Source organism: Thalassophryne amazonica, chromosome 5 (assembly GCF_902500255.1).
Source record: "Thalassophryne amazonica chromosome 5, fThaAma1.1, whole genome shotgun sequence".
NCBI classification, from domain to species: Eukaryota; Metazoa; Chordata; class Actinopteri; order Batrachoidiformes; family Batrachoididae; genus Thalassophryne; species Thalassophryne amazonica.
The window spans coordinates 116,831,848-116,903,936 of record NC_047107.1 but is presented as its reverse complement, the minus strand read 5'-3'; the positions used below and the strand labels follow the sequence as shown (position 1 = coordinate 116,903,936).

General features: G+C 41.1%; 2 protein-coding genes across 2 annotated transcripts; one reads left to right on the top strand and one right to left on the bottom strand.

Annotated features, from left to right (window-relative positions):
• Nucleotides 1–42,304: 42,304 nt before the first annotated feature.
• On the bottom strand, nt 42,305–59,833 carry LOC117511178 (natterin-4-like). The gene is made up of 3 exons (XM_034171164.1): nt 59,829–59,833; nt 53,040–53,136; nt 42,305–43,418 (listed from the first exon to the last, which is right to left on the bottom strand). Exons 2-3 carry the CDS (start codon nt 53,134–53,136, stop codon nt 42,352–42,354), a joined length of 1,164 nt encoding a protein of 387 aa, XP_034027055.1. The 5' UTR covers nt 59,829–59,833; the 3' UTR covers nt 42,305–42,351.
• A 4,735-nt stretch (nt 59,834–64,568) lies between these two features.
• Nucleotides 64,569–68,179, top strand: LOC117509882 (natterin-2-like). Its single transcript, XM_034169509.1, has 2 exons — nt 64,569–64,629; nt 67,110–68,179. The coding sequence occupies exons 1-2, from the start codon at nt 64,569–64,571 to the stop codon at nt 68,177–68,179; spliced, it is 1,131 nt and encodes a 376-aa protein (XP_034025400.1).
• Nucleotides 68,180–72,089: the final 3,910 nt, after the last annotated feature.

The window sequence follows — 72,089 nt, the reverse complement described above, 5'->3', positions numbered from 1 at the left end:
TGAGGTGGAGATGCCGTCCAGCTGATATACCCCTCCGCTGATGGATGTCAGCTGTTTTGGTTAATGGGTGACAGCTGTCACCTTGGCTGCTCCTGTGAGGCGGCAGCGCCCTCTGGTGCCTGGAGCCCGCACTCCAGGCAGGGCGCCCTCTGGTGGTGGTGGGCCAGCAGTACCTCCTCTTCAGCGGCCCACACAACAAATCTGAGAGAAAGAGTCTAACCAAATACCGGCATCACTGAAACCAGCCAAAGATAACGATACGTCTTTGGGATGGTTATGAGTAATTTTTTCTCTAATAGTTAAAATTTTGTTAGCAAAGAAAGTCATGAAGTCATTACTAGTTAAAGTTAATGGAATACTCAGCTCAATAGAGCTCCGACTCTTTGTCAGCCTGGCTACAGTGCTGAAAAGAAACCTGGGGTTGTTCTTATTTTCTTCAATTAGTGATGAGTAGAAAGATGTCCTAGCTTTACGGAGGGCTTTTTTATAGAGCAACAGACTCTTTTTCCAGGCTAAGTGAAGATCTTCTAAATTAGTGAGATGCCATTTCCTCTATATTCATCCTGCTGTAACCAGGTTTCTGTAAGGCAGAATAAATCAATATGTTGATCAATTATTATATCATTTACCAACAGGGACTTAGAAGAGTGAGACCTAATGTTTAATAGACCACATTTAACTGTTTTAGTCTGTGGTGCAGTTGAAGGTGCTATATTATTTTTTCTTTTTGAATTTTTATGCTTAAATAGATTTTTACTGGTTGTTGGTGGTCTGGGAGCAGGCACCATCTCTACGGGGATGGGGTAATGAGGGGATGGCAGGGGGAGAGAAGCTGCAGAGAGGTGTGTAAGACTACAACTCTGCTTCCTGGTCCCAACCCTGGATAGTCACGGTTTGGAGGATTTAAGAAAATTGGCCAGATTTCTAGAAATGAGAGCTGCTCCATCCAAAGTGGGATGGATGCCGTCTCTCCTAACAAGACCAGGTTTTCCCCAGAAGCTTTGCCAATTATCTATGAAGCCCACCTCATTTTTTGGACACCACTCAGACAGCCAGCAATTCAAGGAGAACATGCGGCTAAACACGTCACTCCCGGTCCAATTGGGGAGGGGCCCAGAGAAAACTACAGAGTCCGACATTGTTTTTGCAAAGTTACACACCGATTCAATGTTAATTTTAGTGACCTCCGATTGGCGTAACCGGGTGTCATTACTGCCAACGTGAATTACAATCTTACCAAATTTACGCTTAGCCTTAGCCAGCAGTTTCAAATTTCCTTCAATGTCGCCTGCTCTGGCCCCCGGAAGACAATTGACTATGGTTGCTGGTGTCGCTAACTTCACATTTCTCAAAACAGAGTCGCCAATAACCAGAGTTTGATCCTCGGCGGGTGTGTCGCCGAGTGGGGAAAAACGGTTAGAAATGTGAACGGGTTGGCGGTGTACACGGGGCTTCTGTTTAGGACTACGCTTCCTCCTCACAGTCACCCAGTCGGCCTGCTTTCCCGGCTGCTCGGGATCTGCCAGAGGGGAAGTAACGGCGGCTAAGCTACCTTGGTCCGCACCGACTACAGGGGCCTGGCTAGCTGTAGAATTTTCCACGGTGCGGAGCCGAGTCTCCAATTCGCCCAGCCTGGCTTCCAAAGCTATAAATAAGCTACACTTATTACAAGTACCATTACTGCTAAAGGAGGCCGAGGAATAACTAAACATTTCACACCCAGAGCAGAAAAGTGCGGGAGAGACAGGAGAAGCCGCCATGTTAAACCGGCTAAGAGCTAGTAGCTGCGCTAAGCTAGCGGATTCCTAAAAACACTGCAAAGTGAATAATGTGTAAATAATTTAGAGGTGATTCAGCAGAGGGAGTGCTTTAGTTAAGGCACGTGAAGATTACACTGGGAAACAAATTGTTATCTAGATAACTAGATCAATCTAACTGCGCAGATTAAACAGCTAACAGATACAGAAAAACACCGCTGTGCTCCGGAACAGGAAGTGATACAATACCGCAGTGAGAGCCAACCACCAGTAGAGGCAGGTCATAAAGATGATATCTTATCATCTTTATGACCTATTTCTCACACAATATTGTCATGTGCTCATGAATTTGATGATGTTTTATGGTGTTGTGCGCACATGTTATTATATTGTGCAATGTGCACACGTTTTATTATATTGTAAAATGTGCACTCAGTATTGTCTTGACACATAAATGTTGGCTATTCGCCCTATTGACGTTTCAAATCCCATAAAACCTCGGAGAGGTCGCCGCGCCGCGAGATCTCAGTAACATTGAGAACTGCATTGAGACGCTCTGATCACGCTGCACTTTAACTGCATACAGACAACACCATTAACATCGCAACATAAAACTATTTTTATATTGTGCCTAAAACTCTCGTGAATATTCTCTGGGTTTACAGACGTTGTTATTGTGTTTATTTTATGTAAACATGCGAGAATCACAGGCTGTCTCGTTATTTTCAATGGGAGCTGCTGTGAGCTACACTTGCTTCCTGTTCATGTCGTTCTGGAGGAAAGTGAAGTTTGCTCTTTAACGTCTTATTGCACTGTTTGTCCTCTTTGTTTGAGACTAATATATATATATATATATATATATGTGTGTGTGTATGTGTGTGTCTGAAATTCGGTTTGCGTTTATTAAATTCCACGCAGATTAAACGTAACAGACACGGATTATTTATTATAATTGTTTTAGCAGGTTTTCAGGGTATCATGCAGCAGTCTCTTATTAACCTGACGAAAACATAAAAAAATACATTTTTGTAGTATAATATTCATTTACAACTGTCATCATGTTGATTCTCTATATTTTGTTGACTGCAGCAACTCTCTGGCACACAAGGGATTATGGGATACGTCAATAGGGCGAATGAACACTACTGGCCAGCAGATCAATCAATCAATCAATTTTTTTTATATAGCACCAAATCACAACAAACAGTTGCCCCAAGGCGCTTTATATTGTAAGGCAAGGCCATACAATAATGATGTAAAACCCCAACGGTCAAAACGACCCCCTGTGAGCAAGCACTTGGCTACAGTGGGAAGGAAAAACTCCCTTTTAACAGGAAGAAACCTCCAGCAGAACCAGGCTCAGGGAGGGGCAGTCTTCTGCTGGGACTGGTTGGGGCTGAGGGAGAGAACCAGGAAAAAGACATGCTGTGGAGGGGAGCAGAGATCGATCACTAATGATTAAATGCAGAGTGGTGCATACAGAGCAAAAAGAGAAAGAAACAGTGCATCATGGGAACCCCCCAGCAGTCTACGTCTATAGCAGCATAACTAAGGGATGGTTCAGGGTCACCTGATCCAGCCCTAACTATAAGCTTTAGCAAAAAGGAAAGTTTTAAGCCTAATCTTAAAAGTAGAGAGGGTGTCTGTCTCCCTGATCTGAATTGGGAGCTGGTTCCACAGGAGAGGAGCCTGAAAGCTGAAGGCTCTGCCTCCCATTCTACTCTTACAAACCCTAGGAACTACAAGTAAGCCTGCAGTCTGAGAGCGAAGCGCTCTATTGGGGTGATATGGTACTACGAGGTCCCTAAGATAAGATGGGACCTGATTATTCAAAACCTTATAAGTAAGAAGAAGAATTTTAAATTCTATTCTAGAATTAACAGGAAGCCAATGAAGAGAGGCCAATATGGGTGAGATATGCTCTCTCCTTCTAGTCCCCGTCAGTACTCTAGCTGCAGCATTTTGAATTAACCGAAGGCTTTTTAGGGAACTTTTAGGACAACCTGATAATAATGAATTACAATAGTCCAGCCTAGAGGAAATAAATGCATGAATTAGTTTTTCAGCATCACTCTGAGACAAGACCTTTCTGATTTTAGAGATATTGCGTAAATGCAAAAAAGCAGTCCTACATATTTGTTTAATATGCGCTTTGAATGACATATCCTGATCAAAAATGACTCCAAGATTTCTCACAGTATTACTAGAGGTCAGGGTAATGCCATCCAGAGTAAGGATCTGGTTAGACACCATGTTTCTAAGATTTGTGGGGCCAAGTACAATAACTTCAGTTTTATCTGAGTTTAAAAGCAGGAAATTAGAGGTCATCCATGTCTTTATGTCTGTAAGACAATCCTGCAGTTTAGCTAATTGGTGTGTGTCCTCTGGCTTCATGGATAGATAAAGCTGGGTATCATCTGCGTAACAATGAAAATTTAAGCAATACCGTCTAATAATACTGCCTAAGGGAAGCATATATAAAGTGAATAAAATTGGTCCTAGCACAGAACCTTGTGGAACTCCATAATTAACTTTAGTCTGTGATGAAGATTCCCCATTTACATGAACAAATTGTAATCTATTAGACAAATATGATTCAAACCACCGCAGCGCAGTGCCTTTAATACCTATGGCATGCTCTAATCTCTGTAATAAAATTTTATGGTCAACAGTATCAAAAGCAGCACTGAGGTCTAACAGAACAAGCAGAGATGAGTCCACTGTCCGAGGCCATAAGAAGATCATTTGTAACCTTCACTAATGCTGTTTCTGTACTATGATGAATTCTAAAACCTGACTGAAACTCTTCAAATAGACCATTCCTCTGCAGATGATCAGTTAGCTGTTTTACAACTACCCTTTCAAGAATTTTTGAGAGAAAAGGAAGGTTGGAGATTGGCCTATAATTAGCTAAGATAGCTGGGTCAAGTGATGGCTTTTTAAGTAATGGTTTAATTACTGCCACCTTAAAAGCCTGTGGTACATAGCCAACTAACAAAGATAGATTGATCATATTTAAGATCGAAGCATTAAATAATGGTAGGGCTTCCTTGAGCAGCCTGGTAGGAATGGGGTCTAATAAACATGTTGATGGTTTGGATGAAGTAACTAATGAAAATAACTCAGACAGAACAATTGGAGAGAAAGAGTCTAACCAAATACCGGCATCACTGAAAGCAGCCAAAGATAACGATACGTCTTTGGGATGGTTATGAGTAATTTTTTCTCTAATAGTTAAAATTTTGTTAGCAAAGAAAGTCATGAAGTCATTACTAGTTAAAGTTAATGGAATACTCAGCTCAATAGAGCTCTGACTCTTTGTCAGCCTGGCTACAGTGCTGAAAAGAAACCTGGGGTTGTTCTTATTTTCTTCAATTAGTGATGAGTAGAAAGATGTCCTAGCTTTACGGAGGGCTTTTTATACAGCAACAGACTCTTTTTCCAGGCTAAGTGAAGATCTTCTAAATTAGTGAGACGCCATTTCCTCTCCAACTTACGGGTTATCTGCTTTAAGCTACGAGTTTGAGAGTTATACCACGGAGTCAGACACTTCTGATTTAAAGCTCTCTTTTTCAGAGGAGCTACAGCATCCAAAGTTGTCTTCAATGAGGATGTAAAACTATTGACGAGATACTCTATCTCCCTTACAGAGTTTAGGTAGCTACTCTGCACTGTGTTGTTATATGGCATTAGAGAACATAAAGAAGGAATCATATCCTTAAACCTAGTTACAGCGCTTTCTGAAAGACTTCTAGTGTAATGAAACTTATTCCCTACTTCTGGGTAGTCCATCAGAGTAAATGTAAATGTTATTAAGAAATGATCAGACAGAAGGGAGTTTTCAGGGAATACTGTTAAGTCTTCTATTTCCATACCATAAGTCAGAACAAGATCTAAGATATGATTAAAGTGGTGGGTGGACTCATTTACTTTTTGAGCAAAGCCAATAGAGTCTAATAATAGATTAAATGCAGCGTTGAGGCTGTCATTCTCAGCATCTGTGTGGATGTTAAAATCGCCCACTATAATTATCTTATCTGAGCTAAGCACTAAGTCAGACAAAAGGTCTGAAAATTCACAGAGAAACTCACAGTAACGACCAGGTGGACGATAGATAATAACAAATAAAACTGGTTTTTGGGACTTCCAATTTGGATGGACAAGACTAAGAGACAAGCTTTCAAATGAATTAAAGCTCTGTCTGGGTTTTTGATTAATTAATAAGCTGGAATGGAAGATTGCTGCTAATCCACCGCCCCGGCCCGTGCTACGAGCATTCTGACAGTTAGTGTGACTCGGGGGTGTTGACTCATTTAAACTAACATATTCATCCTGCTGTAACCAGGTTTCTGTTAGGCAGAATAAATCAATATGTTGATCAATTATTATATCATTTACCAACAGGGACTTAGAAGAGAGAGACCTTGCCATCATTCAGATGGCAGTAGAGACCTTGAAAACCTGCCAAAACAAAATTCCAGATAATCCGTGTCTGCTACATTTAAGAAGCGTCGAATTTAATAAACGCAGACACAGTAACAACATCTATAAACCCAGAGAATATATTCATGAGAGTTTTAGACACTAGAGTTTAATGCTGTTGTCCGCAGAGCCTTATCAGAGTGTTTGAAATACATTTCTCATGTCGTGAATGTACTATTACCCTATCCTACCCATAATGCACTGCTGGGCACAGTATATATCCACACTAAAACCTTAAAAATTAGCGCATTACTTTAAAACTAAAACATATATCTGATATTTTCATTTTATTAAACTTCAGACATGACAATTTAAATAACTTGTCCGACATTAGTTTGGTTAAAAGTTGAACCATAAGTTAAAAATGTATGCCGCTGGATGACTTGGGTGATATTGCCTGCGATTCAGTATGTGGTTAAGAGAAATTAGTCCCCCCCCCAGGACCAGTTCTCCTTTGCTTGCAGAGGATAGAGTGGTTTCTTCTTAAAGCAGGTCTTCTCTGTTTGCAGAGGATAGAACTACACATCAGCTACAAAACATTTAAGAGGTAGATGCTCAACTGATTTTAAGTTTTATAAATATTTGTAGCTGTTCAGCTTTATTTACCACATTATCGGTCTAAAAAATTTATGGCAAGATAATTAGTCCGATAATGGTTTTTAAAGTTACCTAAAAAGATAATTCAATAATGAAAACATTATCTTCGATAATTATCGGAACTGTGCCCACCACTGTGTACAGGAGAGAAAAATGTGTCTTCCTTTGTCAATGTATTTTTGATTCTCCAACTATCCTCCAAAGTCATACATATTGTTGTGTGGCTGGGGGGGCCTGGCTGCCTTTTTGTTTCTGTCTTTTGGTTTTCCTTCCAGGTGGCTTGCATTTGGGACTGAGTGGCTGTGTTGCTGAGGTTATCAGGACCTCACCCTGATCACCTGCGGCTCGTCAGGACTCACAGCTGTGGTGCATCTATATGGATTGGAACATGGTGGCATTTAAGACTGGAGTATACAGTGTGTATTTGCCAGAGACTCGACCTTGTGACCAGACGGGTGAGATCGTCGTCTCGGGAGCCATCTCATCATCAGTGGATGCAGAGAACGTCCAGGGTTTGATGCACGGTCTGTGAAAGAGGAGGGGGTGAGGTCTCACGCTCGTCAGCACACTTCCTGAGGTACGTTAGATTTTGTGACTAACATTTATACAGTCAGTAAATGTGGTGTCCCTCACACCTTTTTATATTGAGCTGTATGTTAGTCATGTATCGGCTTCCACTGCAGTGGAGTTTTGTGAACTGGATGTTCCATGCCTGCAGGTTGGGAAGCTGATTAGTAATCAAGCCAGGAAGTGTTTGCTGTTTGTACACCTTTAACTGTTCTCTCTGTGTGTAGAGTGTGGACTCACATAATGGTTCCTTCTTTCACAGACTCGGTTTGTTGCGGCCACCTGGGGGGTGTCGGCGGGGTCCTTGGGTCCGAACAGCTTCTGGCTCCGGACCGTTAGCGCTGCTGGGAGCGCACCACGCCAGACCGCACTTTCTTTTGTTATTTTTTGTATCACTGTTATGTATTAAATTCAGTTAGCCTTTGTACCGTGCTCTGCTTATTTCATACTGGGTCCTTCAAACGCTGGTCGGTTCTCCGAGCTGCGTCCGACACATAACACATATACTCCTTTATAGTTTTGGCAGACTGAGAAAGCCTTACAGATGTTGGAGAACTGAAACGATCTAAAGACGGATTTAAAGCAACGTTAAAGTCCCCTCCAATGATGACTGCCGAACTGGCCATTAAATTAGAAATTTGTGAAAACAATGTATGAAAAAAGGTTGGGTCATCATTGTTGGGAGCATATAAATTAACAATTGTAAATATTTCACTGGAAATAGTCGCCTGGGTTATTATATACCAACCTTCAGGATCTGTCACAGAGTTATTAAGAATGAATGGAACTCTTCTATGAACTAATATACTTACTCCTCTCTGTCTGCTGTTATAACAAGCTGAAAAACACTGACTAAATATTGGGCCGGTCAGTAAATTTTCCTCTGCTTTAGATAGACGTGTTTCTTGTAGGAGACAAATCTGCATTTAATTTTGCGATGCGATTCATGATTTTTACCTTCTTTACCTGTGAGCGAATGCCACGCACATTCTATGACACCAATTTTAGAGGATGCATACTAAAGAAAAAAAGAATTCTGATACTACATATTGAAAAGGCTCTCCCAAAAGACAAACAGACACAAGTACGACATACATAAAACATAAATTACACCTGTGAGTGTAACGAGTGTAAACAACTTAAAGTGCGCGTGTAGTTTAAGGAAAGTGTGCGCGCAGTGGGAGCATGTTTAAATTATCCATCTTCTTAAGACTGCGGACATCCTCAGAAGAGCCACGGGGTTGTGGATGGATACCGATACAGCTATATACAGTTTATCTACAGGTACGCACGTTCATTATTCTGCCTGTGCCGTTTCATGATCGGGTAAAGAATCTTTCTGCGGTTGTTGATTTCTTTTGGAAACTGGTCATTTATTCCAAAGTTGGTCCCTCTGAGCTCTCTGGCTTTGCTTTTAATGAGGTCTTTATGCTTGTAATGTTCCAGTTTGGTGAAGATGGGCCGAGGTCTTCTGTTCTTGGGTCCACCAAGTCTGTGCACACGATGAAAAGTGATGTTATCAACAGCAGCTGAAGGAAGTTTGAGTTTGGAAACCATGAAATCTTTTAAGAGGGTTTCTGGATCATCTGATATCGTCTGGTATTCCTGAGAAAATTAAGTTGTCACGCATGCTCGTAGACTGAATATCCAGTATTATTTCATTTGTCTTCTTGTTTTCTTTGGTTAGCGTGTGTGTTGTTTTGGTTAATAACTCCACTGATGCTTTGAGTGATTTATTTTCAGACTCCAGCCGTTCTATTTTTTCATATGCAAAATTGAGGCTTACCTGAATGTCTTTAATCTCCGTGTGTAAGTCATGAGTGAATCCAGCTTTGTGTTTATGGAACGAAGCACACTTACCTCCACCTCTGTTGTCTGGAGATCCTCTGTGTCTGTAGAGGAGTCCTTTTTCTTATGTTTACATGGGTTGTTGTCGTCTTTGTGTACCGGAGAAGCCATGTCCAAGCAGCAGGCCTGGAAGTAGTGATTGATGTAGTTTTCTAAATCCGCAATGCAATCCACCGTTGTCCGTTCCAGATATCCACGTCCGCCAAAAGCTGTTGTCATTAAGGCTTTTTTTCGTTGTTTTTTGTAGATATTAAATTTAATCCAGCTGGGTTTTTTCCATTTCTTGAAATGCCTCGTCGTTGAGTCTTGCTCCAGTTGTGCTGTGCAGTTCTACGCCATCTTACCACTCCCCTGATATTTTCTTTGTTTGGCATGGTGCGGAGTTCATTAATGATAATTGCAATTTGAAATTCACTATAACATATGATGCACATAAAATAAACTTTTTAGATATTCTGGTCTATAGACAAGATAACAGATTTAGCTCCACCTTGTACAGGAAGAGCACTGATCGGAATTCTATTTTGCATGGCAAGTCATTTCATCCAGTGTCTCTGAAGAGAAGTGTACCAGCTCCGCCGCGGAGGAGCTGCATCTGTCCTCCACAACAGTGCTCACAAACCGGCTTCTGTACTATATGAAAACATTCAGCTGGTCGAACGAAGTCAAACTAAACGCTAACATTACAAAAACTCTGCAAATGATAATAAACCGTCAAGAAGTACAGCAAAACGAAATATAGACAAATTGAGGATTTCGGCAGCATTCGTTCAAATGTATCAACAGTTTAAAAATCCTGACGAAGCGCCAGCTGCAGGAATGAAGCTGCACAATGGTTAAACGATGCCAACAAAAGTCGCAGAAAGTCCAGATTTCTTGTTTTGTTTGGGCTTTGTTGCCCTTCGTTAAGTGCCGGGTGACCGGGCATTTACACTCTTATCCACATATATTGCCACCCCTCCTCTATTTTAACTCTTTATGTTCACATAGTTGAATTCATATCCCTCCATCTCAAAATTTACTCCCTTCTCCTCACTGATCCAGGTTCTGACACAGCTGTGATATTGAATGGATTATTTAAATGTTCAGGTATTCGTTTATGTTATTAAAGTTGGCATAAAAATTTCTGCTATTGAAGTGTATTGATATTTTAAGCTCCAATTTAATCTTGCTATTAAACTGATCTTCTGTATGATAATTACAGCTGTTGATCACATTCCTAAGTAAATTGTTTTCTGGATCAACTATGTCCTATTATTTATGCTCTGTGTACACAAAAGTATCCACCCCCTTTTATCATAGTCGCCAACCCGTGATGTTTGTTGTTCTTCTTTATGTCCAAATGGAGATGTTTGAATCCTATGAGTTTTTGTCACAATTCTGTGTTCCGTTCACAGGTTTTGTTCATTACTTTGCTTTTATTTTTCTTCCGTTGTATTTGTCCAGTACACAGTGGTGGGCACAGATAACCAAAAAATTAACTTCGATAACAGATAATCAGATAACTGAAAAGTTATCTTTGATAAAGATAAACCACCCAAAAGTGTATCGGAAGTTACAGATAACCGATAAATTCCAGTGTTGTCTCTGGTACATTTGCAACTACTAACAAGCTGAATTTGAGTTTTAACACCATGATCGCTTTTGGAAGCGACAAAAGACTCAAACAATGAGTATCCTGCTGCTGCAAAGCTACAAGTGTCCAACCGCTCGCACTGTGCCTGTGTAAACACCGCAGAGCTGTCTTGTAATGTTTTTTTGTTGTTGTTTTGTTTTTAAACTTAATTTGTAAAAAAAAAAAAAAAAAAAAAAACTGCCATGAACAGCACTGGCCAGTAGATGGCAGTAGAGGCCTTGAAATCTTTCCAAAACAAAATCCCAGATAATCCGTCTGCTACATTTAAGATGCGTGGAATTTAACAAACACAAATACAATAACGTCTATAAACCCAGAGAATATACTCACAAGAGTTTTAGGCACTAGAGGTTAATGCTGCTGTCCGTGGAGTCTGAACAGAGTGCCTGAAATGCATTTGTCCTGCCCTGAATGTACTGAAATTACCCATAACGCACTGCTGGGTTCAGCATGTGCTCACAAAACCTTAAAAATTAGCACATTATTTTAAAAGTAAAACATATATCTGATATTTTTACTTTATAAAACTTCAGACATGACACTAATTTTAAATAACTTGTCCAAAATTAGTTTTGTTAAAGTTTGAACCATAAGGTAAAAATGTATGCCTCTGGATGACTTGGGTGATATTGCCAGCGTATCAGTATGGTATTAAAGGAAATTATTATTATTTTTTTTTTTTGTGACTAGTTCTACTTTACCTGCAGAGGTAGATTGGTTTTTCATGGAATTATCTCTCTACTGTTTGCAGAGGGTAGAACTATATACATCTGTTAGGAAACTTTTACCAGGTAGGTCTCAACTGATTTTAAATTTTAAAAATGTTTGCTGTTGTTCAGCTGGGTTTACTCTGCATTATCGGTCTAAACGTTATCGGAGGACAATTCATCAGAAGATAATTAGTCCGATAATAGTTTTTAAAGTTATCTAAAAAGATAATTATCTGTTATCGGTATATCGGAAGTGTGCCCACCACTACCAGTACATTGATGTCACAGATGACAGACTATGACCCTTGCCTCTTCTGGTGTCCCGTTGAGTTTAAGATTTTGCAATTTTGTGTCCAAGTGTTTTGAATCTTCCCTTGTTTCCGAAGCAGTCAAGCCTTTCTTGTGACGTCAGCATTTTTTTTTTTGTCAGATGCTCATTCAGATATACATCTGAGTCACTCAGCTTTCTTCCTTGTTTTAATAGCACATTTTTATACTTTCTATTTGCAAATCGGATAAGAATGGTGGGTTTGTCTGTCTTGCTTCTTTGGGGTAGAGGGTGACAGGCTTCAGTTATATCATATTTTTCCATGGAAAAAGGATAAATATTAAGCAATTTAGGTTCACTAGAATATTATATTCTTGTCCAGAAGTGGCAGCAAAATCGCGACGGCAACTTTAGAAGTTTTCTTTCCTGTTGAAAAAGGTCATGTATTAAGCATTTTATGAACATTTAATATATAACCTCAAAATACGTGCAAGATACCCTCATCACTCACAAAGTAATAACTCTAATCAACATATATACAATCAATCATACATTCAAGCCAGTGGTGGGCACAGCTTTCCAAGAAGTTAGCTTCAATAACCACTAATCCGCAAACTGAAAAGTAAACTTTTACAATGCTAAAAAATTCAGCAGAACTTTAAGCTTTAACTGCTAAATTTTAGTTTTGACTTGGTATGCTGTCAGCTACTGATAACAGTTTTGAGTTTAAGCATTGCAAGTGATGCTGTGTAAATTCAAAGTCGATCACAAACCAAAAACAAACAAGCCAGAGCTTCTGTCTTTATCCACCCAGACCACTGCTGCCAATGCCTGCACGTACACGCACACACAAAACATCATTGACTTAGACAGTGGGCAGGAGACATGAAACACAAAGCACTTTTGACTCATGGTTTCATTTAAAAACAACAAATTCTGGAGAGTTTATCTACATCAATGGCAATTCTGTCATTTTTACATATCTTTTAAAGTTAGGTAAGTCCCTTCGGCTGCTCCCTTGTTTGGACTCGGGGTCACCACAGCAAATCCAAGGTGGATCTGCATGTTGAACTGCCACTGCCAGATGCCCTTCCTGACGCAACTCCACATTAGATGGAGAAATGTGGCAGGGGTGGGATTTGAACCCAGAACCTTCTGCACTGAAACCAAGTGCATTAACCACTTGGCCACCAACCCTGCTTTACATATCTTTTAAAGTAATTTGCTAATTCTGAAGGCTTGAGCGTTAACAGACACACACAGTGAGAGGCAAATTATGTAATTACGTAAAATATGTCTGACACTCCTTGCAAAGTTATTGTAACTTGTGTGTTTTACGAATAAATGTGAATTTGTAAATATGTAATTTTTTTATTTGTAGAAAAAAAGGGAAAGAATTTTCAAAACTGAAAATTCAGCCTTTGTGGTTCAACAATCACATGCATTCATCACTTTGCTCACTTATGCAGTATTCTTTTCTTTCAGATGTATTTTTATTGACTTTGGAACATTAACACATGCAATCAAATCCAAGAATAGTTTCTTCTTTTTTTTTTTAAACGACCCACTAACACATGCAATCAAATCCAAGAATAGTTTCTTCTTTTTTTTTTAAACGACCCACAAACAAAACCCCAGACAGCAAAAACACCCACACACAAGGTCAAACAAACGTGCATAGATAAGAAAAAATACTAAGTAGTAATGTTTATGAAAATGCTAATAAGTGTACATACATACATTTCAATAAAAATCAGGAGGAAAAATATAGATAATTAAAATATTCAAAAAATAATAATCATAAAAAGAGTAATGAAAATCAATAAATAAAAATTAAAAAGGGAGGAAGCTACTCAGAAACAGTAGTAGTAGGTTTCTCAGAAAAGTTTAGAAAGGGCCCCAAACTTTGTAAAATGTATTTTCAGAACCTTGAATAGTGAATCTTTGTCCATACACAACATTATATACTTTATCCAGTGTGAATGGGTGGGAGGAGCTGGATCTTTCCACCTTAATAAAAAGGTTCTACAGGCAATTAAGGTAGAAAATGAGAGCAATCTTTGTTTTATTCGCAGTAGATTCAGGCCTGGGGCAATTCCAACGATGGCGGAGAGGGGGTTTGGCTCAATGACACATTGCAGAATTTCAGATAAAGTATGAAAAACTGACTTCCAATAAGTAGCCACTGAGGGACAGGACCAAAACATGTGGACTAAAGTGCCAGGAGCACACCTACATCTGTCTCACGTTGGGTCCACATTTGGGTAAATACGAGGGCTGTCCGTAAAGTATAGGTCCTTTTTATTTTTTTCAAAACCTATATGGATTTCATTCATATGTTTTTACGTCAGACATGCTTGCACCCTCATGCGCATGCGTGAGTTTTTCCACGCCTGTCGGTGACGTCATTCGCCTGTGAGCGCTCCTTGTGGGAGGAGTCGTCCAGCCCCTCGTCGGAATTCCTTTGTCTGAGAAGTTGCTGAGAGACTGGCGCTTTGTTTGATCAAAATTTTTTCTAAACCTGTGAGACACATCGAAGTGGACATGGTTCGAAAAATTAAGCTGGTTTTCAGTGAAACTTTTAACAGCTGATGAGAGATTTTGAGGTGATTCTGTCGCTTTAAGGACTTTCCACAGAGCGGGACGTCTCGCAGCGCTCTCAGGCAGCGTCATCAGCCTGTTTCAAGCTTAAAACCTCCACATTTCAGGCTCTATTGATCCAGGACGTCGTGAGAGAACAGAGAAGTTTCAGAAGAAGTCGGTTTCAGCATTTTATCCGGATATTCCACTGTTAAAGGAGATTTTTTTAATGAAAGACGTGCGGGCAGATTGCAGCGTCGGCTCGCAGCTGCCGCGATGCTCCGCCACAGGAAAAACACCTCTGTTGGAAGACTTGAGGAAAAGTTGGAACATCTCCAGCTGATAAACAATTTCTCATATACTCACTCCACTGAAAGCCATCAAAAGCCGCCTGGATTTTACAAATGGTTATCAACAGGGAGGTGTTTTTCCTGTGCCGCCGCACCGCGTCGGCTGCGTCCCGACGCGCGGACCCGTCCGCACGTCTTTCATTAAAAAAATCTCCTTTAATAGTGGAATATCCGGATAAAATGCTGAAACCGACTTCTTCTGAAACTTCTCTGTTCTCTCACGACGTCCTGGATCAATAGAGCCTGAAATGTGGAGGTTTTAAGCTTGAAACAGGCTGATGACGCTGCCTGATAGCGCTGCACGACGTCTCGCACCGTGAAAAGTCCTTAAAGCAACAGAATCACCTCAAAATCTCTCATCAGCTGTTAAAATTTTCACTGAAAACCAGCTTAATTTTTCGAACCATGTCCACTTCGATGTGTCTCACAGGTTTAGAAAAAATTTTGATCAAACAACGCGCCAGTCTCTCAGCAACTTCTCAGACAAAGGAATTCCGACGAGGGGCTGGACGACTCCTCTCACAAGGAGTGCTCACAGGCGAATGACGTCACCGACAGGCGTGGAAAAACTCACGCATGCGCACGAGGGTTCAAGCATGTCTGACGTAAAAACATATGAATGAAATTCATATAGTTTTTGAAAAAAATAAAAAGGACCTATACTTTATTGACAGCCCTCGTACATGTCAGTTTAGTTTTTGAGAAGTGTACCCGATGGACAACTTTAAATTGTATATGTGAGTGATGAATGCACATTGAGATGAATGTACCTGATCTAGAATAGAGTCCCACACATCATCAGAAAAGGTGGATTGGAGATCTTGTTCCCAGGCTGCTTTGACAGCACTTAGCGAGGGGCAATGCAATTTTGAAATGAGATCATAAAGTTTAGACAACACACCTTTAGAGAAGGGATTCATTGATAAAAATGCGTCAAGAGGGTTATCTGGGGGTTTATTGGGAAATTGTAATGTCATACTTGATAATTGGCAAAGCTTCTGGGGAAAACCTGGTCTTGTTAGGAGAGACGGCATCCATCCCACTTTGGATGGAGCAGCTCTCATTTCTAGAAATCTGGCCAGTTTTCTTAAATCCTCCAAACCTCAAGGAAGCCCTACCATTAATTAATGCTTCGATCTTAAATATGATCAGTCTGTCTTTATTAGTTGGCTATGTACCACAGGCTTTTAAGGTGGCATTAATTAAACCATTACTTAAAAAGCCATCACTTGACCCAGCTATCTTAGCTAATTATAGGCCAATCTCCAACCTTCCTTTTCTCTCAAAAATTCTTGAAAGGGTAGTTGTAAAACAGCTAACTGATCATCTGCAGAGGAATGGTCTATTTGAAGAGTTTCAGTCAGGGTTTAGAATTCATCATAGTACAGAAACAGCATTAGTGAAGGTTACAAATGATCTTCTTATGGCCTCAGACAGTGGACTCATCTCTGTGCTTGTTCTGTTAGACCTCAGTGCTGCTTTTGATACTGTTGACCATAAAATTTTATTACAGAGATTAGAGCATGCCATAGGTATTAAAGGCACTGTGCTGCAGTGGTTTGAATCATATTTATCTAATAGATTACAATTTGTTCATGTAAATGGGGAATCGTCTTCACAGACTAAGGTTAATTATGGAGTTCCACAAGGTTCTGTGCTAGGACCAATTTTATTCACTTTATACATGCTTCCCTTAGGCAGTATTATTAGACAGCATTGATTAAATTTTCATTGTTACGCAGATGATATCCAGCTTTATCTATCCATGAAGCCAGAGGACACACACCAATTAGCTAAACTGCAGGATTGTCTTACAGACATAAAGACATGGATGACCTCTAATTTCCTGCTTTTAAACTCAGATAAAACTGAAGTTATTGTACTTGGCCCCATAAATCTTACAAACATGGTGTCTAACCAGATCCTTACTCTGGATGGCATTACCCTGACCTCTAGTAATACTGTGAGAAATCTTGGAGTCATTTTTGATCAGGATTTGTCATTCAATGCGCATATTAAACAAATATGTAGGACTGCTTTTTTGCATTTGCGCAATATCTCTAAAATTAGAAAGGTCTTGTCTCAGAGTGATGCTGAAAAACTAATTCATGCATTTATTTCCTCTAGGCTGGACTATTGTAATTCATTATTATCAGGTTGTCCTAAAAGTTCCCTGAAAAGCCTTCAGTTAATTCAAAATGCTACAGCTAGAGTACTAACGGGGACTAGAAGGAGAGAGCATATCTCACCCATATTGGCCTCTCTTCATTGGCTTCCTGTTAATTCTAGAATAGAATTTAAAATTCTTCTTCTTACTTATAAGGTTTTGAATAATCAGGTCCCATCTTATCTTAGGGACCTCACAGTACCATATCACCCCAATAGAGCGCTTCGCTCTCAGACTGCAGGCTTACTTGTAGTTCCTAGGGTTTGTAAGAGTAGAATGGGAGGCAGACCCTTCAGCTTTCAGGCTCCTCTCCTCTGGAACCAGCTCCCAATTCAGATCAGGGAGACAGACACCCTCTCTACTTTTAAGATTAGGCTTAAAACTTTCCTTTTTGTTAAAGCTTATAGTTAGGGCTGGATCAGGTGACCCTGAACCATCCCTTAGTTATGCTGCTATAGACTTAGACTGCTGGGGGGTTCCCATGATGCACTGAGTGTTTCTTTCTCTTTTTGCTCTGTATGCACCACTCTGCATTTAATCATTAGTGATTGATCTCTGCTCCCCTCCACAGCATGTCTTTCTCCTGGTTCTCTCCCTCAGCCCAACCAGTCCCAGCAGAAGACTGCCCCTCCCTGAGCCTGGTTTTGCTGGAGGTTTCGTCCTGTTTTTCCTTCCCACTGTCGCCAAGTGCTTGCTCACAGGAGGTCATTTTGACAGTTGGGGTTTTTCTGTAATTATTGTATGGCTTTGCCTTACAATATGAAGCGCCTTGGGGCAACTGTTTGTTGTGATTTGGCGCTATATAAATGAAATTGATCTGATTTGATACTTTGCACATAATGCCTGACCTGCAAAAATCTGTAAAAATGTGTGGATATTATTCCATATTTTTTAACCAGTTCAGAAAAGCTGGAAAATTGTCCCTCTGAATATAAGTCTGCAAAGCACTTTACCGCTTTCACATGTCAATCTTGAAAGCCAGCTGATGGTGATTTGCTGCTGTTGGGCTTAGAATTGAAAAAGCGTGGAGACCAAGGGTTTTCCTAAACTGTGACCAGATTTTAAGGGATTGTTTAACTTCCGGGTTGCTGAAGGTAACAGAACAGGTAAATGTGAACATAACAGTGCAGAAAAGGAAGTTCATGTACCTCCAGCATGACCCTCCATGGACACCCAGACCGGAGGCGAAGGCTCCAAATGAAAGTGCTACCAGTAAAGCAGACCTCTGATGTTAGCTGCCCAGTAGTAGTTCTGAAAGTTGGGCGAGGCCATTCCACCTGAATGTTTAGGTCATTGAAGGAAGGCTTTCCTTAATCTGGGATGTTTCCCATTCCAAATGAAAGACAAAACTAATGTGAAAACAAGTAATTGTCTTCATGTGATGCCATGTTTATTTTATATTGTGTTCATCACTCTGGGAATGCACTGTGAAATGTCCTTGCTTAATCCAGAGACTGTTCATACAGTTTGCGCAAAACAACTAACAGCCACATGCTTGTCTGACCCAGAGTGACACAGAGTCTGTTCTGATTGCGCCTAACTGCAGACCTGAGACAAAACATTTTTTTGTGGGAATTTGTCTCTCCACAGCTTGTTTCCAAATGAAGTCATTTTCAGATATCTACCAGTATCTGTTTGGGTAGATGAGCTCATGAGATCTTGCACACAAACACCGTCCTGACATGTGTACATAAGGGTGCACACTAAGTGCTGACACACACACACACACACACACGCGCGCGCACGCGCGCGCTCAGACACTTGCTGTATGCTGTTCATTTGATGTGTCCAAAGAACTTTGTATAATAAACCTGTTAATTTTGACAAACAGTCAACCTCCTGACTCTTCCTTCCACAGACAACCAGAGACCGCTTGGACCAAAGTTTAAGGTTTTGCCTTGACAAGCTGGTATCAGAAAGTGGGATGCTCTCTGGACCGTCAGTCTGGGACCGGATGGATGGCCAAACAGATCTAGTAGGTAGAGATCTGCCTCATACCCGCTATTAACGGACGGCGGACCGCCTGGCTCCAGGTTCCCGATCTTCAGTGCAGCATTCCACGAACTGTGGGTGTTGTACCTACAACACTGGTGAGAGAGGCTGTCATTTTTATTGTGGAAGTTAAAACTGACTGTTTGACAAGGTGTTGCAAGTAAAAAAAAAATCTTTATTTTAACTGAGTGTGGGCCCTAATAAGAAAATCTTTAAAGATGAGTAGTCTGAGTTTCTGAGGTAGGAGTCAGCATAAAAAACAACAAAGACCTGACTCCAAGTGTAGAAGGTCATAGACCTCTGAGTTGTAGGAAACAAAAGACGTTTTATTTCTAAGTTGCAGGAGAATTTTGATTCTCTGAGTTCATGTGAGGGTCAAAGGTGACTGAGTTGTAGAAAATAATCATACTGCAGTTTGTCATTTCTGAGTGAAATGGGGAACAAAACAGGGAAAGAAAAACCTGATTAAGTCGACTGGTGCTCTCCAATTGTGAATAAAGCTGGACAAATATGGGGACAATTGTCTCACACATATGAATATATGGTTGAGAGATTTTTGGTTCCCAGCAGGAGGTAGCTTAAGCAGAAATCAGTTGGACAACTACAAGAAAATATGGATAAAGAAAATGCAAAGATTATGTCAAAAACAGTGAGTGAGGACAGTGGATACCGCTTATGCCGTATGGTTGAATGAATGTAATTTGAGAAATAAAAAAACAGAAAGAAGGGAGAAAGAATGTTGAAAAGAAGGAACCAGAGGGGAATAAAGAGATGCGCGCGCGCGCATACACACACACGCACAAATACCTGCGGGACAAACATTATCACCTAATAATCCCTTCTCTTCTCCTCCTCCACCTCCCTACTCCCACAACACCCTCTGTCTGAGCCTGGCTGTGCCGGAAGTCCAGAGTCCAAGTCTGCAAGGGGAGGACTGGTTGTCCTGTGTGTCGCCGACCCAACTGCCACAACAAATGCAGCAGCTTGACGGCGCCCAACCAGGTCTGTCCGCTCATCCACAAGATGAGCCCTTACTACCTCCCCCATCAGAACTCCTGGATAACGATGATCCATCAGGCATTATGGGAGGACAACTACAATTACCCCTTCAGGGCAAGGCTGTCCACCGCTTGCCTCATAACACCAGAGCCCGCAGCATCAAGCTGCAGGTGAAGCAAGACGTCTTTGCCATTGTCAAAATAATTCTATACTTATCAATTATTAATGTCTCTCACACACACACACACATACATATATATATATATATATATATATATATATATATATATATATATATATATATATATATATATATATATATATATATATATATATATACACGAGGTCTGTCAATAAAGTATAGGTCCTTTTTATTTTTTTCAAAAACTATATGAATTTCATTCATATGTTTTTACGTCAGACATGCTTGAACCCTCATGCGCATGCGTGAGTTTTTCCACGCCTGTCAGTGACGTCATTCGCCTGTGAGCACTCCTTGTGGGAGGAGTCGTCCAGCCCCTCGTCGGAATTCCTTTGTCTGAGAAGTTGATGAGAGACTGGCGCTTTGTTTGATCAAAATTTTTTCTAAACCTGTGAGGCACATCGAAGTGGACACGGTTTGAAAAATTATGCTGGTTTTCAGTGAAAATTTTAACGGCTGATGAGAGATTTTGAGGTGATACTGTCGCTTTAAGGACTTCCCACGGTGCGGGACGTCGCGCAGCGGTCCCAGGCGCCGTCGTCAGCCTGTTTCAAGCTGAAAACCTCCACATTTCAGGCTCTATTGATCCAGGACGTCGTGAGAGAACAGCGAAGTTTCAGAAGAAGTCGGTTTCAGCATTTTATCCAGATATTCCACTGTTAAAGGAGATTTTTTTAATGAAAGACGTGCGGGCGGATTGCAGCGTTGGCTCGCAGCCGCGGCGACGCTCCGCCACAGGAAAAACACCTCCGTTGGAAGCCTTAAGGACAAGATGGAACATGTCCAGCTGTTAAACAATTTCTCATATACTCACTCCACTGAAAGCCATCAAAAGCCGCCTGGATTTTACAAATGGTTATCAACACGGAGGTGTTTTTCCTGTGCTGCCGCACCGCGCCGGCTGCGTCCCGAAGCAGCCTTTGTGTGAGGATGGGTGGAGTCTTTCGCCATTTTTTCTTTGCAAGGAAATGGCGGAACAACTGGAGCAGCGGGACTGCATCAAATTTTGCCAGAAACTGGGCGACAGCCAGGTGGAAACCATTCGGATTATTCAGAAGGCTTTCGGTGACGATCCTATGAGCATCACACAGATTAAGGAGCGGCACAACCACTTTAAAGACGGCCGCACAACGGTGGAGAGCGAGCCGCGCTCCGGTCGGCCGTCAACATGCTGAAATGACCAGATCATTTCCAAAGTGAACGCTGTGGTGATGTGGGACCGTCGTGTGACTATTAGAAAATTGCGGAAGAGGTGGACATCAGCACTTTTTCGGCACATTCCACTGTGACAGAAGATTTTGCCATGAAAAGAGTTGCAGCAAAATTCATTCCGATGGCTTGGGCACAAAGCTGATGGCGCAGCAAAAGCGCCTTCGTGTTAAGCCTCACAGGACAAGTTGTAACATGCTCACCTCTTCCACAATTTCTCGGATAGTCACACAAATAAAAAGCCACCGAAAGCCGTCTGAATCTTCCGAATGGTGGACGAGCTGGGCATGTCACAACATGCAAAACTGGACTAAAAAAATCCGCGAAACTGCGAGGCTGCGAAAGGTGAACCGCGTTATAGCGAGGGACCACTGTAAATGCAAAAACACACTGTGCTTACCATCCTCAAAGTGCAGGTATAGTGGAAAGAACTAATGGGACAATTAAAAGTAGGCTCAGAAAATGCATGGAAGAAACAGGGAAAAATTAGGTTTATTGTTTGGATTTGGTGAAATTATACATGCACACAACACTCAGCTCAGACACTGGACTTATGCCATTTGAAATTCTGTAAGGCAAGCCCTATAGGTTTGTAGCCCACCTTTACCCACGGTACTAGGTAAGGGCTCCCCGAGCTCTTATATTTAGTATTAGAGACTAATGAAAGTTAACTATACTCAACAAAAATATAAACGCAACACTTTTGGTTTTGCTCCCATTTTGTATGAGATGAACTCAAAGATCTAAAACTTTTTCCACATACACAATATCACCATTTCCCTCAAATATTGTTCACAAACCAGTCGAAATCTGTGATAGTGAGCACTTCTCCTTTGCTGAGATAATCCATCCCACCTCACAGGTGTGCCATACCAAGATCCTGATTAGACACCATGATTAGTGCACAGGTGTGCCTTAGACTGCCCACAATAAAAGGCCACTCTGAAAGGTGCAGTTTTGTTTTATTGGGGGGGGATACCAGTCAGTATATGGTGTGACCACCATTTGCCTCATGCAGTGCAACACATCTCCTTCGCATCATCCGTGAAGAGAACACCTCACCAACGTGCCCAACGGCAGCAAATGTGAGCATTTGCCCACTCAAATTGGTTACGACGACGAACTGGAGTCAGGTCGAGACCCCGATGAGGACGGCGAGCATGCAGATGAGCTTTCCTGAGACGGTTTCTGACAGTTTGTGCAGAAATTCTTTGGTTATGCAAACCGATTGTTCCAGCAGCTGTCCGAGTGGCTGGTCTCAGACGATCTTGGAGGTGAACATGCTGGATGTGGAGGTCCTGGGCTGGTGTGGTTACACGTGGTCTGCGGTTGTGAGGCTGGTTGGATGTAGTGCCAAATTCTCTGAAACGCCTTTGGAGATGGCTTATGGTAGAGAAATGAACATTCAATACACGAGCAACAGCTCTGGTTGACATTCCTGCTGTCAGCATGCCAATTGCACGCTCCCTCAAATCTTGCGACATCTGTGGCATTGTGCTGTGTGATAAAACTGCATCTTTCAGAGTGGCCTTTTATTGTGGACAGTCTAAGGCACACCTGTGCACTAATCATGGTGTCTAATCAGCATCTTGATATGGCACACCTGTGAGGTGGGATGGATTATCTCAGCAAAGGAGAAGTGCTCACTATCACAGATTTAGACTGGTTTGTGAACAATATTTGAGAGAAATGGTGATATTGTATATGTGGAAAAAGTTTTAGATCTTTGAGTTCATCGCATACAAAATGGGAGCAAAACCAAAAGTGTTGCGTTTATATTTTTGTTGAGTGTACTTTATTTAACTTACTGCCTCTTTAGTCTCATGTGCTCTTTAAGCGCAATATTACTCTTAATTCACCCTTCAACACACAGTGGTCAACTCAAATCACAGCCACACACACTCTCAGACTTCTCCAAAATGACCAAACCATAAAGCTTGAACTTATTTACTGAACATATAACAGAAAACATACAGAGCTCACAAAACACATTTTATCCCAAACAGAGCTCATAAAACACATCTTATCCCAAATTTTGCACTATATACTCTATGTGAGTGGCCCACTCACCAACCACACAAACCTTATAGTTGCAGGCCTGAGTGATGCTTGGAAGCCCAGAACTTAACGGCCGCCTCACTCTCGGAGCAAAACCAAAATAAAGAGGTACCTGGTTTAGTAGTTCAACAGGTATGGACTCTTGTCCAAGTTCATGTGAAGAGGAAGAAACCAAACCATGTCCTAAGATGGTGATGCTGCCACCCGTCTGCTGGTTCAGGCTTAAACTCCAGTGAGTGATCTCCAGGAAAGGGTATCCTCCAAAGGCACACTTTTAGCACTTCACAAATGACTAGTCGTCATCTCCAAGCCGGAATGATGAACAGGTAGTTTCTGTAGCCAGCTGATTTAGCTGAACTAACTCTCATCCAATGCATTTACTTAGCCAGCAAATGCTAAATGTCCATATGCTAAACCACTTTAAAATAACATAGACACCTTACTGCAGGACAAACTTCGAGTTGAAAAGTCCTCAGGTAGTCCAAAAAGCATTAACAAGTGTCCATTGGGCTTTTTACATAATTATTGTATGGCCTTGCCTTACAATATAAAGCGCCTTGGGGCAACTGTTTGTTGTGATTTGGCACTATATAAATAAAATTGATTGATTGATTGATTAACGACCATTGAGTTAACGATCAGGAAACGTAGTTAATTACTCAAAGAGCGGCGCACATGTTAACTTCAAAGTGCGTTCCTGGCGGTACATCAAAAGCATCTCCCTCCTGGCTTTTTTCACTCACGTCAAGCTACTACCACAACAGACTGACAGCGGTGGTATATAGACACAGCACTTCCTTTCGCTCTTCACAATAAAACAAAAATAAGCTACATCAAAAGCATTTTATACTTTACTTGTTTTTAACTATGCCCAGGTAGTTTTAACAGTTCTCATTTCTTTAAAACATACATGAAATACCCATATTTATGTAATATATTTAACAATTCAAACTTTTTAACCCTCTTTAACTAACAAATCTCATGAACTTTGTCAATACATTTGTCCGGGTTACAGGTTACCAGACTTACAGGAAATAATGGGGCCTGATAGTGAAGATGAGGGATTAGTTGATTATATGAGACGAGTGTTGTCCCACAAGAATATTATACACACTAACAAGATACAAGACTCTCCTGTTTCTATGCAGGACCCTGAAAATCCGATCCAGATTGGTGATTGAGTGCTGATAAAGACCATTAAGAGAAAGAGCTGGTCATCTCCAAAGTGGGAGGGTCCATTCCAAGTGCTGCTAACCAGCCCCACTGCAGTGAAAATTGCAGAGTTCATCTTGGGTGCATCTATCCCACTGCAAAAGATAATGATATCTGAAAGATAATGAACTGGACAAGGAAAATGACGTGTAACAGTGTCGGCTGACAGCCTATATCAATCAATCAATCAATTTTTTTTTTTTTATAAACCTCCAGCAGAACCAGGCTCAGGGAGGGGCAGTCTTCTGCTGGGACTGGTTGGGGCTGAGGGAGAGAACCAGGAAAAAGACATGCTGTGGAGGGGAGCAGAGATCAATCACTAATGATTAAATGCAGACTGGTGCATACAGAGCAAAAAGAGAAAGAAACACTCTGTGCATCATGGGAACCCCCCAGCAGTCTACGTCTATAGCAGCATAACTAAGGGATGGTTCAGGGTCACCTGATCCAGCCCTAACTATAAGCTTTAGCAAAAAGGAAAGTTTTAAGCCTAATCTTAAAAGTAGAGAGGGTGTCTGTCTCCCTGATCTGAATTGGGAGCTGGTTCCACAGGAGAGGAGCCTGAAAGCTGAAGGCTCTGCCTCCCATTCTACTCTTACAAACCCTAGGAACTACAAGTAAGCCTGCAGTCTGAGAGCGAAGCGCTCTATTGGGGTGATATGGTACTACGAGGTCCCTAAGATAAGATGGGACCTGATTATTCAAAACCTTATAAGTAAGAAGAAGAATTTTAAATTCTATTCTAGAATTAACAGGAAGCCAATGAAGAGAGGCCAATATGGGTGAGATATGCTCTCTCCTTCTAGTCCCCGTCAGTACTCTAGCTGCAGCATTTTGAATTAACCGAAGGCTTTTTAGGGAACTTTTAGGACAACCTGATAATAATGAATTACAATAGTCCAGCCTAGAGGAAATAAATGCATGAATTAGTTTTTCAGCATCACTCTGAGACAAGACCTTTCTGATTTTAGAGATATTGCGTAAATGCAAAAAAGCAGTCCTACATATTTGTTTAATATGCGCTTTGAATGACATATCCTGATCAAAAATGACTCCAAGATTTCTCACAGTATTACTAGAGGTCAGGGTAATGCCATCCAGAGTAAGGATCTGGTTAGACACCATGTTTCTAAGATTTGTGGGGCCAAGTACAATAACTTCAGTTTTATCTGAGTTTAAAAGCAGGAAATTAGAGGTCATCCATGTCTTTATGTCTGTAAGACAATCCTGCAGTTTAGCTAATTGGTGTGTGTCCTCTGGCTTCATGGATAGATAAAGCTGGGTATCATCTGCGTAACAATGAAAATTTAAGCAATACCGTCTAATAATACTGCCTAAGGGAAGCATATATAAAGTGAATAAAATTGGTCCTAGCACAGAACCTTGTGGAACTCCATAATTAACTTTAGTCTGTGATGAAGATTCCCCATTTACATGAACAAATTGTAATCTATTAGACAAATATGATTCAAACCACCGCAGCGCAGTGCCTTTAATACCTATGGCATGCTCTAATCTCTGTAATAAAATTTTATGGTCAACAGTATCAAAAGCAGCACTGAGGTCTAACAGAACAAGCAGAGATGAGTCCACTGTCCGAGGCCATAAGAAGATCATTTGTAACCTTCACTAATGCTGTTTCTGTACTATGATGAATTCTAAAACCTGACTGAAACTCTTCAAATAGACCATTCCTCTGCAGATGATCAGTTAGCTGTTTTACAACTACCCTTTCAAGAATTTTTGAGAGAAAAGGAAGGTTGGAGATTGGCCTATAATTAGCTAAGATAGCTGGGTCAAGTGATGGCTTTTTAAGTAATGGTTTAATTACTGCCACCTTAAAAGCCTGTGGTACATAGCCAACTAACAAAGATAGATTGATCATATTTAAGATCGAAGCATTAAATAATGGTAGGGCTTCCTTGAGCAGCCTGGTAGGAATGGGGTCTAATAAACATGTTGATGGTTTGGATGAAGTAACTAATCAATCAATCAATCAATCAATTTTTTTTTTATATAGCGCCAAATCACAACAAACAGTTGCCCCAAGGCGCTTTATATTGTAAGGCAAGGCCATACAATAATGATGTAAAACCCCAACGGTCAAAACGACCCCCTGTGAGCAAGCACTTGGCTACAGTGGGAAGGAAAAACTCCCTTTTAACAGGAAGAAACCTCCAGCAGAACCAGGCTCAGGGAGGGGCAGTCTTCTGCTGGGACTGGTTGGGGCTGAGGGAGAGAACCAGGAAAAAGACATGCTGTGGAGGGGAGCAGAGATCGATCACTAATGATTAAATGCAGAGTGGTGCATACAGAGCAAAAAGAGAAAGAAACAGTGCATCATGGGAACCCCCCAGCAGTCTACGTCTATAGCAGCATAACTAAGGGATGGTTCAGGGTCACCTGATCCAGCCCTAACTATAAGCTTTAGCAAAAAGGAAAGTTTTAAGCCTAATCTTAAAAGTAGAGAGGGTGGGTCCATATATATGGGTCCAGCAACAGCTGGAAGCGTGTCTGACAACTTAAGCCACGTTCACACCGGGTGCGACGCAAGCGACTGCAGCCACAGTTTGCCATGTAATCCCTATGTAAGGACGCGTTTTGGCGCCAAACCGCGCAGCGCGATGCGATGGAGGCGAGTGAAGCGACGCGAGTGAAGCGATTTTGAGCGTTTTGCGCGTTTGTGGCGCGATACTGCGTCACCTCACGTCGCGTTGCCCTCCTCCCCAAGTTGAAAAATATGAACTTTTTCGTCTCGTCGCGCCACGATGACCAATCAGGGACTGGATATGTGGTGACGCAGGGGGGCGCTGCGCGGGCAGACTTCGTTCGTGATGGAGGAGAAACTCATCGTCGCTGTGAATGCCAGGCCTGAGTTGTATGACCCTTCAAACTGTGATTACAAAGACAAGTACAAAAAGGACATTGCGTGGAGAAGAGTCAGCGAGGAGACCGGATTGGAAGGTAAGCTTTGATTTTTTTTTTTTTTTTTGTAGTTTGCTAATGGCTTTAGCGACTTTGTTCTTGGCAGATCCATGTAATAATAGCAATAGTTTTCACAATAAATGATCCAAAGTTAACAATAGCCACATTATTGACTGATTCTGCATCATTTCGTGCAACACAGACCGACGGGGGAACAATGTTTCGTGCTGCGTGCGTGTGCGCGCGAAAGAACGAACCGCCGGTAATGTGGAGATGTCTGGAGTTTATTCTTGATGTGGATATGTTCAGTCTCTGGCAGTCTGCCGGACGTATGTCCCTTTTGTCATTTATTTAACACAATTATGACAGAGGGGTGAGAAAGCGAGGAGCTGCCTTTTTTTCACACGTGCACGCGCGAACGACTCGTCCGTGACAATAAATTTATTAACTACACGGATGTATAAACAAGTGGTGGTTTATCGGGGGCATAATGGTGACGTCACATTATATGCTGCCCCAAATCAATCATTATTTATATATTGACCTCCAAAATGAGAGCTGCTGTTCCATAAAGTCAAATTATTTAATGGCTAATCCTCTACACTAATCAAAATGATATTATGTTAATTGATAGTTAGTGTTTACAAAAACAAATCTATCTTAATCTATTTTCAGTGGAAGTGTGTACCTCAGGAAGAGAAGGATGGAGACGGAGGCCAGGAAGAGTGAGGCAGCAGCACACCAGCGGAGGAGATGGAGGTTCTCTGGTGTCCTCTCGTTCCTGGATCCATTCGTGGCTCCCCGGCCCACTACCAGCAACATGAGCCAGGTCCAGGAGCCACAAGAGGCCCAGAACCAGGCAGTAGTTGGTCAGGAGGCAGATGGAGTGTTTCATCCCGCAGAGCCTGGCCAAAGGCAGAGTTGGCCAGAATGCCACTGTCACTTGTCCTACCATACCCACCAACATCAATCACCCAGAACCGATACCGAGCGTCCACAACAGCAAGGAGCACAATAGGAAAATGCCCCTTGTAGTTGTGGAACAGGGATCCTGAGTTGGGAGGTGCTTGGATCTGGACATGCTTTCCATCCACAGCTCCGTAGCACAGGGGAAACTGCCACCGCTGGTAGAACTCCTCCGCAATGGACCTCCAGTCTTCAGTGGTGGGCACAGCCATGATGCTCTCCCTGAGGCAGTCCCAGATTGCAGTCACCACCTGATTGACAATAACGCTGACTGTAGACACTCCCACCCGGAAACTATCAGCAATAGTTCGGTAGGAGTCCCCTGTGGCCAGATACCTAATCAAACAAAAACAAGAATGTAAAATATACAATGTGTGACATGTATTATATATATATATAAAATCACTGTTTGACTAAAAAGGTAATTATTTATTAGAAAAATAAAATGAAACAAATATAATTTTTTTATACGAGGTCTGCGAGAAAAATAACGTACCTTTTTATTTTTTTCAAAAACTATATGGATTTGAATCACGTGCGATTACATCAGACAACCTTGAACCCTCGTGCACATGCGTGAGTTTTTTCACGCCTGTCGGTTACGTCATTCGCCTGTGGGCAGGCTTTGAGTGAGGAGTGGTCCACCCCCCTCGTCGGAATTCCTTTGTCTGACTTCTTCCTGAGAGACTGGTGCTTTGCTTTATCAAAATTTTTTCAGAACCTGTGAGGCAGATCGAAGTGGACACCATTCGAGAAATTCAGCTGGTTTTCTGTGAAAATTTTAACAGCTGATGAGAGATTATGGAGTCTTACTGTCGCTTTTAGGACTTCCCACGGAGCGAGACATCGCGCCGCGCTCTGAGGCACCGTCGTCAGCCTGTTTTGAGCTGAAAACCTCCAAATTTAAGCCTCTGTTGACCCAGAACATCGTGAGAGAACAGAGAAGTTTCAGAAGAGCTTGGGATCAGCAGTTTATCCGGACATTCCACTGTTAAAGGAGATTTTGTAATGAAAGACATGCGGACGGAGTGGCGCGTTGGCAGGCAGCCGCTCATGGCCCGGCGTCACAGGAAAAACACCTCCGTGTTGATAACCATTTGTAAAAACCAGGCAGCTTTTGATGGCTTTCAGTAGAGTGAGTATCTGAGAAACTGTTTAACAGCTGGACATGTTCCAACTTGTCCTTAAGGCTTCCAACGGATAAAGTTGAACCAGATAAGACACCCAAGCTCATCTAGGGTCCTGAAGAAGACGAGAAACCAGCTAAAACTGAGGAGATTCCTGTCAACACAAGCCAGGATAAGAAGCAGACAGACTACAGGCTTGAAATAAGAGCCAAGAAGCAGACGAGACCAGACCAGGACGAGAAATAGACGAACCTGATTCTTTGAGAACAGGAGACGAGAAAGTCCTGTTCCATTCCTGTGTACCTGTGTTTAAGTAACATCAAGAACAGGACACAGGACAAAGTACATAACACATTATTGTACTTCCAACTGCAGAATGCTTTACACACACTGATATAGTACAGATTCATGCATCACATCTGAAGGAAAAACCACATAAAAAGAGTTCCTGATTCCTTCAGTCCCCAAGCCCAGAACGGTTGAACTGAAACCCTGAACTGTCACCAAAGAAAGAAGACATCTACTCTCATAGAACATAGAACTGAAAAAAAGGAGAGAGAGATATACAACCCCTGGCAAAAATTATGGAATCACCAGCCTCGGAGGATGTTCATTCAGTTGTTTAATTTTGTAGAAAAAAGCAGATCACAGACATGACACAAAACTAAAGTCATTTCAAATGGCAACTTTCTGGCTTTAAGAAACACTATAAGAAATCAAGAAAAAAAAAATTGTGGCAGTCAGTAACGGTTACTTTTTTAGACCAAGCAGAGGGAAAAAAATATGGACTCACTCAATTCTGAGGAATAAATTATGGAATCACCCTGTAAATTTTCATCCCCAAAACTAACACCTGCATCAAATAAGATCTGCTCGTTAGTCTGCATCTAAAAAGGAGTGATCACACCTTGGAGAGCTGTTGCACCAAGTGGACTGCCATGAATCATGGCTCCAACATGAGAGATGTCAATTGAAACAAAGGAGAGGATTATCAAACTCTTAAAAGAGGGTAAATCATCACGCAATGTTGCAAAAGATGTCCCAGACAGCAAATAGATCCGGGCCGGATGTAGTGCTGTGATGTGGACCACATCTGTCCCAGATCCGTGCCAGATATGGTCTGTAAACGGTTGGTGTTTTGCGGATCCAGTTCAGATCTGGTCCGGATCTGTTCCAGAACTGTAAAGCGGAGCTGTGCCGGATCTGGGCCAGGGTGCAAAAACTGTCTGGACCGGATCTGTTTTCAGGATTCGTACCAGATGTTGGACTACATCCGGCCCGGATGTATTTGCTGTCTGGGGTTGGTTGTTCACAGTCAGTTGTGTCTAAACTCTGGACCAAATACAAACAACATTGGAAGGTTGTTAAAGGCAAACATACTGGTAGACCAAGGAAGACATCAAAGCATCAAGACAGAAAACTTAAAGCAATATGTCTCAAAAATCGAAAATGCACAACAAAACAAATGAGGAACGAATGGGAGGAAACTGGAGTCAACTGGAGTCATACAGAAAAGCTAAACGAAAAGCCATCATTAACACCTAAACAGAAAAAAAAACAAGGTTACAATGGGCTAAGGAAAAGCAATCGTGGACTGTGGATGACTGGATGAAAGTCATATTCAGTGATGAATCTCGAATCTGCATTGGGCAAGGTGATGATGCTGGAACTTTTGTTTGGTGCCGTTCCAATGAGATTTATAAAGATGACTGCCTGAAGAGAACATGTAAATTTCCACAGTCGATGATATGGGGCTGCATGTCAGGTAAAGGCACTGGGAAGATGGCTGTCATTACATCATCAATAAATGCACAAGTTTACGTTGATATTTTGGACACTTTTCTTATCCCATCAATTGAAAGGATGTTTGGGGATGATGAAATCATTTTTCAAGATGATAATGCATCTTGCCATAGAGCAAAAACTGTGAAAACATTCCTTGCAAAAAGACACATAGGGTCAATGTCATGGCCTGCAAATAGTCCGGATCTTAATCCAATTGAAAATCTTTGGTGGAAGTTGAAGAAAATGGTCCATGACAAGGCTCCAACCTGCAAAGCTGATCTGGCAACAGCAATCAGAGAAAGTTGGAGCCAGATTGATGAAGAGTACTGTTTGTCACTCATTAAGTCCATGCCTCAGAGACTGCAAGCTGTTATAAAAGCCAGAGGTGGTGCAACAAAATACTAGTGATGTCTTGGAACGTTTTTTGTTTTTCATGATTCCATAATTTATTCCTCAGAATTGAGTGAGTCCGTATTTTTTCCCTCTGCTTGGTCTAAAAAAGTAACCGTTACTGACTGCCACAATTTTTTTTCCTGATTTCTTATAGTGTTTCTTAAAGCCAGAAAGTTGCCATTTGAAATGACTTTAGTTTTGTGTCATGTCTGTGATCTGCTTTTTTTCTACAAAATTAAACAACTGAATGAACATCCTCCGAGGCCGGTGATTCCATAATTTTTGCCAGGGGTTGTATTACTTGAACTGTTCCAGCTATGGAAAGATTTGCCGCCAGAGCTGGGTGTAAAGTCTGCACTTTACCGATAATTCTGATGATTATTGCTATAATTGTGGCATCTACTTTGTGGTGGTATGATAAAATATATGAACCACGTGACAATTCAGACCAGAAGCAAGTGAAGCCGCGATCGAGTTTTGAGTGGATGTTTGATACACCATGTAACCCATATCAGATGAACATGTGGTACAGATATGCTAAATTTTTGGCTAACGAGGTAAATTTGAACAACTGTTATGTGTGTTCTTTGATGCCTGTTTCTGAAACACACCCATGCATAAGACCACTGTCGCTCCTAAATGTCAGCCTTTTGTTTCCACATGTGGTAGCATCAGCAATCGATCCCATGGTACTTAATCAATCAGTTCACTGACATACAGGCTCTTATATAACCACCAAGGCACCAAAAAACATATCATTTAAAAATTTCTTGCCTGCAGAAGGGTCACTTGATATACCTGTGCACACTAATCTTTTCCTTGATCCCGGAGCTCGACTCACCTGTTAGGCAAACAACCATCCTTTGTTTTCTGGCCCAGTTATCAATCTGGGAAAGATAGCTAAGCTGCTGTGTGAGATCATTTTGGGGCCGTGTATTCGCCTGTCGGATGGAAGCCTTAATCAGACCCAGGCTCCCTATGGTGGTAAATGCATAGATTACTTCCAAGCACCGGACCCAATGGGAACTTATGCTCAGGTGAGCATGTATTGGCTGTGTGGCCACAATGCCTTCATACCCCTCCCAGCAGGATGGACAGGCAGATGTGCCTCAATAACCACGGCTCAGCACGCTTACGTCGTAGCTGCTCACCTCTCGACCAGTCATCACTTTAAGCGTGACTTGTCTCCTCACGACTCTATATGGGGAACAGATGTGCCTCTGGACGCAAAGCTATGGTCCACAGACCAGAAAGTCCTGCTGTCACGCTTCCCCCGGTTGGGCGTGGCCAAAGTGATGCTGCGCGTGGAGACGCTAAATTACAGATTTAGCTACTTCATCAACTCAACTGTTGAGGCTCTTAGAGGCATAAGGGCAGAGTTGTCAGCTCTGAGGATCATGGAAATGCAAGCTCAAATGCTTTTGGATCAATTGACTGCGGCCTCGGGTGGTGTGTGTGCCATGGTGGGAGAAAGTTGTTGTACGAGGGTAGGCTGAAAAGTTCCAAGGCTCACTATGATGCAGTTAATGCATTAACTGCATCATTTAATTTAAGTTAATACATTAACTGCATCATAGTGAGCCTTAGAACTTTTCAGCCTACCCTCGTATATTCATCCCTAACAACGATGATGATGGAGGGTCAATAGGTCTGACCATCCAGAATTTGACAATGTTAAGAAACACTTGAGTAAGGATTTCATTACAGATAATAGCTGGACCTCATGGCTCTTTTCTGGATCATGGTATCACATTCTGTTAAAACTGCTTACCCCAATTATTGTCCTGCTTGGCTTGCTTAGTGTTATGATTTGCTGTATAATTCCTCTCATATGATCATTGGTCCAACAGATGATTTCGACCACAGTCAATGTTTGCTGCGTGATCGTGATTACATAGCTTTACTGCAGTCTGATTCCGAGTCTTGTTACCCCATTCAGATGGGAAAAAATGATGGTTAAAAACATTGCTTCCTCTGAGTGTAAGATTTTGATGTTTCTATAAATATGACTGGGCCACTGAAAGTCCAGTGATGGAAGTGGTGGCTTTGTGATAATGAGAATATAGATATTAACATTGATAAGCAGGGGGGCAATGTCAAAAGAAGTCTATACTTATCAATTATTAATGTCTTTGATTCTGTCTTTCATATATATATATGTGTGTGTGTGTGATTTTATTTATTACTTTCCAAGTTAACAACTGAACTGCTCACATGGTAAAATGACCGTTTGCTGATTCAAGGAGTGTGAGAGCATAAATCTTGTTTAACTGAGCACAGATGTACATTTTACCTTCCTTCCTTGAGCAGGAACGTTGCGGCCTGCACACTAGCCCAGGGCTGGTGCTGTTTTGTTTCATATCTGAGAACAACTATATCTTTTTGAGAATAGATCGTGAGACTCCGAGGTGGAAAGTCATAATAATTTCATATCAATGTGAGAACAGACTGTGTGACTCCAATATGTTGTGTGTTGTTTTCTGTATATGCCTGTATGCAATTTCGCTTCAATAAAATCAGGAGGTGAGAGGGCGGGCCCTTCAAAGTTGACTGGCAAGTGGTGACGAGGGTCATGCCCGCTGGCTCTCTCTCCTGATCAGGAAAGAAATTCAGTGTTTCCCGTCTGGTCATTCTCTGCAGTAATTTGAGATGTCTCTTTTACCAGGTTCAACTCTGACAGCCATGCTAATGATTGACTTTCCTGGTGCCCACAGTGAAAATGTCCTCACCCACTGCCATATGTGGACTGAGAGGATGACTGCTGCAAAAGACTATTTCCCTCCACTCAGCCAAGGTGGAGAGGGGTTTGCTGATGAACTGAATCCTTTCTGTCATGCTGGAGACTGACAGGTGAAGAACTGACCAGCCTTTTAAAGACACTTGTTCCAGTCCAACAATACCTGAAAATCCAAGCTGTGGTTGAAAGACCACCTGCACAAAGACTGAAAGCTGAAACCATCACCTGGGAAAATGCCAGCGAATACAAACTGCATGTCAAAGCAGTTTGTGATGACATTAAGGTCAAATGTCCAGCCACAGTGGACATGGTGGTGATCCAAGCCTGCAAACAAAATCCTGGTGATACTATGACAGACTTTTTCGTTCAGCTGGAGAAGGAGTGCATTGCACACAGTGGACATGAAAGAGCTGATGGTGCCTATGATGCAAAGGGAGAAGCTGTCCTAAAGTCCTGTCTGGTCACTGGCCTGAGATCTGAGATCCGTCAGGGAATTGAGCAAACCCTGATCGGAGGATGGGCTGACAACAGAATAAATGACATTCTAAAACATGTACGTCACGCTGAAGCAATGGAGGTGAGAAAAGCCACCAAGAAAAACGACTCTGATCATTACACTATGATGAATGCCCTAGAGACATCTGCAGCTGCCCTCACATGATGTCTGTTGAGAGGGGGTGTCCTCATTAACGTGGCAGACAGAACTTTGATCGAAGACCATCACACGCTCCTCCACCCAGAGACACTCAAGATCCATCCTGGGATGCAAATGGCTGTTTCAATTCTGGAGCACGGCACACGGTGAATCAAACACACACAACACAGTCATACCTGTCACGAAACACCACACAAATATAAATTTTGAGAGTAAAGTAAATGATTATTTAAGTCAAAACCAATAAAAATCCCTCCAGAGGTCCAACAGATGGTTTTAAATAAGATTGCTGAATTTTAAAAAACTCTCTAATCCATATCATATGTTTTTAAAACCCCAACCTTTTGAAATTTTGCCAACAACTGTTCTAACTGAAATTGATACTGGTGCTACAACATCTTTGATGCAAAGCTCTGATTTTGAAGGTCTCGAACCTGGGGAAAAGAAACGTGTCAGTCTGTGCTCGTGTGGAGACTTTGAGTGAACCATTTTCCAAACCACCTCTGTGCTAGTAGGAGATAGGAGATCATCAGTTTCAACATGAGTTTGTCATGTCACGAAAATTTTGTACACTTGTATTGCAGTCCTGTCTTGCACAGACCAGGGAATAAAAATCTCCTCTTCTCCTGATCAGCGAGAGCTGTAGATGTTGTCAAAAGACTCGGCTGGGCCTTTGTTTGTCTATAACTGGTCTGTGTAGCCTTCTACTGGTGAAACGCTGTTAGAGCTTGTGAAAAACTTGACTGCACCCACGTTTGATGTTATGAAGCTTGAAGATATGCATTGCACAGCCCATGTTTGTGAGTCAGGCAGTGGTGATTGTCGTTAACGAGGATATATTCTTGTCTGTGATGCAGATGAGAGTCTGACTGTGATTGATGTTTATTTTAGTGACTCGTGTTGCTGCTGCTGTTTTGCTGAATGACACTCAGCAGGCAGTTTTTGATGTTCCTGACTCCACCCCTCATATCTCAATTGCAAAGTCTGCTCCTAAAACGTGGAAAGGTGTTGGTCCATTTGTATTTAACTGTGAAGTGGCAGCTGATTGGGAAAATACCAGTGTGCCAGCAATTTTTCTCACCTTCCATTTAGATTGGAAGCTGGTGCACAACTGACAGGCCATCGAGTTTTGACAGTGTTCAATGACACTGAGGAGTTTTTTCCTCCCACTTCTATGCTAAAGTTGGAAGTTCCCTCCTACCTCTCTTCTGTCCCTCCCACTTTGTGGGCGTGACACGAGTATGATGTAGATTTGCTCAAAGGTTGTGTTCAAGTTTCTTTACAGCCTAAATCCTCTTTCAGGCCTGTAAAAAAAAAAACCAAACAAACAAAAAAAAAACATCCACTCAGGCAGGAAACTGTGGATGGAATAACCCCTGTTTTTCAATTACTGTTGAACGCAGGAATTGTGATCCCCATCCAAAGCTCTCCTGTTTTGATGCCAATATTCCCAGTGAAAAAGATTCATCCTGCAGAACAACCTGCTGAATGGCATTTTGTTCAAGATTTGCAAGCAGTAAATGCTGCAATCATACCACCAGCTCCTGTGCTACCAAATCCAAGCACAATTCTGTCTCAAGTCCCGGGTGATTCTGAATTCTTCTCCGTGGTTGACCTCTCTCATGCTTTCTTTTCTGTTCCTGTGCATCCAGATTCTCAAATCTGGTTTGCTTTTTCTTTCAAGGGTTAACAGTATACCAGGACTCGCCAACCCCAAGGGTTCACTTGTAGCCCTCATGTGTTCTGTCATGCTTTGGCTGACATCTTGACCTCTTTGACCTTATCACAGGGAACTGCCCTTTTGGAGTATGTGGATGATTTGCTGATTGTGTCTCCTTCTACAGAGCAGTGTGAGCACGACACTTTGTTGCTTCTTTCGCACCTGGCAAAGGGGGGACATAAGGTGTCACTAAAAAAAATTGCAGTTTGTAAAGCCAAAGTTACTTTCATTGGCCACTTGGTGTCAGCAGAAGGCAAACGTCTGAGCTCCACGCATGATCAAGCCATTATTAATGTGACCCGCCCACAAAACAAAACAGTGTCTTTTCTGGGGATGTGCTACTTTTGTAGGAATTTAATTCCTGATTATTCCTGCATAGAAGCCCCATTGAGATCAATGGTGAAGCTTTCTGCTCCTATAAGATTGCACTGGTCTCCTGATGCGGAGACAGCTTTCACTGCATTAAAAAAGGCCTTATAGACAGCTCCCACTTTGGGTATCCCAGATTCTGCCAAACCATTTCACTTGTATGTGGATGAACGTGCAGGTTGCATGACCTCTGTTCTGACACAACCCCATGGGGGTTGTAACTGCCCTTGTGGTTACTTCTCTTGAAATCTTGATTCTGTCGCTCAGGGTTTTCCACCTTGTTTGTGTGCCATCACTGCAACAGAGCAAGTAATCCTGGCTATTTGTGAACTCACAGGATATGCTCCTTTGACTGTTCATGTTCCACACTGCGTGTCTTCCATTCTGCATGATCAAAAGGCGTCACATATGTCTTCTTCCCGTTGGATGAAATATCACACAACTGTGTTCGTTTTACCTGATGTTACCATCAAACATTGTTCCACCTTGAACCCAGCAACCCTGTTGCCTCTACCAGAGGATGGTGAACCTCATTTCTGTGAGGCGGCACTTCATGAGGTTTTGACTCCCAGACCTGATCGTTCTTCCGTCCCCATTTCAAACAGTGACATGATCCTGTATGTAGATGGCTCTGCCTCTCGTGACTCTGCTGGTATTAATCGTGTGGGTTTTTCTGTTGTTTCGGATCATGAGGTTATGTCCATGTGTTCTTTTCTGTCCAACCTTTCTGTCCAGGCAGCAGAATTGGTTGCTTTAATAGAAGCATGCAAATTAGCCACGGATCGGTCTGTTACTATTTACACAGACTCTGCTTATGCTTTTGGCGTTGTGCATGATTTTGGTGCCCTCTGGTGTCACTGAGGGTTTCTGAAGTCCGATGGCTTTTCCATTCTTCATAGACCCCTAGATTCAGCTCTTTTGGATGTCATTTTGCTGCCTTCCTTTGTTGCTGTTTGCAAGTGCTCATCCATACTTTCCACACTGATGCAATTTCTTTAGGTAATAAATTTGCTGCCCTTCGGGCCCCTGCTCTTTCCCTTATGTCTGTTTCCGCTCCTCCCACTCCAGTGGCTGATCTTGCTTCGCTTGCATCCTTCGTGGCTGCAGGTGATGTCTCTCTTTGGCGCAAAGCTCTTGCTGAAAAGGTTGATGGGATTTGGTACGGTCCACATCTCCGTCTGAGGCCCCTAAACCTTGCATGCCTAGAGCCCTTATTCGAATTTATGCTAATTTGCAGATGCAGTTTTTGATGCAGGCAAAGCCGGCAGCTTTTTCATGACACACAGTGGACGGCACAAACACTTAAAAAATAGATAAATACCTGCGCTGCAAAGCGGTTATCATTATCAGTGTGTGGGGAATTGGCAAATTGGCACCCCCTCCCTGCAGCTGTAGGTGCCCCTGCTTGCTGAGCTGCACAGAACAGAACAAATGTAAAAAGTTCGGTGATTGTCTCCTGCATTGTCCCCTGGGACAGGTGCTCTGCTCCACTTTGAAGGACAGATCATACTGCAGTGCTCCCATTTCTCCGCTGTTCTGCTCAGCAGGATCCTGCTGTCCGGTAGCAAAGTCCACTTCAGACGCATCACAGAACCAGAACTCTGCACCCAGAACAGTCGCTTGAAAGCAAACAGAGTGTAACAACGGGTTCGAATGTCACCAGAGAGGACAAACTGCCCACTTGTGGAAAAAAAAGTTTACAGAAGGAGAGCCTGCTTATTGAGGGTTTAGAAACTGAGCTGCGTTCAACATTACAACATATACGTACTTAATCAAATGTTTTGTTAACCCTCACCACATAACTTGGTTGTTTAACAAAACTATATAGCTAATTTAACTAAATATACAATTAATTGTATTGTAGATGTCAGAGTTGTTCAGAGTTGAACCTGAAAAGAACAACTGTTTACACACACAGGAATGATCACGCAAGAGACACTGAATTTCTTTGTCCTGTACAGGAGAGGACAAACGAGAAGCTCCTTCAGAAAGAACTGTCGTCCGCCCTAAAGGTCCCGCCCATTTGCCTCTCCTTTTATTGAATATCGTTACATACAGCATATAGGGGTGACAATATCTCAAAACAATGGAAAGACACAAAGTCTGGTCTTACATTGATATCAGCCCTCAGTCTCCTAAGCTTTCCATTTCCATTTCCATGATTTCATTCTGCTTTCTGTGTCATCACTGGTGATATGACTGCTGTGAGATCAGATAACGGTCACTTACAAACGGGAAAACAAAACAAAAAAGATTCAGGAACAAATATCACAAGGACTCAGAAATTGACAGACTATCATCAGAAACTGTAACGATGAAACCAGGGCCAGAAGGGAAGTCAAGCACTGCAGAATCACTGCCATCTACAACAGGCGTCTGTCAATCATATGCCAGAAATGTTACAGAGGATGTAAATCTAAGACTGATCCACATAGTCAAACAAGATGATCCTGTTGGTGCTACACCATAGTCAGTATGACTGATGGTTGACAACAGATATAAATAAGTAAGAAAATGGTGAGACATGGATGTTTTGTATAAGAGTTATATTGTAGCCTGCAGTCTTTTGATGTCAGTTGCAATTTCAGGGGCACTACTAAAATATTTAAAATAATAATAAAAATAAGGAAAAATGTCTGTTTCTGCGAAATTTTGTCCCTTTTTTGGGGGGGAGGCACTCAGACGGGGTCTTGCCCAGTGAGTAATTCAGTGTAGAACTGCCACTGCTAATGTGTCACATGGTCATGACCATATGTCCAAAGGGGAAATGTGTACTGACATTCATGAATTTTGATTCACTAAAGGCTTTGTGGCCTATGCAACTGACATCTGTAAAAGATGTTTGATCTGTGCCCAAAACATTTCAGGGAAAACTACTCCATTGACTCCATTCTGTGGGTGCACCCCCCCAGTCAACCTCCTGACTCTTCCATCCACAGACGGCCAGAGACCACTTGGTCCAAAGTTTAAGGTTTTGCCTCGACATTCATGAGTCCAGAGATTTGAAAAATGATTTAGGGATCAAGGTAGGGAGGCACTGAAACAGGTACAGATATTTAGGGAGCAACATCATTTTTACTGAGTTAATTCTAGCTAAAAGGTACAATAACAATGGGGTTAGGGTTTTTTATTCTTTATTTATTTATTCTAGGGCTTTTTTTTTCTATTCTTCATCTCTCTGTTTAACTTGGTCCTCTGATTCCTTGCAGTCTTCAGCCGGTTGTATCTCACCTCCTCATGTCCTGTCCTCTGGTGCTGTGGCTCCTTGGTGTCTCCTTCTGGTTTGTTTGACCATCATCCCTCATGCACAATGAACTGATCCACTGGACATTCATCCCCTTCACTCTTAAAATGACGTCTTGTTACTTGCTTTAATCCATCACAGCTCTCTGCTTTTGGCTCCTACCGGTCAGTTCCGTGGTTAACCACAACAGGGTGTGATGTGAAGAACAAGGCAGGGACTTTCTTTCTGCCTGCTGCCTGTTTTTTTTCTTTTCTTTTTTTGTCTAGTCTATTTCTAATTTGTGCCTCAATGACCTCCATTTCCTTATAAAATCATCGATCTCGAAGCCAACATTACATGCAATTTCCCTCCATGATTTGCTGGTCATTTGAGCGTCTGTGTAGTTTTTTTGATGCCGTGTTGTAAAGGTGGTCATATTTGCAGACTACCTCTGCCAAACGGTCCTCTATTTCATTCATGATGAAAATGTAATCTACATGCACTGCAAAAGACTTTTAAATATGACGGAAGATGAAGGAGTGAAACCGAAAATGTGACCAATCACAGCCTGTGAGGTCTTTGTCACTTTCATCTGAGTGCAGCGAGCTGACTCATGAGCCTTGAACCTCTAAGTTCTTTTACATGTAACAGAAAATGAAAGGTCTTGAATCCAAGCTTTTCTTTTATGTTTGTATCTTTACTAAAACTTAAAATCATACAAAACAAAAGATGAATTCCTGACTTCTAAAGTAAGTAGCATGACGGTCAAAAGACTGTGATGCTCGAGGCTTCTGCCCTCTCTCATGCGTCCTCACGCTTTTACTAAACTCGGCAGCCAATCAGATTGCATCACATTAGAGCAATTATGTTTCTACGTTCTTTCATAAACTTTCCCAAATTAACACAAAATTCTATTACAAATATTAATGCAATAATAAATCTAAATATACAAATATGCATTTTCAATTAAACCGCAAAAATGGCTCTAACATCATCTGTAGCTTAAATTTTTGGGAGTTGCACATCAGGCTACAGAGAGTGACGTAGAGAGCTCTGCAAGGAGCTACAGAGGAGGAGTAACATGAATCAGTCTGACCTTATACCTCATATGCGCAGGGGGGTTATGTATGTTTAATAATGTAGCAGAATACTGTGAAAAAGACACAAGACAGGTGACAATGTCAACAATTTGGAAGAGTTTTGTAGGAAACAATGGAATGACTGGAGTGATGGACACTGCATCCAAAATACATGAAGGAACTGAGAGAGACTGATCAAGGTCAAGGGTGGTACATCAGTCCATTCAGAATATTTTGTGAATATGTTGTTATTATGGATTTGGATATTTTTTTGAAACGAGAAAAAGAGATGTGATCTGGAAAGCTCACAGAATGCTCTGTGTCTTCATTCCTGCTGCACCATGTCTAGAATTTGGAGGTGTTTCATTTTGTTTCCGTAACACACACACAGTAAAAATAATGCTTGTGTTGCAGCTGATCCCATTTCTTCAGCATCCCGTTGATCCAGCACAGATCCACACTGGGATTTGAGGATTTGAGTCAACTTTTCAGTCAGCTTCACATTTTACAATGATCTGATCTTTTTAAAACCTCGAGCTGCAAAACTATGACATTTATTTCTACTTAATATCAAGAAGCAACACAAAAAAGACAGATGTAATATGCTGCATGACTTTATTTTTTTCAATTTAATATGTCAAGTAAACATTTTGACATGTGACTGGGTTTTTTTCTTCATACTAAAACAGGATCGGCACTTCACATGTAGACATCCAACAAAGGTGAAACAGCTGAACATTAGCACGGCATGGCACCAGCTATCTTTTTGCAGCGATGCACCACTCCCTGGATTTCTCCCACCTGGACCTTCTTGTAGATCCCTTTGACCGATGAAGAGGTGACCTTCCCATTGTGGTACTTGCGGGTCAGGCGTGCTGTGAACGGGATGTCTGCCTTGAACTTACGACCCTCCATAGTGACAGCACAGTAGCTGTTTGGAGGAACGGTGGCAGAGATGGAAAGAGAGTGACTGGTTGATTCCGTCGTACTGGTTCCATGGGAGATTTCCACTGAGGTCTCAACGCTTACCTCCACACTCACATCGACAATGTTGGGGATCCCAGCACTGACTTCAGTCGAGACACCAAGTGTGATAGAACTGCTGATTTCCCAACTTTGTGACGTCTCAGTTGATTTCTCGAGGGAAACCTCTTTCGTAACTTCGCGACACTGATAGTTTTTAACTTTGGTTCTGCGGAGGGTCTCTGGTTTATCTTTATAAACATGAACCCCTTTCATGTTGTATATGACATTCGTGATTTTCTGCTCGACTACATCCATGTTGACATTCAGGACATCGTACTCGTTGTACTTATACTCTATTCCTTGCCATGGAAGATAGAAAACATGATGGCTTTGGTGTAGTTTTCCTAGACCGTACTTGTTCTTTGCCACATATATGTCTCTGCAGGCCAAGACTGCATTCGTTGGCACTTGACCACCTGTCTCCCACTTCCATTCCAGAATCTCAAAGTTATCTCTGTTCACCAGTATGTGGAACACTTTACTCTGTAGTTCTTTAAATCCATAAGGGTAGTAGCAGTAAGGGCCCTTTGTGGGAGTGTAGTAGCCAGCTTCACAGCTGACTCTGCAGACATAGTCTTCACGACCTACATATGTATTTGAAATTTTAACTGCGTCACTTGGAATTTGTCCACTCCACTGAACCCATTGTAAGTTGGATTTAGAACTAATCTCATAAGCTCTAGCCACCCTTATTGTTGGAGTTTCCTGTCTGAGTTGTGACGTCTCATTATCTGTGCGTTGGGGAGCTGGTTCTCCAAGTTCTGACTCGTGGTTGTTGTCTGCATAGAAATACAAAGAAAAAGAGGTTGAAAAAATAAACCTGATGAAAAGTATTAATGCTGCTGCTGGAGATCGACAGATGCAGATTAATAGTCACATCTCAAGTCTGACCTTCAACCTTAAACGGGCATTCACTAATGTTGAAGGTGACTTCTATGACATCTAGTGGGAAGGTTTCATATTGCAGCCCATCCAATCTATAACTACATGTTCTTTCAACAACTTCTTTGCTCTGGGTTGCCACAAAACACTTTAAAGAAGATCATCATCATCATCATCATCAATTTTATTTATATAGCGCCAAATCACAACAAACTACGGAAGCGTATTGCATTCACTGGATAAAAAAAAATTTGACCACTGATCTCGTAATTACGAGATGTTGATCAGGTGTGTAAATAGTTTTGTGTATATACTTCCGTACTTCCAGTCCCTCAGCACAGACGTGAGCTGAGCTCAGCCGATGATAACACACTATAATCAAACACAAAGTGTGGATTTTCCCCCTGAAGTGCTCCCGGATGAATGTCCAGGGAGGAGCACGGGGCGACTTCCAGCTTTCACTCACACAGACCCACCGACCACTGAGGGACACAGCGGGGCTCACTCCCACCCGGGCACATGCCAGTCTGTGTGCCTGAGCTGTGCCTCGCCTCGCTGGAGGAGTTTCATTCATCCAGCAACAATTTAGTGGGAAATCCACACTTTGTGCGCCGTGGTGTGGATCACAATGCAGTGTCGGAGGTTATAAATTGGCCAATTTTCGATTATGACTCGGGCATTCTCACGCTTGGACTGGAAGTACGGAAACGATTACACACACACACACACACACACACACACACACATAGAAAATAAATAAATAAAAACAATAGCTTGATCTCATAATTACGGCGACGTGGAGCATAATTTCTTGTTATAATGTGATAATTTCTCGTTATAACGTGAAAATACCGCATCATGAAATAACATGATAATTTCATATGACGAAATAACGTGATAAATATCACGTTATAACGAGAAACTTTTCACGTAATTGCATGATACTGAGCCAAATATATATTAGGGCTTGGCAGCTCAGAGCTTCCGTACGTAAGAAAGAGAGCGACGTCCAGCACGTTAGACTGGGCTTTCTGCCGGAACAATCCCAAGGACTTGAGATAACTGCAGTGTTGACATACTAATATTAATATCATCCTCATTTTTAAGAAATATCAGTATTTCTCAGTGTCTCAGACCGAGAAGGTGGTAACAGCAGATTGCGACAGCGCCATCATGCCCGCTGATCATTGAGGAAGCGCGCATACGGGGGAAAAAAATAGACCACTGATCTCGTAATTATGAGATCTTTTCTCGTAATTACGAGATCAGGATGTCGTAATTACGAGAAAAGATCTCATAATTACGAGATAAGATCTCGAAATTACGAGATCAGTGGTCTTTTTTTTTTTTTATCCAGTGAATGCAATACGCTTCCGTACTGTGGAGGGGAGCAGAGATCGATCACTAATGATTAAATGCAGAGTGGTGCATACAGAGCAAAAAGAGAAAGAAACAGTGCATCATGGGAACCCCCCAGCGTCTATAGCAGCATAACTAAGGGATGGTTCAGGGTCACCTGATCCAGCCCTAACTATAAGCTTTTTCAAAAAGGAAAGTTTTAAGCCTAATCTTAAAAGTAGAGAGGGTGTCTGTCTCCCTGATCTGAATTGGGAGCTGGTTCCACAGGAGAGGAGCCTGAAAGCTGAAGGCTCTGCCTCCCATTCTACTCTTACAAACCCTAGGAACTACAAGTCAGCCTGCAGTCTGAGAGCGAAGCGCTCTATTGGGGTGATATGGTACTATGAGGTCCCTAAGATAAAATGGGACCTGATTATTCAAAACCTTATAAGTAAGAAGAAGAATTTTAAATTCTATTCTATAATTAACAGGAAGCCAATGAAGAGAGGCCAATATGGGTGAGATATGCTCTCTCCTTCTAGTCCCTGTTAGCACTCTAGCTGCAGCATTTTGAATTAACTGAAGGCTTTTCAGGGAACTTTTAGGACAACCTGATAATAATGAATTACAATAGTCCAGCCTAGAGGAAATAAATGCATGAATTAGTTTTTCAGCATCACTCTGAGACAAGACCTTTCTAATTTTAGAGATATTGCGTAAATGCAAAAAAGCAGTCCTACATATTTGTTTAATATGCGCTTTGAATGACATATCCTGATCAAAAATGACTCCAAGATTTCTCACAGTATTACTAGAGGTCAGGGTAATGCCATCCAGAGTAAGGATCTGGTTAGACACCATGTTTCTAAGATTTGTGGGGCCAAGTACAATAACTTCAGTTTTATCTGAGTTTAAAAGCAGGAAATTAGAGGTCATCCATGTCTTTATGTCTGTAAGACAATCCTGCAGTTTAGCTAATTGGTGTGTGTCCTCTGGCTTCATGGATAGATAAAGCTGGGTATCATCTGCGTAACAATGAAAATTTAAGCAATGCCATCTAATAATACTGCCTAAGGGAAGCATGTATAAAGTGAATAAAATTGGTCCTAGCACAGAACCTTGTGGAACTCCATAATTAACCTTAGTCTGTGAAGAAGATTCCCCATTTACATGAACAAATTGTAATCTATTAGATAAATATGATTCAAACCACCGCAGCCTTTAATACCATATAGGTATTAAAGGCACTGCGCCTTTAAGATTACATGGTAATAAAATATATAAAATAACTGACATCAATACTAATATAAAAATCACAGACACATAAAATATTCAATTAAACAACTTGAAATAAACATCAAAAACTACATGCAATGGAGTGATTTTTGCCAGGGTCTTGAAATGGAATATCTCCACCTGGTGGACATTTACCATTAATGAAGGTACAATAGAATTTCACCAAGAGCTCCAGTTTATTATGAACTTCAAAAGAAAAAAAGTGTTTTTTGTAAGATCAGCTTGAACAGACTCAGCAGAGTTTGACCTTCTCACCTCCAGTGGCAAATTATTCCACAGAATTCAAACATAAGTGAGTTTACAGAATAGATGAATGTTTGTTTAACACCGTGTGTAACGGGTTGCTCAGTTATAGGAAGCTTTCCTGCAGATAAGAGGATGATGTTGGTGAGTCTCTGACTCCCTCTACATGCAGAATTATTATATGGTATGGGATTTTGCCACTTTCTGAGCTGTACCACATGCTGAGTTGACCGCTGGTAGAGCCAAGTAGACCGCGCTTGCAAAACGAGTACACCTCGCGTGCAGCATAGCATTAGCTAATCGAGCGAAGCCTTCTATCGATAACCACCAATCAGATAACGTGATACAACGCCTACTTTGGCTGTCAGTTTGTTGACAAGATGGCAGAAGACTGTTAGCGACTGTTAGCGACGCTGATTTAAAATGAATTTTACATGAAAAGGATGCGAAAAACACCCGCAGAAATACACAGTCAGCAGCCAACATGTTTCGCAAGTACGTCACTGAAAAGGGACATGTGCCCAACTTTGAAACTTATGACAGACGGATGCTTGACGGAGTACTCGGTCGATTTTACACGGAAGCTAGACAGGCAAATGGTGAACTTTATAAGAAAACAAGCCTGATGACTCTTCGTCATGGTCTTAACAGGCATATCCAGTCGATTGATGGGATGTCAGTTGGTGCAGTATGACAGTAATAATAAAGAGTTGAAACTTGAGATTGATTTTTCAGTTTTAGTATGTTTGACAAACTCCCAATTTTCTTGTTTACTATATAATAAAGCAGTTATAGACTTTTCATTTTGGTGTACCCGTATACAGTTTCTCAGCCAAAGCTGGTTCTCATTTACACCTGGATGGACAGACAGTGCAGAGGATGTCTCTTCTCTCAGGACACAGGAAATAATGTGACTGGTACTCGATCATATTTGGAGCCCAACTCCTTATTCCACAATTAGAAATACAGTACCAGTGTATCAGTTCCAGCTTGGATCCACTTTCCCGTTTCCCATTCTGTAACTGTATACACACACACACACACACACACACAAATGAAAACTGTCCACCCATCAGGCACTTGGTTGTAAGTTTACATACACCCATCATGGGCATGAATGTCATGGTAATTTTAATGCTTGAAGGGCATCTGGCATAAAACTTGTGTCAGGGACTGAGGTGGCGAGGCACAGCGGGCGGATGGACACAAATGCATGACTCAGATGTCGGTTAAGAAAAAGGCTTTATCCAAAAAACAGGCTCAGGTCGATACACAGGGTCACAAGCAGGCAGGCGGCAGTACAGACAGTGTTGAGGCGGCGGCGTGGTCAGTGACAAGCGGAGTTCCAGCACAAGCAAACAGGTGTATCAGAGGAGGTAAAAAAGTAGTCAAAAACAAACAGGGTTCAGGCACAGAGAAGCAGGTTAACAGGTTCAGGCAGAAACGTGGTCAAGGACAAGCAGAGGTCGAGAACGGCAAAAACACAGACTATGACAGGATACAGATGGCTTGGAACGAGGCAGAATGCACAACAAACTAGCAGTGAGTGGTGGACAGTGTTGCCACAGTTACTTTGAAAAAGTAATCCAATTACTGATTACTGATTACTCCTTGAAAAAGTAACTTAGTTACTTTACTGATTACTCAATTGTAAAAGTAACTAAGTTAGATTACTAGTTACTTTTTTAGTTACTTTCCCCAGCTGCCGACAACCCACCTCAACATGACAATGATACCTGTTTTGCCAAAACTTACTTTATAGTCACCCTTTCTTGACTTCAATGAAAATAAATACTTGTTTTATAAAAAGTAAAATAAAGACGTCTTTCTTGACCTCATATTGAACTGTTGACAGCACTGTAACAGTAAAACTTGCAATTTCGAACCTACATTGTTTATAAATGTAACTATTAAATTTATTCTAGCATTTTTCTAACATTTAAATTCTCTGTAAATATTTTACTTGTCGAAATTAATATTATTTTAAGTAGTATTAGTAGTTGTAGTTAAAAAAAAAGGCTTAAAAACTGGACCTTTAATCTAGGGGTGTTGTGGGGGGGCACATCCCTCCCCCACGCCCCCATTCCATCTGGATTCGCCCCTGCTTTGGCGTTGTTTGAGCACAAAGAATGGATAACATTTATTTATGCAGAAAACAGGACCAGATTTACAGGTAAGAAAGTTTTATTGCGTTTTCACATCATGTGGTCCTCAGAAAGAGAGTTTAGGTGCATTTGAGTGGAAAATAGTGTTAGTTGTTGACGCGTCGCGGAGTATCAGCTGTTTTAACGTGCAGATACGGAGCGGCTCAGCTCAGCTCTAAATAAAGGAGGAAAAAAAGTATAAAAATGTCTTTGTAAAGCTCAGTGCAGGTGTGCTGATCACCGCGCTTTAAGAGGAGACGACGAGTCGAGCAGCTGCAAAAAACCGTGGATGAAAAGCTCACAGCTCACTTAAAGTGGGCAGTTCAGTCGAACCCCGATCTCCTGCCCACAGACCAAGTTTAATGCTGCTATCGACCCACAATGTAAAAATAATAGTAACGCACAGTGACATGGAGAAGTAACTTTAATCTGATTACTGATTTGGAAAGATTAACGCGTTAGATTACTCGTTACTTAAAACAAAAAACAAAAAAGTGGTCAGATTAGAGTAACGTGTTACCGGCATCACTGGTGGTGGAAGACAATGGGTTTAAAAGCAGAGGATAATCAAGGCGTGATGAGATGCAGGTGCAGGAAAGAAGGCGTGGCTGAGTGAGACAAGAGTGGCGTGACAGGTGGGCGTGTCAGACAAAAGCAGCAAGGAGAAGAATGTGACAGTGACAGAACAAATGTTAAACAATTCCTAAAATCCAAAAGTGAGAAACAGAATCAACAAATGAAAAGGCAGAAACAGAACAGAAAATTAAAGGCTGGATCAAAACTAGAGAAGAACTCAACTTGTGGCAGGAGTGTACAGAAAAACCTGAGGGACTAATGTGCTCAAAACAGAGTGACTGAATAACCAGAAAATGGGACAAAGACTAAACTAGAACAGAACTCAATAAGTGGCTGACGTGTGATAATTCTCAAAACCTAACTTGATAACACAGAATGACTAAATAAGAAACAGAGACTAAACTAGTACCAAACTTAACGTGGGTGAAGTGTAACAAATCATAAAACCAAGACTAAAGTGTAAGAAAAAGAAAAATAAACACTCAGAGCTAAACAGAAGGACCAAGACAAGGAAATGGACGGAGACTGGCGGACAAAACCAGATTCAGGGCAGGTCCAGGGCTAAAACCTGACAACTTGTGTCGAATCAACATACAGATCCACCTTGGATCTGCAAGGGAGCAGCCAAAGGGACTTACGAATGATATCTTTGAACTGTCCTTTTGCCAGGGTGGAATGATTCAACACAAACATCCTTAATGACTTGAAAAACAAAACAAAAAAACCCCAATGTGAAAATACCCTTGACTGTATGAGCATGTAATCAATGAAAGAGTGTGTAGGAGAATGTGACACTTTGACCCCTTAGAATAGGTTGAGGTTAGCCATCTTTGAACTTGTTCAAGGTCTGCGTCCCAAGAATGCTTCCTGTGAATTTGAAGACCCTGGAAGTAATAGGACTGGACTTATGCTGAGCACAGACAGACAGACAGAAGGATAAAAAGTCTTCGCAATACCCGATGGCCATATTATGGGCTCGGGTAACAGGAATTGAGTGGACAAGTTTGAATTCATTTTAGTTTGTCTCTCTCATCCACCCCAGTGAGCACTAGACATTATTTCAATGTTGAGTTTTGCTTGAAAACTGCGTGATATCTGTCTGAATGTCTTTTCACCCATTTTAAAACCAGCCCAGTGTCAAAAAGACATTTAAAAATGGTTCACAAGTGAAAGTTTGTTCAATGTGTATTTGCAGACATTTATTCAACATTTGGGTTTGGACCAATTTTAACTGGGATTTTTAATACGGGTATTTTTCAACCTGTACTATGGGCACATTTTTGCAAATCTGAATTTTGAAGCCTAACTAGTAAAACACATCCTTATTTATCATTTAAATGCTGGCAATGAGAAGCTCATCAAAAACCAGTCTGAATGCAAATGTTTTTTCACTTTTAAACAAGTTTTCAATGTATTTTTACCATAACCATTTTTGACATGTCTGTGACGTTAAAATGCTCCCTTTTGAAGTCTTAATGAGCAAAACAGTTTTTGTTAAAACTAGCAACAGACAAATTTTACTTTTAAACGTAATTCTGGCTCTTGAGAGACAATTAAACCACCATGGTAAATGGTAAATGGTAAAAATCAAACACCATCAAGTATTCGTCATCATTTTGTTGTCCTGCTTAATGTGTGTTGTTAGTATTGTGTTTTGCACATTTTCACCTTTTCTTTGCCTTTATCTCAAATTATATCACAATATACATGATTGCTTGATGAGAGCAGAACATGTGTGTGACTGAGAAGGAGCCTGGTGGAACAGAGCCATTACAAAGAATAGAGGTGGTGAAAATAGACAAGGGCAGATCCAGAGGAGGGACGGAGGGAGCGCCCATGCCACCCCCCCCCCCCCTTGCAGAACAAATACATTAAAATCCCTGCTACATGCTGTTTCTGATCCCTTCATTCAGCAACAAGTGACTCAGCGACATACATTTACACCAGACCATGATTCAGTGAGGTGGAGCAAAGTAGTTCACGTTTTTAGACATTTCAGATGTTCTCTGTTATTTGTCATCATGATGTCACATTCAAGATTGTACAAGAAAAGTAAAAAAAAAAAAAAGGCTACAAAGTTTTTTTTTCTTTTTGGTGTATCTTGTGATACCCCAGTCTATTTCGGTTCAAATCCCAGTCTGGCCGGACAGTCACTACGGACCCTTAATCCTTCATCCCCAAGTTGCTCCCAGTGTGTAGTGTGCTCCAGTAGATGGCAGTGCCCTACTGAGATATCCCATAATCTTTTGCACACCAGAGAGTTGCTGTGGTTGAAACCAGTGTCTATGGTTGAAACAGCATAGAGAATCGACATGATGACAATTGTAAATGAACATTATACAACCAAAATGTACATGTTTATGCTTTTCATCATGTTAATACGAGGCTGCATGCGTGAGACCCCGAAAACTTGCAACAACTCTCTGGTGCACAAAGGATTATGGGATATCTCAATAGGGTGAATAATGCCATGAATACTGCCATCTCCCCTGCCAAACCTGCTAAAACAAATATTTCAAATAATCCGTGTCTGCTACATTTAATCTGCGTGGAATTTCATAAACACAAACCGAATTTCAGACATCTTATATTGATGTGATCGCGGCCATGTCACTACCAGTTTACTTCCAGCTGGAGTGAAGCGCCACAGCTCTCGGTGCGTTTTACCATAGAGATACATTGTGTATTTGTGAGTGGTATTTGGTTTTCAGGTCCAGATTTAAGTAATTATTTGTTTGAATTTCATTACATTTCTGCTGTTGGGACCTCAGTGGGGCCTTCAACTATTCAGAGGGTTTGGTGTGTGTTGCTGTTTACAAATAAGTGTGCTTTTGTAAAAAAAACAAAACAAAAAACAAACAAAAAAAAAACAAAAACAAAAAATGCCACTTTTTCCATTTGTAAAAAAAAAGGCTTTTGCAAAAACCAAAAGTCTATTTTTTAAATTCTGATTAGATGCATAGAACACTGCCATCTACTGGTGCACAGATGCTCAGTTTACCCATAATCCCTTTGGGCATCTGTGTTAATGTTACAAAACTTCAGAATTAGTGTATTATTTAAAATTAAAAGATATGTGTGAGATTTTAACTTTGCACAAATGACAGAGTTGACATTAATGGAGTTATTCTATCCGTATTGATTTAATTCATAAATCAAAACCATATGTCAAATGTACTTTCCATTTCAAGACCTTACAGCGGGATTGCTGTATGCTTTTAAGAGTAATGATGTTTTTTTTTTGTGGTACCCCAGTGGCTAGGTTTCTTCTACTGAGGGTAAGTTGAGCTTAGCTGCTTCACTGCTGCAAAATAAGTAGCAAACAGGAGTCTCAAGCAGTGGGAAGGGTGTTGTTTGTGATTGCCTTTGATTTTATGTGAAGCAACTGCAGTGTTGAAACTCAAAATCAGCTTGTTAGTAGCCGAGAATGTTTGGGAGTCAATACTGAAAGTTATTGGTTATCGCTTAGCTGTAGCTTCCGTTAAATTTTTTTGGTGGGTTATTGGTTTAGCTTTATAAAAGATAACTTTTCAGTTAGCTAATTAGCTGCTATCAAAGCTAACTTTTTGGTTATCTGTGCCCACCACTGTACACAATGGCCAAAGAACACTTCAAGGACGTTCATTAAAATTACCATGAGAGCTCATGACAAATGTATGTAAACATCTGACCACAGCTGCATCATTGTGACCTGCAGCTGATGATGATGAGATGAATTACTGAAGTGTGATTTTTGATCACATAACCACTTTATAAATATTATTTTAGTTACATTGAAGGTGTTTTGTTCTCTCTGACACATTAACCTGTAAATATGTTAAAATATTTCTTGTAATAATTACAGTGCAGCATATAATGAGACAAATTTCTACCCAGCAGTAAAATAATAACCTTGAAAAATCCTGTTGTTTTTCTCTTTACCTTCATTGTGTTGTTGTAAGATCTCTTGATCTCTGACATCTTCAGCACTGGTCCAGGACAGAACCAGCAGGGTGACGAGCAGCACCAACAGCTTCATCTGGAGGTTCAACACAAAAACATCATCATTCTTTATGACCAGTTTATAGCAGGAAAAACAATCTGAAATACAACGTTGGTACAAACTGTCCACATTTCAAAATGAATATCACCAAGCATCAAGTTATTCTGAGTTTTAAATTGAGGTGAAAATTGAATGAAGTTCTCACTTCAGCAGTCTGACCTCGACCTCGTCTTCTTGCACTTGAGTTCAGGTTTATAAACTGTCACGGCTTCCTGGGTGGTTCAACTTGTAAACAGAGCTTTGGCGTCACTTTGGGTGGAGCTGCTGAAGTTGTTGATTCATTGGCATCGTCTACTTCAGTCGTGCTTCTCCATCATTCGTGCATTGATCAGATGTGTGGCCAATCACAATTCTCCATGTGTCTTGGATGATCACAAGTTTTCTCTCAGAGTGCTGCGACTCTCAAGTAAATCAAGTTTGCTGATCAAACTCCTCCTGGCCAATCCTCAGGATGATGGAACTCAGCAGCCTTCATTATTGTTGATTTAATAAGATCAAATGTCAATGTTCCCCTTCAGTTTTGTTCAGGTTCAGTGAGACTCAACCAACCCCCTCGAAAGAAAGACTGGGGTCACTCAGTTTTAGTTGCATAAAACACACAAATAACTGCTGGGTGCAAACAACATATTTCTAATTATTATAACTATAACTATATTGTTAAACAATTCTAAAGATACCTATCAATTATTGTCTTTGATCCTGTCTTTAATATATATATGTGTGACTTTACTTAATCTTACTTTCCAAGTTAATCACTGAACTGCTCACACACTAAAATGACCTTTTGCTGACATGAAGAATGTTAGAGCATAAGCCTTGTTTTTTCTAAGCACAGATGTACATTTTAGTTAACAGAACGACCTTGGGCAGGGAACAAGGGTGCCTGTACACTAGCCCAAGGTTGGCGCTGTTATGTTTCATTTCTGATAACAATTCATATCAATGTGAGAATAGACTGGGAGACGCCGCTATGTTTTGTATAATGTCTTCTGTAATATGTCGGGATGCAACTTTGCTTCAATAAATTCAGGAGGTGAGCGGGCGGGCCCTTCTGAGCTGACTGGCGAGCAGGGACGATGGTCATGCCTGCCGGCTCTCTCTCATGATCATGAAAGAAATTCAGTATTTCCTGTGTAGTCATTCTGTGCAATAATTTGAGCTGTCTCTTTTACCAGGTTTAACCCTGACATTTTCATGGTCCTTCGGAGCCAGATGCCAATAGACCTGGGAGTCATCAGCCCGTGACGGAGGACCCCGTTACAGGCCGTGGCCAGGATTATATCCCGCTGAGAGACCCTTTCTGGGGACGGACTCCTCCCTGGCGGGTTGGGGCTTACCGGGGTGAAGGCAATCGAATTTCAGCGACAGAGACCGACCACGGGTGAGAACTGTTTTTCTTAAGTGCACATATGGCGTGTGGCTGGGAGTCACCATGGAGAAAAACCCCCGTAATGTCTTTAGGTTTGTCTCTTGACTAAAATGCTGCAAGGTGTGAGGTGTGATGTAAAAGTCAGGAAAAAAAAAAAAATAAAAAAAAATAAAAATCAGGTGGAACAGCGGTTAGAGACCATCTGTCACAGAGCCGTGCGCTCGCGCTCCATTCCTGTTGTGTCAGACACCTGATGCGGGCTGTCAGCTCCATGTTGAGCCAACAGTGGCTTACAATTGGGAACAAAAACAAACAAGAGACAACCGAGACCTCTTTTGGGTCCAGAACGGCACGTAAAAACTGTACAGGGCCGGGTCGGTAAAACCTTCGGTGGGCGGGCCGTAAAATTCTGGGATAAATCGTTCCATTAATATTGTCCACGGGAAATATTAAAAAACGGTTGGCGCAGAGCAGTGATAACAGCGGAGTTAAAATGTGGTAACAGCTGAAGTGCAGAGGTGTGAATGTGTATGTATGTTTGATGTTTGAGAGTATTCACAACTAAATCGCTAGTGGCCTGACATCTGTCTAACCAGCAGACAAAAACAAAGCCACTGTCCTGTGAAGTAAGTTGTGAACATTCCACGAGCCTGGAAAGAAGCCTTAAGCAAGGTCACCCACCTCCTAGAGGTCGAAGTGGTGACACTTTTCAGGCTGATCGGTGAGAAAACAGTGAAAAGAGAACAATGCCATGAACACTACCATCTACTGGCCAAACATGCTAAAACAAATATTCCAAATAATCTGTGCCTGCTACTTAATCTGCATGGAATTTAATACATGTAAACCGAATTTCAGACATCTTATATTGACGGGATCGCAGTGACGTCACTTCCAGTTTACTTCTGCGCTGGAGTGAAACTTCGCGGCTCTTGGCATGTTTTACCATAGAGATACATTGTGTATTTGGGGGTGGTATTTGCTCTTCATTTCCAGATTTAAGTAATTATTTGTTTGAAATTTTTTTCAAGGATAAATTTAGTAAATTTTTTCAAGGATAATAATGTTAAGGCAGGGATATACATCTGGAGCTGGTCCCCGGGCGCCTAAAGGCGACTTCTGCTCCTAACTGGCAATTAGGATGGGTTAAATGCAGTAGACACATTTCATTGTGCAGAGAACATGTTCTTTTGTGCATATGAGAATAAAATTCTTTTGAATCCTTGAATCCTTGAATTTTGTAATTTTCTGTTGTTGGGACCTTCGTGTGGACTTCAACTATTCAGAGGGTTTTGTGTGTGTTGGTGTTTACAAATAAGTATGCTTTTGTAAAATATGCCAATTTTTTTTCATTTGTAAAAAAAAAAAAAAGGCATTTGCAAAAACCAAACGTCTGTTTTTTAAAGTGTGATTAGACAACTGTCTGATATAACCGGGGTCAAAATACATAGAACACTGCCGTCTACTGGCACCCAGATGCTCATTTTACCCATAATCCCTTTGGGCATCTGTGTTAATGTTACAAAATTTCAGAATTAATGCATTATTTAAAATTAAAAGATATGTGTTATATTTTATTTTTGTGCAAATGACAGAGTTGACATTAATGGAGTTCTGGAGTTCTGTCCGGATTAATTTAATTTATAAATCAAAACCATAAGTCAAATGTGCTTTCCTTTTCAAAACAACTGCCTTATGCTTGGACAACTGTATGCTGTTCAGGTTAATGAGTTGAGTTCAGCTGCTTCACTGCTGAAAAATAAGTATTAAACAGGCATCTCCAGCAGTGGACAGAGTGTCTTTTGTGTTTGTGATCGCCTTTGATTAGATCAGAAGTGGCCATGGTGTTGAAACTCAAAATCAGCTTGTTAGTAGCTGAGAATGTTCTGGAGTCAATACTGAAAGTTACTGATTATCAGTTCGCTGTAGCTTCCAATAAATTTTTCAGTGGGTTATCGGTTTAGTTTTATAAAAGATAACTTTTCAGTTAGCTGATTAGCTGCTATCAAAGCTAACCTTTTTGTTAGCTGTGCCCACCACTGTCCACAATGGCCAAACAACACTTCAAGGAAGTTCATTAAAATGACCATGTGTTATGTGTCGGACGCAGCCCGGAGAACCGACCAGCGTTTGAAGGACCCAGTATGAAATAAGCAGAGCACGGTACAAAGGATAACTAAATTTAATTACATAACAGTGATGTGTAAAAATATAACCAATGAGTGCGCGGACTGGCGAGGTGGTAAACGGTGCGCTCCCAGCAGCACTAACGGTCCGGAGCCAGAAGCTGTTCGGACCCAAGGACCCCGCCGACACCCCCCAGGTGGCCGTGACAAACCGAGTCTGTGAAAGAAGAAATCATCATGTGAGTCCACACTCCACACACAGAGAGACCGCTCAAAGGTGTACATAAACAGCAAACACTTCCTGGCTTAACTGCTAATCAGCTTCCCACCCTGCAGGCATGGAACACCCTGTTCACAAACTCCAACTGCAGTGGAAGCTGATTAAACGACTAACATAACAGCTCAATATAATAAGGTGTGAGGGACACCACATTTACTGACTGTATAAATGTTAGTCACAAAACCTAACGTACCTCAGGAAGTGTGCTGACGAGCGTGAGACCTCACCCCCTCCTCTTTCACAGACCATGCATCAAACCTGGACGTTCTCTGCATCCACTGATGATGAGATGGCTCTCGAGACGATGATCTCACCCGTCTGGTCACAAGGTCGAGTCTGGCAAATACACACTGTGTACTCCAGACTTAAATGCCACCATGCTCCAATCCGTGTAGATGCACCACAGCTGTGAGTCCTGACGAGCTGCACTTGATCAGCCTCAGGTGATCAGGGTGAGGTCCTGGTAACTCAGCCACACAACCACTCAGTCCTAAACGCAAGCCACCTGAAAGGAAAACCAAAAGACAGAAACAGAAGACAAACAAAAGCCAGCCAGGCACGCCAGCCACAACACCATGAGAGCCCATGACAAATGTATATAAACATCTGACCACAGCTGTATCATTCTGACCTGCAGCTGATGATGATGAGATGAATGATTAAAGTGTGATTTTTGATCAAATAACTTTCTAAACATTATTTTAGTTATGTTGAAGGTGTTTCTTGCTCTCTGACACATTAGCCTGTAAATATGTTAAAATATTTCTTGTAATAATTACAGTGGAGCATATACAACCCCTGGCACAAATTATGGAATCACCGGCCTCAGAGGATGTTCATTCAGTTGTTTAATTTTGTAGAAAAAAAGCAGATCACAGACATGACACAAAACTAAAGTCATTTCAAATGGCAACTTTCTGGCTTGAAGAAACACTATAAGAAATCAAGAAAAAAAGACTGTGGCAGTCAGTAACGGTTACTTTTTTAGACCAAGCAGAGGAAAAAAAATATGGAATCACTCAATTCTGAGGAAAAAATTATGGAATCACCCTGTAAATTTTCATCCCCCAAATTAACACCTGCATCAAATCAGATCTGCTCGTTGACATTGACCCTATGTGTCTTTTTGCAAGGAATGTTTTTGCAGTTTTTGCTCTATGGCAAGATGCATTATCATCTTGAAAAATGATTTCATCATCCCCAAACATCCTTTCAATTGTCCAAAATATCAACATAAACTTGTGCATTTATTGATGATGTAATGACAGCCATCTCCCCAGTGCCTTTACCTGACATGCAGCCCCATATGATCAATGACTGTGGAAATGTACATGTTCTCTTCAGGCAGTCATCTTTATAAATCTCATTGGAAAGGCACCAAACAAAAGTTCCAGCATCATCACCTTGCCCAATGCAGATTCGAGATTCATCACTGAATATGACTTTCATCCAGTCATCCACAGTCCACAATTGCTTTTCCTTAGCCCATTGTAACCTTGTTTTTTTCTGTTTAGGTGTTAATGATGCCTTTCGTTTAGCTTTTCTGTATGTAAATCCCATTTCCTTTAGGCGGTTTCTTACAGTTCGGTCACAGACGTTGACTCCAGTTTCCTCCCATTCGTTCCTCATTTGTTTTGTTGTACATTTTTCGATTTTTGAGACATATTGCTTTAAGTTTTCTGTCTTGACGCTTTGATGTCTTCCTTGGTCTACCAGTATGTTTGCCTTTAACAACCTTCCCATGTTGTTTGTATTTGGTCCAGAGTTTAGACACAGCTGACTGTGAACAACCAACATTTTTTGCAACATTGCGTGATGATTTACTCTCTTTTAAGAGTTTGATAATCCTCTCCTTTGTTTCAATTGACATCTCTCGTGTTGGAGCCATGATTCATGTCAGTCCACTTGGTGCAACAGCTCTCCAAAGTGTGTTCACTCCTTTTTAGATGCAGACTAACGAGCAGATCTGATATGATGCAGGTGTTAGTTTTGGGGACGAAAATTTACAGGGTGATTCCATAATTTTTTCCTCAGAATTGAGTGATTCCATATTTTTTTCTCTGCTTGGTCTAAAAAAGTAACCGTTACTGACTGCCACAATCTTTTTTTTCTTGATTTCTTATAGTGTTTCTTAAAGCCAGAAAGTTGCCATTTGAAATGACTTTAGTTTTGTGTCATGTCTGTGATCTGCTTTTTTTCTACAAAATTAAACAACTGAATGAACATCCTCCGAGGCCGGTGATTCCATAATTTTTGCCAGGGGTTGTATATGAGGCACATTTCTACCCAGTAGTAAAATAATCTTCTTTGTCTTTCGGCTGTTCCCGTTAGGGGTCGCCACAGCAGTTGTTTCCATCTCACCCTGTCCTCTGTATCTTCCTCTGTCACACCAACCATCTGCATGTCCTCCCTCAGCACATCCATGAACCTCCTCTTTGGCCTCCCTCTTCTCCTCCTGCCTGGTGGCTCCATCCTCAGCATCCTTCTCACTATATACTCTGGGTCCCTCCTCTGCACATGTCCAAACCATCTCAATCTCAATCTCTGACTTTGTCTCCAAGCCGTCCCACCTGAGCTGTTCCTCTGATATGTTCATTCATAATCTTGTCCATTCTTGTCACTCCCAAAGAGAATCTCAACATCTTCAGCTCTGCCTCCTGTCTGCCACCTTTCTCCACCCACTCCACCCTGCCTGCACTCTCTTCTTCACCTCTTTACCACACTCTCCATTACTTTGAACAGTTGACCCCAAATATTTAAACTCATCTACTTTCACCACTTCTACTCCTTGTAACTGCACTATTCCACTGGGCTCCCTCCCATTCACACACACATGTACTCAGTCTTGCTTCTACTGACTTTCATTCCCCTTCTCTCCAAAGCATATCTCCACCTCTGCAGACTAGACTCAACTTGCTCTCTACTTTCACAACAGATCACAATGTCATCTGCAAACATCATAGTCCATGGGGACGCCTGTCGGATTTCATCCGTCAACCTGTCCATCACCACTGCAAACAACAAAGCACTCAGAGCTGATCCTTGGTGTAATCCCACCTCCACCTTGAATGAGTCTGTCATTCTGACTGCGCATCTCACTGCTGTCACACTATTCTTGTACATGTCCTGCACTACCCTAACATACTTCTCTGCCACTCCAGACTTCCTCATACAATACCACAACTCTTCTCTTGGCACCCTATCATAAGCTTTTTCTAAGTCCACAAACACACAATGTAACTCTTTCTGGCCTTCACATGGACAATGACAGAGGCACCTGGAGAGGTGTGATTGGGAGGAACGGCTTCCCTGATCTAAACCCAAATTGTCATTTGTTATTGGACTTCTGTGCTCGTCACGGACTGTCCATAACAAACACCATGTTCAAACATAAGGATGCTCATAAGTGTACATAGTACCAGAGCACCCTTGGCCGAAGAACAATGATCGATTTTGTGATCATATCATCTGATTTGAGGCCGCATGTTCTGGACACTTGGGTGAAGAGAGGGGTAGAGCTGTCAGCTGATCTGGCATGACAGCCAGTTAGAGTAGAGCTGCACTGTGATGTCACTGTCTGGTGTCCCCAAAAATCACTTCATTTTGTGTGTTTATATACATGTTTCTCATATATTATGTAAAAGCTTGTGAGAAATAAACACTTTTAAAACTGAAAACGCTGTTTTTGGAACCTAACAACACATCTGAACTTGTTTACAAGACATTTCACAGATGTTACCATGGTGACATCATAGGGTGGTAGCTAGCTGCAAACCATTTCAATTGTGTGTAAATATATCCTCTGTCATATATTATGTAAAAGTGAGTGAGAAATAAACACATATATACTATACTATATATGCGTATACTAATACATATATATTAGTATATATTATAGTATATATATATATATATATATATATATATATATATATATATATATATATATATATATATATATATATATATATATATATATATATATATATATATAAGATGTCTGGAATTTGGTTTGCGTTTATGAAGTTCCACGCAGGTTGAAGGTAGCAGACACGTAATATTTGGAATATTTGTTTTAGCAAGTTTTCAGGGGTCTCAGGCATGCAGTCTCTTATAAATGATATGAAAGGCATAAACATTTACATTTTGGTAGTACCATGTTCATTTGCGATTGTCGTGATGTGGTTTCTCTGTGTTGTTTTGATTGCATGACTCTCTGGCGTGCAAGGGATTATGGGATATCTCAATTGGACGAATGGAATTAAATTTGTCTCATTAATATCTGCAAATGCAAAGAGGGTTACGTACAAATACTCTTTGAATTGCACATCTTCCGCTCTTAAAATATAAATATTGTTTATGATTGACTGATAGAGGGGCTTTATTGAACAATTACAAATTGTACGCAAGACAGTAGGATCTTAATTATTAATTAAACAATTGCAAATTATAAAGAACACAATGCTCATATGGCCAAGGGTATTTTAAGCTTTGCGTTATATTTTCATTTTTCTTTGCATGACATTATGAGGTGCATTCAAAAAGTATCCAACCTTATTTTATCCGACAGAAACAAATGAAGCATGTGTATCCTCATTTAGTGAGGAGGTGTAGGGAACCTTCTTGCACATGCATGAATATTTTATTGTCCACAGAACACATCAGTCACGAGCAGCAAAGCTGAGAATGGAGACGTGTACTGAGCACCTGTCAGATTTTCATTTGCTGTGAAAATATGGAACAGCTTGAGGCCATTCACAAGCTGAAATCACCAATCTGTGATACTGTGGTACACTTAACACTGCTTTTTGATCACTTTAACTTTTGCTGAATGTCTTCATGTGCCTTACCAGGATTTTTGTTCTCTGTTAAATACTATTTATGTCTTAGTTCTTCTAACGTCTACATCACAATACTACATCATAGACTTATCTGTTAACACTCATTGCTTCTTGGTCATGTTAATGCTACGGTACTGTCTCCTGCTCTATTCACACTGTATACATCTGACTTCCGCCATAACACTGCAACTTGCCATATACAGAAGTTTTCAGATGATACAGCTATTGTGGCCTGCATCAGAGAGGGAGAGGAGAGACAGTATAGGCAGTTGGTGGAGGATTTTGTGGCTTGGTGCCAAAAGAATCAGCTCCAGCTGAATGTTCAGAAAATTAAGGAAATGGTTCTGGACTTCAGAAAGAAGTCTCCAATCCCTCAGCCGGTACGCATAGGGGGAAGTGATGTGGAGATGGTACCATCTTATAAGTACCTGGGTGTAGTGTTGGACAAGAAGCTGGACTGGACAGCCAACACAGACCTTCTTTATAAGAAGAGTCAGTCTAGGCTGTACTTTCTCTGAAAGCTGGGCTCATTTAACATCTGCTCTAAACTTCTGTACATGTTTTATCAGTCAGTGGTGGTGAGTGCTCTCCTCTATGCTGTGGTCTGTTGGTGCAGCACCAGTAAGAAGAACATCTCCCGCCTGAATAAGATCATTAAAAAAGGCTGGGTCAGTGGTGGGACTGAAGCTGGCTCCAGTGGAAGATGTGGTTGAGCAGAGGACTCTGTCCTGGTTCAAGGCAATTATGAACAATGCCTCACACCCTCTATATGAGGCCTTCAGAGAGAGGAGTGTGTTCAGCGGCAGACTGCTGTCCCAGTGCTGCTCCACGGACAGACTGAGGAAGTCCTTTGTGCCTCGTGCCATTAGATTGCACAACACTCTGATCTAGCAAGAGAGTCTTGTGTCTTTTTATGTTTGTATAATTTTATAGTCTGTCAGTTTTACAACTGACTGTTTTTAATGTAATGTTATTGTATTTTTGTCATCTATTTTAGTTATTTATTTGTTGTATGATTGATGTTTTATGAGCAGCAGGCCAAATGCAATTTCCTTCAGGATTAATAAAGTTCTTTCTATCTATCTATCTATCTATCTATCTATCTATCTATCTATCTATCTATCTATCTATCTATCTATCTATCTATCTATCTATCTATCTATCTATCTATCTATCTATCTATCTATCTATCTATCTATCTGTCTGTCTGTCTGTCTGTCTGTCTGTCTGTCTGTCTGTCTGTCTGTCTGTCTGTCTGTCTGTCTGTCTGTCTGTCTGTCTGTCTGTCTGTCTATCTATCTATCTATCTATCTATCTATCTATCTATCTATCTATCTATCTATCTATCTATCTATCTATCTATCTATCTATCTATCTATCTATCTATCTATCTATCTATCTATCTATCTATCTATCTATCTATCTAATCTCTTGTCTACCTCAACTCACAGGATATGTTTTTGCACAATTGCTTTTGTTTTATTTCTCCTCCCCTTGACTTTGACCTGTGTTAATGCTTGTTGTGTATATGTGTACCTTGAAATGTCCATGTGGGCATTATGTGTATTGTATAAGCTACTTGACACCTTAATTCCCCCCTAGGGATCAATAACGTTACTCTACTCTACTCTACTTAGAAAATTATTCCAGGTTCGTGAGTGGAAACATGCATTGCACCACGACAATTCCCACTCATGAGGTCGTCCAGGGAATCCAAAGGACTCAGTGACTTTTGTCTTTCACATGTTGAAATTACTTGAACAATGTTGATCCTAGATGAGTGTAATTGTGGTGATTTCGATCCCAGACCATTTAGTGAAACAACTGACCACCTGCAGGGAATGGTCACACAGTTACTTTTGGGACAAACAATTCTGGTCCTTAAGGAATCTCTCAAATTGGTAAAGATTAAAGATTCTCATGGGAAAGTTCATCCCTCAGCATTATGAAGTCACATGTTAACATTTGATCTTAATAAGTCAATATTACCAAACGTGGTGGTGGCGGCTGCTTTTTACCAGCTGGCAGTTAGATGAGGACAGCATCAGTGGAAGTGGAAACTCGTGATCTGAACATCCAAGTGTACAGCTGGCTGAATTTGATTGGATGACAGAGTGTGAGACACAGTCGGTGAATGTGTGAAGAACTGAGCAACATGAATGGTGCACATCAGCCAATAAAATGACAACTTAGACAATCCAAGCAAACACTTCTCTTTCTTATTGGCTGCAGCAGGAACCAGAAACGGCATATAAACCACGACACCACTGAGGGTGTACAAGGTCAGGTGCACCCGCAAAGGTGAGTACTTCACTTTCACCCAACTTTAATGCACTCAATTATCAGATAAAAAGACTACGTTGAAGACAACTTTCAATAAAGTACTGTTTGTAAAAGGAACTATAACTCATATAGTTAAGAGTAGATGCATTTATATTCTATTATTCCAGCATTATTAGTTCAACTGGAAATCAGCAACAAGGACTCATATCTAAAAAGGTTGAAAGCTGAGCTGCTGAAAAATCTACCAGGAGGTCATGGAAGAGGTGACTGAGGATCAGGTGGAAAATCGACTGTGCAGCAATTAAAGTGTCAGTGGTTCAATTCCTGTTTTGCTGTTAAAATGTACTTGAGTCCAGAGCCTCACTTTGTACTGATGTGGCTGAATGTCAGACACAGTAATTTCAAAAAATAAGCTGCTTTGCAGAAAAAAAAACAGCTGCCAAACTATTTTAATGTGAAAACCTGGAAATAAAAAATAATTATTTGTTTTTGTCCTGTTGAATTTCCAGATGAATCCGTCAGTGCTGCTCGTGACTCTGCTGCTTCTGTCCTGGACCAGTGCAGAGAAAGGTAAAGAAACAGATGTTCTCAGAGCAGAGAACCAGTAAAGTCTGAAGTGGTGTTTGTTTGATTTACCATCATTAATAATTCTTCATTGGATACAAAGTTGGTGTCTTTCATAACCCCGGACTTGGCTGCAGAAAAGTGGTCAAAACATTTTGAATTAAGATTGGCTGTTGGTTTTTCAACTGCAACATCATGACTTCTGCACATCAGCCAGACAAACTGCTGATACCTTGGTTAACCTAATTTCTTCTGTACCTATTGAGCAAAAAAAAAAACTGTAGACATCTTTATCAATTTTCACAGTTTTTATCCCACAAGAGAAGAAAAGACATCACATATTAAACTTCAGAGTTCTCAACCCTGAGATACAAATCTGTACTATTCATCCAGTCATTGAAGATTTAGGTCCCTGTTCCTACCCCAACTACTTTACCCACCCTACCTACCCACAGGGTTACAGATTGTGGAAAAAGAAGGGGGGGCAAAGGTGAGTGTTCACTGCTACATTTAATAATTCAACTCTACTCTTTATCAACAGGTTCTTGTCAAGAGTCATGAAACTCAGAAAGGGTGTCTATTTTGCAACATGGCACTTTCAGAATGTATCAGATTTTTTGAGTTGTAAGAAACATATCACATCTTTGACCCAGTGGGAGAAGGACGAAGGGCATTGCTTCTATTTCGGAAGAATCAAAGTTGGGCACAGCCAGATCATGTGCATTAAGTCTACCGGTTAAGCTCTACATCAAAGGTCTTTAACTCATTCTAGAAAGGGCCAAGAGGGTGCAAGTATTCTTTGCAACCATCCACTCCACCAGGTCACTTTGAGCAGATGGAATCAGTTAATGAGTGAAATCACCTGGTGACGTGCATTTACCTAATCTGCAGGTGACTTGGAAATGGTTCCTTGGTAGAACATCGATTTGGAACAAGATAGAAAACGATTTCCTTCTACATATAGATTGTGGATTGCACAGATCCCCATATCAGACTGAATGTTAAATCGGAATGGGAGGAAATGAACATGTGATTTCACATAATGGTGGAGAGAACAGAAGTTCTCTGCAGCCCATAATGTCTCCTGTGGAGGCACATGTTTTTACTGAGTGATTAACCATTATATTTAGAATTAAATTATTGCTAAGAAGGGGCAAGGCAGCACCAACCACTGAGCGCAGATTGTGCTGACATGATGAGCACTCTAACTGCCTTTGCTCTAACTGGTGTGTCTTCACACCAATGAATGAACTTCAGAATGCTGCATGTCCAGTAATAAAAAAATAAATTAGGCAAGACAGCCCCTCAGAGCACTCTCTGGAGATGGGTCCTGCCAATTCGACTTGATTTATTCTCCCATATGAAAGAGGTCATACTTTTATTAATTGTATTCAAAACGATTTTTTTTTTTTATTTGAATGGGGAAGTTTTGGGAGCGATCTATGAACTTGATTAAAGCTGACATGCCCGATGAAGGGAGAAGGCCCATTGGTTCATATGTTCACACTTACTGAGAAGCACAGTGAAGGTAGTTGAGAGGGAGAGAGTGACCTCGATACCCATGTATCTAAAGTTAAATTAAGTTTTTCAAATGGAGAAGTCCAAATTGATTCAGTATAGAATACATGGAAGTGACAAAGCAGGATCTGATACACACAGAAGCAGATCATCGGTATAAAGACACACTTTAATTTCAAGCTCTGTATTTTAGTTTTAATGCTGGATGAAAAAAACACACTTCACCTCTTAGGAGACCTTTTATAACCTTGACCCTTTATGCCCATGTTTCCAATCATATTTACAGCTAATGTACAGCAAACAATCAATCACCAATCCCTGATTAATTAGCTTGTTGAGAATTTTACTCATTTACCCAGCAGACCTAGATGAATAAAATATATCAGCCCAGGAGTATTTCTTTTTCTGCAGTTAGTTTGGTGTCTCCTTTTCCTTCTTGAGTACCTTTTATACCAACATTGTACCTCCTGGACTCATACTGAAATTAGTAACTTTCATTTTTAATTGTTCATTGTCCTTCATAAGGCTACAATTTCTGGATTGTAATACAATTATTCCACCCAAAAATAAAACATTCAATGACATTTCAATGCCCTGAATTGTCTGTTCATGTTTGCCAAAGTAGTGTGTTTAGAATAAATGTGAACTGTCAGGTTTGTAATAATTCACTCTCCCATGTCAGAAAGTAAATTCTGAATATCTGCCACTGTTCACTAAAAAAGTCAGATGCCACATCACCTTTCAAAAAGTGCTTTCATTATTTAATAATCAAATATGCACTATGGTTATCCTGCGAGGGAAGAATAAAAAAAACATGATGTGCATTTAAAAAAAGAGATTCATAGTGTCATCTTTACAAGTGTGTAATTTAATTTTTCTTTCACAATATATAATCTTGTGTTTTGTTGTCAATGCAGATGAAGAGATTTAATGTAGTTCTGTGTGTCTGTGTATCTTTCTCTCCAAAGATCTTAAAGTAAGGGTGGTTCGATCCACCAACGATGAGACCAACCTACACTGGGTGGAATATAAAGGATCTGTGCCTGATGGAGCTGTTTCGATTCGAAACACTTATGTGAGTCCAGCTCGCACAGAGTATGTCTGCAAATGTCTTTGCCAAGCTGGTTACTTCAGCACCAAGGATTCAAAGTGCCACTACCCCTATGGTGGAGCAGAACGTATTTGCAGTGTCTCCTTCTATATCCTGGAAAACAGAGATAACTTTGAGCTTCTGGAGTGGAAGGACGGTTACGGTGGTTCAGTGCCAGCCAACGCAGTCAGTACATGCGAAACAAATAAGATATATGTAGGGAAGAGTGCGTACGGTCTCGGGAAAATAGATCCTCCTAACCGCTGCTTATATTATGGTTGGAAGGGTGCAGAGACCTGGACCAAGACGTACCAGGCTCTGACTGTGAATAAAGACGTTAATGAACAGACCATGAAAGATGTGAAATACCAGACTGAAGGGGTTTCTGTTATTGTGGGTAAACCAGAAGTCATGCGCAGATCTACCGCTAACAACCAGCACTGTCTCGAAGTTACAAAAACAGTTACCCTCACCAAAGAAATTATGACAGAGGACAGGTGGGATGTCATTAATTCAGTCACATTTGGTGTCACAACTACTGTCACAGCTGGGATTCCTCTTGTTGCCTCTGCAACACTTGAGATTGGCATGGAGGCAACGAAGGAGTTTGCTAAGGGAACCAGTCAGACTGAGACTCAGTCGTACATGGTTTCTGTGGCAGTGCCAGTTCCACCAAAACAGTCCTGTACTGTCAGTATGGTTGCACAGGTAAACAAAGCAGACGTCCCTTTCACAGCAACCTTGATCCGCACCTACCGCAGTGGCAAGAAAACTCAGACAACGACCAAAGGGGTCTATAGGACGACCCAGGTAGCAGAAACCCATGCTGACATAGAACAATGTAAGATCATAGGTGACTTGAAAGATTGTCAAAAGGCCTCAAATGCCAAAAGCACACCTCCCCCAAAGTTAAAATTAAAAAAGCCTGCTAAAGCAGCTGGAAAATAAAAAGAAAATATCTCCTTTCTTTGTTTCAGCAAAACACAGATGCGGTAACTTATTGTGACTTCTTATAAAAGCACACATACATTTACATTCTTACATTTCCTCGAAAAATCAACTTTTGACATATTCACATTACCTCAAATGGCACATTATCCAATGAAAAAAGCATGTTGTTTTGACTCTACATTGAAGAAAAATATGAAAATGTTATTTTCACTTGTGGTTGGAAATTAATAAAGTCTGATGTGGTTTGTCAAATACAAATGTTTACTGCTACTAAATAATGCTGAAATTATTCACATTCTGATGGTTTGGTACAATAAGATGTTGCTTCTTATCGTGATCATTTTAATTGAAGTGCTTCAGCAACATGGAAAATGTTTAAAATGATGTACCTCAGTATGAATTAAAATATTTTAATGTCAGAATAGAGATTCTGAAATGATCTTTCAGATGTTTTGAACGAAGTGATGATGTCAGAGTGTATGGATGATGCTTAGCCAATAAGAGACCTACACGTGTGTCTCCATCTTTGGAAACCACAAACTTAAAAGCCGGGGCAGGGCTTCACTTTTTGCTGTTTCTTCTCTGTCGGCCTTCTGTGTTGTCAGAAACTATTATGAGTCTGTTTGAATATCTGACTCCTTCTCTCGAATAAAACATTTAAACATCTGAATTACTTTTTTCATTTGTTTTTGCAGGACTACTTTGTGTCCCTAGGGTGAATAAGAAGTCTGCAGGTCACAAAGCTTTCTCCTATTGTGCCCCTGTTCTGTGGAATGATCTCCCTGCATCAATAAAACAGTCAGATTCTGTGGAGACTTTCAAGTCCAGACTTAAGACGCACTTATTTTCCCTTTTGTATGGCTAGCATACTGGCATAGTATGTTACTATGCTTTTTACTCTTTTAAATTAGTTTTATTAGTAAACGGAGTGTGCCACAGCCTCAGCATTATCTAAATTCTGGGTCTTTTAGTGAAGCTTAGGGCTAGTGGCCGGCGATCACCTTAGTATTTCTTGTTTTTCTTGTTGCTTAATGCTGACAATTTATACTGTATTTGTTGTCTTTCTGCTGTCTGATTCTGTTTTTTTTTTCTCTCTGTTTGAGGTGCTCCTCCAACCAAAGATGGGTCTTCTTCTGCAGACCTCCCATCGAGTGCACAGCATGGACTCCCAAAATTTCCTGTACATTCGTACTGTCAATTGTGTCGGTAGCTTGGCCCAAGCAGAAGGTCACCCCTTTGAGTCTGATCTGCTTGAGGTTTCTTCCTCATATCATCAGAGGGAGTTTTTCCTTACCACTGTTGCCTGTGTGCTTGCTCTGGGGGTTGGTGTGAAGCGCCTTGATGCAACTTTGTTGTGATTTGGCACTACATAAATGAAATAAATTGAACTGAAATTGAATTCAAGTGAAGTAGAACAAAACACGAGCATCACTGAAACATAACCAAGAAGAAAAAAAGTCACAAAAACACAAGACAGACCCAAAACCACAAAATACAAAAATAAATAAAGAAACTTAAGGAGCACTAAAGTAACCGTGGAAAAAACTGATAAACAGACTGAGCATAAATAAAGTCAAAGAATAATCAACTATAACAAAACATTAAACAATACCCAACGCTGAATCAAGAAATAAGCAGAAAACTAATGAGGCACACAAAAATGGATAAAGTGTGAATGGGGACAAAGCCACAAGAGATGCCACGGAAACAAATGACAAAAAAACAGACACAAGCAGGGGATAGATCACACAGACAAATATGGACAGACCCAGGATAAAGACAGAGGGCATACACAAAAGACAGACACAAAAGGACACACACTGAATCCAACCAGGGGTGTAGGTAGTAGACAATCAGAAGTTTTCAGACGACAGCCATTGTGGGCTGCATTGGCAGTGACCAGGAGGCTGAGTGTAGGAGTGTGGTGGGCAGGTTTGTGGAGTGGTGTGGACTCAACCACCTGCAGCTCAGCGTATCTAAGACAAAGAAGCTGGTGGTGGACTTCAGAAGAAGGAAGACCCGTCTGAACCCAGTTACCATCAATGGTACTGAGGGGGACACTGTGGACTACTTCAAGTAGTTGGGTGTCCACATAGATAACAAATTGGACTGGACTGTAAACACAGATGCTGTGTATAAGAAAGGTCAGAGCCAACTGTACTTCCTCAGGAGGCTGAGATCTTTCAATGTCTGCAGAAATATATTGGAGATGTTTTATCACTCAGTGGTCTCAGTGTCATCTTCTATGCTGTAATGTGCTGGGGGAGCAGGCTGAAGGCAGCTGACATGAACAGACTCAGTAATGGCTCTGTCCTGGGGGTTGAGCTGCAGTCTGCGGTGGAAGTGTCAGAGAGGAGAATGCAGAGGAAACTGCTCAGCATCCTGGACAACACTTCCCACCTTGTGCATCTCACACTGATGTCCTGTCAGAGCACCTTCAGCTTTAGACTGTGACCACCGAGGTGCACCACAGAACACCACAGGAGGTCTTTTCTACCTGTGGCAATCAGACTGTATAATTCATCCTCCTTCTGTAGGATGAATACATAATGAACATTTATTCAGTTATTCAGAGTTATGTGAAATATTGTTGAATATCTTATGCAAATGCCTTCTAGTCATTTCACATAAATTTGTTGCACTTACTGTTAAATAAAAAAATGTTCAATGTTTACTGTTTCGGAACTCTGACAAAAATACTGTGGCAAAAGAACAGTGGAGCAGATATGCATAATATTTTAGGGAATCATGATTTTGACGATAAAAGCATGAAATATGGCACACAGTTAGAGCATACCAAACATCATTTTTGGCTATAGGAGCATCACAGAGGTGGCCATTTTCCAAGATGGCTGTCACGAGTTGTTTTATCAGTTGCTCAGGGTCTATACAATCATGGCTCTTGATTTTGGTGGTTAATCCTACCGGCCTGCCTGATAAGGACGCAGAACACAATGCACTATAAAAAAAAAAAGAAGAAGCATGCAAAACTGCACTAAAAAAAAAAGAATTTGTGAAACTGCAAGGCCGCAAAAGGTGACTGCGATATAGCGAGGGACCACTGTATTAAATTACACATTGACAATATCTAGAATCGCATGTGCCGTGACGTCACAACATATGTATGGATTGGCTGATTACCAAGGCGACATTCTTTTTGTAGGTTTTACTCAGGTGGTATGAAAAATATTACCGGTCCGTGAAAAATATCACAGGGGTGTATTACTATTTATTCTTTAGTGTTTTATCCAATCATATTGGCGTATCATTTATAGGTATATGATAATGCAAATAACATGCTGTTGTCGTGCGGTATGCATTTTCTGAGTCCCTCCATATATGCCATCGCCCACAATGACAGATATTTGCCCTTGTCTAACTGGAGCGAATAGCTGTCATTTTGTGCGATTGGGCATGAACGTCAGGCCTCTGAAAATGCATGCCGCCCTCCAAAAGCATGTTATTCTATTATTACTTTCCATTTCAGTCATGCAGGTGAAATGTTCGTCCACAGCCTTTGAACTGGCGATTTGCACAGTTTATAGCTGCACATGGAATCACTTTTTTTGGCAAAATCAGAAAGAATAAAATTGCGTGCGTCTGGTTAAAAATCGGTAGAAAAGACCATTCAGGAGCAGCACGTGAGTGGTGACATGCAGCCAATTTGCTTCAAAAATATTGGCCAATGAGCTATCCAGTGTTATATACAGATCAGTGGGCAGGATACAAGACCATAGCTGAACTTCTTGTATCACCCGACCCTATCAGGGCCTGTCGTGAACTCCTCTGCTGTGGATGCAAGAAGGGATGCAGTGGAAAGTGTAAATGTTTCAAGGCAGAGCTTAAGTGCACTGCGCTTTCCCACTGTGGTGGCTTGTGTTTTCAGAACTACTGTTGCATTTAACTG

What these genes read in the sequence shown, in the direction of transcription:
- LOC117511178 (XM_034171164.1), bottom strand. Translation starts at nt 53,136, where the DNA reads ATGAAGCTGTTGGTGCTGCTCGTCACCCTGCTGGTTCTGTCCTGGACC. An exon ending in CTTACAACAACACAATGAAG is followed by an intron (nt 43,419 to 53,039) that starts GTAAAGAGAAAA and finishes ATTTCTATGCAG; the next exon opens with ACAACAACCACGAGTCAGAA.
- LOC117509882 (XM_034169509.1), top strand. Translation starts at nt 64,569, where the DNA reads ATGAATCCGTCAGTGCTGCTCGTGACTCTGCTGCTTCTGTCCTGGACC. An exon ending in CTGGACCAGTGCAGAGAAAG is followed by an intron (nt 64,630 to 67,109) that starts GTAAAGAAACAG and finishes TTCTCTCCAAAG; the next exon opens with ATCTTAAAGTAAGGGTGGTT.